This window comes from Asparagus officinalis, chromosome 3 (assembly GCF_001876935.1).
Source record: "Asparagus officinalis chromosome 3, Aspof.V1, whole genome shotgun sequence".
In the NCBI taxonomy this organism is placed as follows: Eukaryota; Viridiplantae; Streptophyta; class Magnoliopsida; order Asparagales; family Asparagaceae; genus Asparagus; species Asparagus officinalis.
Genome location: NC_033796.1, coordinates 38,394,498 through 38,466,586, shown reverse-complemented (window position 1 = coordinate 38,466,586; position 72,089 = coordinate 38,394,498). Strand labels below are relative to the sequence as shown.

General features: G+C 38.3%; 1 protein-coding gene and 2 long non-coding RNA genes across 7 annotated transcripts in view; 1 reads left to right on the top strand and 2 right to left on the bottom strand.

Moving 5' to 3' along the window:
- LOC109833848 overlaps positions 1 to 11,955 on the bottom strand; it is a 30,381-nt gene extending 18,426 nt beyond the window's left edge. Inside the window, exons 1-2 of one of the 2 annotated variants that reach the window (XM_020401674.1) lie at positions 11,849 to 11,955; positions 11,660 to 11,734 (exon numbers count right to left, since the gene is read on the bottom strand). In XM_020401674.1, coding sequence (XP_020257263.1) covers positions 11,660 to 11,734; positions 11,849 to 11,851 — 78 coding nt within the window. In that variant the 5' untranslated portion in view covers positions 11,852 to 11,955. The remainder of the gene's footprint in view (positions 1 to 11,659; positions 11,735 to 11,848) is intronic. The other variant, XM_020401673.1, reaches the window with a different exon arrangement.
- On the top strand, positions 39,296 to 42,289 carry LOC109833847. Its single transcript, XR_002245367.1, has 3 exons — positions 39,296 to 39,751; positions 41,256 to 41,335; positions 41,510 to 42,289. It is a non-coding gene; the product is annotated as an uncharacterized LOC109833847 (long non-coding RNA).
- On the bottom strand, positions 55,749 to 62,128 carry LOC109833846. Of its 4 annotated transcripts, none has more exons than XR_002245365.1 (6): positions 61,740 to 62,128; positions 61,091 to 61,197; positions 60,859 to 60,997; positions 60,666 to 60,782; positions 56,717 to 57,022; positions 55,749 to 56,624 (listed from the first exon to the last, which is right to left on the bottom strand). It is a non-coding gene; the product is annotated as an uncharacterized LOC109833846 (long non-coding RNA). The 4 variants fall into 4 exon arrangements; XR_002245366.1 differs by having other exon boundaries at positions 55,749 to 56,824; positions 56,921 to 57,022; XR_002245364.1 differs by having other exon boundaries at positions 55,749 to 57,022; positions 61,707 to 62,128.

The window sequence follows — 72,089 nt, the reverse complement described above, 5'->3', positions numbered from 1 at the left end:
TATCCTTATTTACAGTAACTCTCGTGAGCAGCACGTGGACCATCTGCGTCAAGTCTGTGCCGTGTTAAGAAAAGAGCAACTTTATGCTAATCCTAAGAAATGTACTTTTCTTACACAGCAAGTCATTTTTCTAGGATTCGTGGTCTCGTCTGAAGGAGTATTCCTTGACCCTGAAAAAGTCAGAGCTATAAAAGAATGGCCCGAACCCAAGAGCATTAGAGACGTTCGAAGTTTTCACGGACTCGCTACTTTTTATCGTCGGTTTATCAAGGGCTTCAGTACCATCATGGCCCCTATTACCGATTGCTTGAAGAAAGGTGAGTTCGAGTGGTCAAAAGCTGCTACCAAGGCATTTGAAGAGATCAAGCAAAGGATGTTGCAGGCTCCTGTTATGCGCCTGCCCGATTTTTCTAAAGTATTCGAAATTGCGTGCGATGCCTCTGGTATTGGTATAGGTGGAGTCTTATCTCAAGAAGGACATCCCGTTGCTTATTTTAGTGAGAAGCTGAATGATACTAGGCAACGTTATTCCACCTATGATAAAGAGTTCTATGCGGTGATAAAAGATCACAAATCGCCTGTCCTTTTATCGACTTCTGCTGCTTGAAGTGCAAATCGTATTAGGACAAGAGGAGGGCCTACTTGGCTAGCCGCCAATTCATAGAGGCCGGTTGCGTCATAAACACCCGTACTGGATTAACGTTGGAGATAACGGTTGAACGCTAGACATGGTCGATGGGTTGAGTTCCTCCAGGATTATACCTACACGATCAAACATAAAGCGGGAGTAGAAAATAAAGCCGCCGACGCACTCAGTCGTCGCATGCACCTCTCCACTATGAGTGCGGAAGTAATCGGTTTTGAGAAAGTCAAAGACCAATATGAATCGTGTCCTGATTTTGGCGAAGTTTATACTTTGCTAAATGATGGAGTGATCCGTGAAATTGATGGCTTTCTCCTGAAGGATGGATATCTCTTCCATTTTCGCAAGTTGTGTATTCCTGACACCTCCCTGAGAGAATTCTTAATTTGGGAATTACACGCTGGAGGCCTTGCAGGACATTTTGGAAATAACAAGACTGTCGAGGCAGTGGAAAGTCGCTTCTATTGGCCAAGTATGAAACGAGACGTTGTTAGACTAGTGAGTAGGTGTCACATCTGCCAATTGGCAAAACAACATAAACAGAACACTGGTTTGTACACTCCTCTCCCTGTGCCAAATTGTCCATGGCAGGATGTTAGTATGGATTTCGTGTTAGGACTCCCGAAAACGATTAGAAAACACGATTCTATCTTTGTTGTTGTGGACCGCTTCTCCAAAATGGCCCACTTCATACCATGTTTCAAAACTTCCGACACTTCTCATGTGGCCAAGCTATACTTTAACGAAGTTGTTAAACTGCACGGGCTTCCGAAAACAATCGTGTCAGATAGGGATGTTAAATTTACAAGTTATTTCTGGAAAACCCTTTGGCACAAAATGGGAACTAAACTTCAATTCTCTACAGCCTTTCATCCCCAGACTGACGGTCAAACTGAGGTAGTCAATCGGAGCTTAGGTAACCTATTGAGATCGCTAGTTGGTGAGAATCTTAGGAGTTGGGATCAACATCTGCCTACTACTGAATTTGCTTATAATAACTCTGTTAATAGGTCTACAGGTGTCAGTCCAACTGAAGTCGTGTATGGTTACAAACCTAGACAGCCTATAGATCTTGTCCCCATGTCTGCACATCATAGAGTATCTGAGTCAGCATCTGCATTTGCATCTCGCATTTATGACTTGCATAAAGACATCAGTAAGAAGATCAATGACAGCAATGCTAACTATAAAACGTGAGCAGATTTAAGAAGGAAGTTTAAAGAATTTAATGTTGGTGATTATGTGATGGTCCGGATACGTCCGAAACGGTTTCCTCCGGGAACTGTTAAAAAGTTGCATGCGCGAAGTGCAGGACCTTTTAAAATTCTCAAAAAAATTAATGATAATGCTTATGTTCTCGACCTTCCCGAAGGTTTTAATATTGGTTCGACTTTTAATATTGAGGATTTAGTAGAGTACAAAGGCCCACATTTTAACCCTGACAACCCACTGGTTGATGAGCCTACCCCTGAGCCTATTTCTGAGAGCTCTCCTTTACCTCCACTTCCCCAGATATTACCCACATATACAGCACACGACATTGATACTATTATTGATGATAACATTGTTTCTACTAGCAATGGTGGTATCCGCATGTATTTGGTACGTTGGAAAGGACGACCTGAGTCAGATGACACTTGGCTCGATAGGGATGACTTGCAGAGGCTGGATCCAGATCTTCTTGAGCACTATGACAACCGTTCTGATTTACACTCGACAGGGTCGAGTTCTCTCCCACCCGGGGAGAATGATGGGGACATCCGGACACATACACGGGATTTTCGCTGAGTTTATCAGCGAAGAAGACGCCATGTTGCAGCACTATGGTTTTGATTTCAAGTTGTAATAATTAGTTTGAATTTTGAATTTTTGAATTTCGAATTTTTGAATTTATGGTTTTGATTTCAAGTTGTAATAATTAGTTTGAATTTTGAATTTTTGAATTTCGAATTTTTGAATTTCGAATTTTTGAATTTTTATTTTTATTTGGTAGTTAATCAACTGATTGATTGTAATTGGTTATGAGAGAGATTTGAGGGATTTAGAGGATTTTTCAAATCTGTATTTTTCTTTATTTAAACTCTCTTGTAATCAGATTGAAGATTATTGAAGATGAAAATGAAATTGATTTTGCTCAATTGAGGTGTGAAACCCTAGCAAGTTCATTTTCGTTTCTTCTACATCACAAAAAAAAGAAAACAAAGGAAAATCGAAATTCGCACTGTTCATCATCTTCTTCCTCCATACAATCAGAACCCAACCCCACACAGCCATCCCCTTTACAACCGCAGCAACCGCACTCGAACAGCCCACCGGACCTCCGCCCTCCTCCTTCGACTCAAGCAACCACCACCACCTCCACAACCGCCGTCAACATCGAACCCAAATCCGTCCATCCCGACTCAAGCGCCGTCCTCATTCGTCGAGCGTCGATTCGTTCCTGCTCCCCCTTTTCCGCTTGTCCTCAGATCCAGATCCTATTGAAGACTATTTGGCTTGAGTGATTTAAAGCAGAGTCCCTATTCACCCCTACTTATTTAACCGATCCAGTCAAGTGTGGACCAGACCCACTTGACCCAGTTGTTGAAGCTAGTTGAGTCAGATTCAACCCACTTGATCCCTGACTTTGCAATTGATGGTGCATGGCAGATCCTGATGCTGATGACGGACTCGTGCTAGATCCAAAGACCGGCATCGTAGATTTAGGACTTTCCCCGTGGTTTGATTATCAGTCGTTCGAGAGCGTGCCCGAGTACGTGGAGCGTGACCCATCAGATCGTTGACATCGTAGAGAGTAGCTTGGGAATCAGTTCGTGGCATCGGCGTTTCCATCCAGATACACCGCTCCATCCTAATTACGCCGCCCTCGGTGGAGAGCTTCCACCCCTCATATTTGGCGTCGTTGAACCACCTCCAGAGGATCCTCCCGTCGAACCAGTTCAACCCGACGAAGGTTCAACTTTCTTTCGTCCAATTATTTTCGGAACTGCTATTGCTTGCATGTTGCTATCAATATTATTATCAATCGTATTTGTGCTGTATTCAGCTTGATTAAGTGAGCGAGCGAATCTGTTGCTAAGTACTTTTACTTATCTAAGTATTACATTTTGAACTGTATTGAGAGGACGAATCATTACATTTATTTTCTGGATAATTTACAAAAGATTTGAACTTAGTACATTGCAACTTTGCTTAAAAACCATCTAAAGCTACACTTTATTCTTGAGCTTCCTGCCTAGATCGATCGCTGATTTGGCGAAGCATTGCTGTTGTTAATCTTCATACCTGCATCACATTGTTTCGCATCATCGACTCAGCAGAAACTTTTGTTAACTGGAGCGGGTTTCGAAAGTCGACTCATGCCAACCTTGAGTCGACTCATGAGTCAACTCATGTCAGGCTTCAATCGACTCATGAGCTGAAATCTGCACGCTTCAATTTCGCACTCTGCCATTTCGCTTCATGCTTCAACCTGATGTTTCTATTCTCAAACTACCATAAGAATCGTCTATCCTTAAGCTCCTATGAGGATCATTAAGCTCCCGAAGAAAAAATACACCCGTATCATGGCTCCCCTTTTTAGGAATTTAAAGTCTCGTTCAAGTTAGAACTTTAGCTGAGGAAACTCTTGAGCTCCTCCTTTGTTGAACCACCTGGCTTTGCTAGAAACCTGACCTTGATGTCCGATCAGAAATGACTACTTCGTCTCGCGTCTCGTCGTAGTCACCTTCCGTTTTAAAATACAATCATCTTTCAGCGGCTCTTCTCTATCAAACCATAAATCTTTAACATGCGGCAAGATCACTTTGTCGTCACCCTCATCATCCAGTAATGGAGGCTTGAATAACTTCAAGTACTCGGCATTGATCACTGAATACATGCCTAAGTAAGGTGGCAAATCCAGCTTGAAAGCGTTGTCACCAATCTGATCGAGAATCCGAAATGAACCATATCGTATAGGCTTCAACTTCTTCCATTCTCCCTTTAGCCGCTCCTTACTCAACTTCAGCCACACCATGTCACATTTGCCAAAATTACAATGAACTCGATGTTGATCATGCTTCGCCTTGTACTTAGCTTGTGACTTCTTCAATTGAGCTTCAACCGTAGCGTGAATATGTGCAATATTCTCCAGAAATCGTTGAGTCCGTTGTCTTTCACTCCCTTCCTTGTCGTCGGCCGTAGCTTCACTAGAAAACACGAGAGAACGGACTTGACGGTAAGAATCCGTAGCACGTCTCAAACGGTGACTTTCCCAAAGATCCATGAATAGCCTGATTGAATACAAACTGAAGATATGGTGAGCTCTCATCCCAAGTCTTGGGATGCCTGGAATTATACCCCCTCAACATGTGTACAATAGTCCGGTTGACTACCTCTGTTTGTTCGTCTATTTGTGGATAAAATGTCGTGCTTTTCTTCAATCTAGTATCCATCAAACTCCACAAAGAATCCCAAAAATACCTGAGAACCCGGCTATCCCGATCCAAAATAATCAAACTCGACAACCCAAAGTGTTTCCACACATGCTCAAAGAACAACTACGCTGCACCCGCTCTCGTCACGATCTTCTTGCAAGGAATCAAGATCATCATCTTTCTGAACCGGTCCATCACAACGTACAAATAATCATGTTCGTGCTTGGTCTTTGGCAACCCTCCTAAGAAATCCATAGAGATGCTCTCCCACGGTTTAGAAGGCACTGGTAATGATAGGTACAATCCTCGTTTCCTGTTAGAAGGCTTCAAAATGTAACATAACTTACACCCTTTAACGTACTTGGTAACATCCTCTAACATCTTCGGTTAAAAGACATGACGTCGTAGATTAAGAAGCGTCTTCTCGATGAGTTGTCACTTTCAGTCATCTTCTTCTTCCTTAATTTCTGGACCTCTTCCAAAGAAATAAGGATATCACCTACTCCTAGCTTCTTGTATTGCGATCGAGTAAGGACCATACACAAGATATCCCCTTCACAGGATCTGATTGTTCTGATACCAACTTGATACGAGTCGTCATGCGAGCACCTTTGATCGCGAAATTATCAAATGTGGGTTGAGAAGAAGATAATAGAAAACACAAGACAATTCAGTTTTGACGAAGGAAAATACATTCTTTAGATTATGAGTATCAATTATTTTACAAATCTCTCTCACAATCTCTAGAATAGAGAACAATCCTCTCTAATCTCAAATCTCACGAAATTTTGATTAGGCATCCCTAAACAGGGTTTTAATTTATACAAACCCTAAAAACCAAATCCCAGCAGGTTAGCCCAAATTTATCATAAGTCGACTCAAACGTGCACGAACCCCCTTGAGTCGATTTATGATTTCATAAGTCGGCTCAGCAGAATCTTTTGTTAACTTGAGCGGGTTTCGTAAGTCGACTCATGAGTCGACTCATGTCAGGCTTCAGTCGACTCATGGCTGAAAACTGCATGCTTCGATTTCGCGCTCCGCCGTTTCGTTTCACGCTTCAATCTGACGCTTCTATTCTCAAGCTACCATGAGAATCGTCTATCCTCAAGCTCCCATGAGGATCGCTAAGCTCCCGAAGAGAAGATACACTCATATCAAACACGGATGTGCAACCAACTCAGAAGGAAAAAGGCAAGGATTAATCGTGGTTCGGCAAGATGCCTACGTCCACAACCGGCGAGATCAACAATCTACTATTTATCAAGAGGTTACAACGAAAACGAAGAAGATTAGAAACCCTAATCTCTCTCCCTTACAAAGCCAAAACAAATATTAATTTTTACTGTCAAAAGATACATAGAGAAACCCTAGACAATCTTTATTTATAGCCTCCCTCAAATTCGAGTCCAACTAGCCAAACAACTCCCCAATCCGAATCCAAACAGGAGTCCAACTAGCTAAACAACTCCCCAATCTGAATCCAAACAGGAGTCCAATTAGCCAAACAACTCCCTAATCTAAATCCAAACATAACTCGAAAACGCGTCCAAATCATGTGGGGCCCATTAGTGTGTTCAGACTCTGAACTCGACAGAGAGGTCTGACAATTTGTGGCTCAATATGAGCCACCGGTGGGTGGCTTCCAATACAGCCAACTTCACAATTTCCACCTTGGCGAAATTAGTAAGCCACCAATAGTCTTCATCACCCAAGTAACCTCTGATCTCTTCAACAACCATCGCCATTAAATCGCTCCGAAGGGCCTCAACACCGAAGAACATTGATCAAGTTGAGACAGTGCTCAAACTTGACTGTTGAAACAACCTTTGTCAACATGTCCGTCGGGTTCTCCTTAGTGTCAATCTTCGTCAATCGAATCTTGCCACTCTCAATTATCTCAAGGATAAAATAAAACCGGACGTCAATATGCTTGGTGCGATCATGATGGACTTGAATCTTCGCAAGATGAATTGCACTTTGACTGTCACAGTGCACTTCAACAACCTCTTGAGATATACCCAAGTCGCCAACCAAGCCATATATCCACACCGCTTCCTTAATCGCCTCTGTTACTGCCAAGTATTCTGCCTCTGTAATAGACAACGTCACAGCAGACTAACATAGACCTCTAACTAATCGGACTGCCGGCAAGAACAAAACAATACCCGCTGGTAGACCGACGCATGTCCAAATCACCAACATAGTCCGAATCCACAAACCCTCTCGCATATGACTCTCCAGTCTCCGAATAAACCAAACCGACATCCAACGATCCTTGAAGATATCGTAAAATACACTTGACAGTCTGCCTGTTTATCCGGATTTGCCATATACCGACTAACCAAGCTGACCGCATGTGCAAGATCTGGACGAGTACAAACCATAACATACATAAGTCTACCAACTGCACTAGCATACGAAACTTGAGACATGTACTCACGTTCCACCTCAGTAGTAGGGGACTGCAAACCTGAAAGCTTGAAGTGAGGAGCCAACGGAGTACTAACTTGCTTTTTGCATCCCAAAACGAGCTAACACCTTCTCCACATACCACCTCTGAGAAAGACACAACCTCCCCTTCTTCCTATCTCGAACAATATTCATCCCAAGTATCTTCTTCGCAGGACCCAAGTCTTTCATCTCACTTGGAACTCAACTTCCTCTTTAGCTTGTTAGCTTCCACCATACTATGTGAGGCAATAAGCATATCATCAACATAGAGCAACAAATATATGAAAGAACCACCAACCTGCATGAAGTACACATAATGATCAAGCTCACTCCGTGTAAACTTCTGCAGTATCATAAATGTGTCAAACCTCTTATACCATTATCGTGGCGATTGCTTTAATCCATACAATGATTTCTTCAGTTTGCACACATAATTCTCCTTACCAGCAACTGTAAATACACTGGATTGTGACATATAAATGTCCTCCAAATCTCCATGCAAGAATACAGTCTTGACATCTAATTGCTCGAGCTCCATATCATACTGCGTAACCATTGCTAAAAGGGCCCGGATAGAGGTGTGTTTCACGACTGGAGAGAAAACTTCATTATAGTCAACACCTTCTAGTTGTGCATACCCTTTTGCCACTAATCTTACCTTGTACCGTACACATATACTTCCATCAGAGCTTAGAAAGCCATCATTCACCGTATAGACTCACTTGCACCCAATCGGCTTCTTCCTATTTGGTGCTTCCACCAAATCCCAAGTATGATTTTATGAAGGGACTTCATCTCCTCCCTTATAGTCGTCATTCACTCCTTGCTACGATCACCTCTCATAGCCTCATTGTAGGTAACGAGCTCATCTCCATACACAGATAAAGCATAAAGCATAGGCTGTCATATCCTCAAAACCGTGACGAACTGGTGCCTTCTCCGCATTGGGTCTTCTCTCTCTATCGTCTACCAAGGAGGGTTGTTGCTGCTGAATAGGCCCCTCATCCGGAACCTCTAATTCTACTGTTGCCTTATCAGTAGACACCGATGAAGTTGTGAATTTCACTTTCAAAAAATCTTCACCACTTACACCCAACCTGATTCCCTCCGAACTAATGTTTCCAGCCGAGATGATATCTCCCACATCGACACTCTTTGAGTTTAGCATGGCCAACTCATTGAATGTCACGTCCTGACTGATTACACATTTCTTCCACTCAAAACACCACAATCTGTATCCTTTCACACCATTTTGATAACCCAAAAAATATCCTTTCGAGCTCTCACACCAATCTTATCTTCCTGAACGTGAAAATAAGCAGGGCAACCAAAGATTTTCAAATGACTGTAATCAAAGGGAGTATCAGACCATACTTCAATAGGTGTCTTCGAATCAATGGATGTATTCGGTGAACGATTCACGAGATAGCACGCCGTGTTTACTGCTTTAGCCCAATAACACTTATCCAAACGAGAATTTGATAACATGCACCGTGCTCTCTAGTAGGGTGTGATTCATACGCTCTACTACTCTATTCTGCTGAGGTGCTCGCACCACTGTAAAATGTCTGACAATACCTTGCTTCCTGCAGTACTCTTCCAACGGATCAGAGGTGTACTCACCCCCGTTATCTGACCGAATCCGCTTAACTCTGCCAGTCTGCTTCTTGACTATTGTCTTCTATCTAATAAATAAATCGGTGACTTCAGATTTCTCCTTCATGGTGTACAGCCAAACTCTCCACGAGAAGTCATCGATAAATGTCACGAACTACTTAGCTCTACTCAAAGACTTGACTTTGCTTAGACCCCAAACATCCGAATGAATGTAATCTGACATACCCTTGGTACGATGCTCTGCAGTGCCAAACTTCACCCTACACTGCTTCCCAAATACACAATGCTCACAGAAGTCAAGCTTTGATATCTTCTCACCGCCAAGCAGATCACGTCTGCTGAGAATGGTCATACCCTTCTGACTTATATGCCTAAGGCGCATATGCCACAATCGAGTAGATATCAAATCAGATTCCTTGATCTGGGACACCGCAATAGCTCCTGTAATCACCTTCCCTCAAGGAAATATAGATTACCATGTCGTTTACCTATCATCATCACCTTGTCTTCATGAAGAACTTTTAGAATCTCATTATCCCCTACAAACCTATAGCCACTGAACTCCAAAGTTCCCATAGAAACCAGACTCTTCCGCAAAGCTAGAACATGCCTTACTTCTGTCAGAGTTCTCACCACCCTATCAAAAATCTGAACTCGAACTGTGCCTACCCCAACCGTCTTGCAAGTAACATTATTACCCATCAAGACGTTTCCACCTTCAACCGGTCTGTAAGTAGAAAACTACTCCTTGTGAGGACACATATAGTAGGATGCATCCGAGTCTAACAACCAGCCGTCTGATAAATAACTGTGTGAAGTACTCATCAGAACTTCCTCTGGCTCATCATCGTAAGAAGCCTGAGCCACTGATGCTTCTTCTTGCTTACCTGATTTCATCTCCTGTTTATTGGCCTTAGCTTTCAGCTTCGAACAATCAAACTTCATGTGACCCCTTTGATGACAAAAATAGCACTCGACATTCTTTCGGTTTCGGGACTTGGACCGACTCCTATTCTTCCCAGTCTTCTCTGATCTTCCTCTTGCATACAATCCTTCACCCTGCTCCTCCTTACTATCATCCTGCTTCCTAGAAGCCTTCGACAACATCGTCGATGTAACCTCCTCAAAAGATATCTTTTCTTTTCCATACAACAACGTGTCAACTAGTGTATCATAAGAATCCGGCAAAGTACACATCAAGATAATAGCTTTATCTTGATCTTTGACAATATCATCAAGGTTGGACAGATCGGTAATAATCTTCATGAACTCATTTATGTGATCGCTCATAGAATTACTTGGATCCATCCGATACTTGTATAACCTCTTCTTCAGATAAAGCATGCTCGTGAGGTTCTTCTTCTGATATCTACTCTCCAATTTATCCCAGATATGTTTGGATGAAGTCTCCTTCTGAAAGTTGTAGGCGACATCCTTTGATAGACATAGACGAATAGTGTTTCACGCACTCAAGTCGAGCTCCTCCCAATCATCCTTCTCCATGTTGCCGGGTTTTACCGCTCTCAACACCTTGTAAAGCTTCTCCTTGATGAGAACGTCTTTAACTTGTGTTTGTCACAAACTGAAATTGTTCTGGTCATTAAACTTCTCAATCCCGTAGATTGAAGCACCCTTTGAATATCTGACATCCGAGTTAGAACTCGACTCCATCTTCTCTGATTCCAGTAGGAAGAACTATCGTAGCTTTGATACCAATTATTGTGTCAAACACTGATGTGCAACTAACTCACAAGGAAAAAGACAAGGATTAATTGTGGTTCGGAAAGATGCCTATGTCCACAACCGGCAAGATCGACAATCCACTATTTATCAAGAGGTTACAACGAAGACGAAGAAGATTAGAAACCCTAATCTCTCTCTTACAAAGCCAAAATAAATATCAATTTTTACTATCAAAACTAGAGAGACCCTAGACAATTTTTATTTATAATCTCCCTCAATTTCGAGTCCAACTAGCCAAACAACTCCCCAATCCGAATCCAAACATGAGTCAACTAGCCAAACAACTCCCCAATCTGAATCCAAACAGGAGTCCAACTAGCCAAACAACTCCCCAATCCGAATTCCGAATTCAAGCATGACTTGAAAACACGTCCAAATCATGTGGGACCCATCAATGTGTTCAAACTCTGTAGTCGACAGAGAAGTCTGGCAAATTGTGGCTCAATATGAGCCGCCGGTGGATGGCTTTCAATACTGCCAACTTCACATTAACCTCTTCGATCAACCACAACTTTATCCCTCAGTATTCTCTTAAAATCAAACATTAAAAACATAGCGAAATATATGAAGAACTGAAAGAACTGAACTTCCTAGAGGTTGAACTAATTTGCCAATGTGGGACTAAATAAACCCTATCGTAGCAAAATCATCTACGCCCTCGAATTCAAACCCTAATTTCTACACTGACTTCTCCGACCCCAATTATACCAATCAAATTTCACGCATTTGCAAGAAACATCAGAAAAACAATCAAAGATTCGCATACGAGCTATCGAGTGTGAACCTGGGCTTCTTTCGTCGGCGCGAGGGGTTCCCACTGGCCGCAGGACTCGGGGTCGTTGATCGCGGCGATTGAGAACTGCAACAGCGAAATTTGAGCATCAAATCAGTAATAACAATTTCAGCAACAAAAAAATAGATAAAGAGAAGAGAAATCTTGAGAAATTTTTGGAGGAATTTGATGAAAACTCACCATCGCTGAAGGAAGCAGAGAAGCGCGCGCTCGCTCGCTTGCTCTCCTCTTTCGTTACCCTTCTCGTCGGGGTTTTAGGAAAGGGACCGGCCGAAGCCCCAATCGTATGAGATAGTATTTTTATACGTAGAGACCCGAGACTCGGGCCCAAATAGAAAAGGCTTTTCAATATTCGTCCTTTAAATATTTAATATTTTGAATAGCTCCTTAAATTATTGAAATTGCTAGCAAGTTACCTCAAATCTTATTAGTTATTTTCAAATTAGTCCCATTACTCGTTGTTAATCACAAATAAGAAGGTATATTTCTAGCCTCAATACCCTTCATGCAAAATAGTTTTATAACAGGTTCTAAAAAAAGTTTTAAGGGGGGTTAGTCACCTAGAAATTAAAATTGGAACCGGAATAATTTGTGGGATAAATTTTTTAAGTGTTAGTCACATAGAACTAAAACTAGAACAAAATTTTACACTGTTAGTCAAGAACTCTAACAAAACTAGAATTGGATAATGATACAAAATTATCCCACTTTTTTTATTTTTCTATACAAATGAGAGTTCTAGTTTCTCAAATTATTCCAAATTTTATCTTGGAACTAGGTGGTAAAAAATTAGAACTCATATTTATTTTGTTATTTTTTTATATTTTTTTTTCTTCTTTCCTATTATGGTTATCACCATCATTAGACCATCATTATAATAATAATTATCAATATCTTATAGTCTAACCAAAAGTTATTTAATAGTAAAGAACATTCTTGTAACCAATTATCAATCAATAATAGTAAATTTAAAATACATAAATATTATTTATATCTTCAAAATGCATAAATATATATTTCATGATTATAAAAATTTATCCCACGTTATTTTATCAAAATATACTGCTTCACAAAATTGGTCCTATTTATCCCACTAAAATATTCCACTCTAGCGAAAAATTATTCCACTTTAACAATTAAAAAATAACGGTATTAATTGTTTCCTTAATAAATGCTAACGTGAATGAAATATTTTCCCAAATCAAAGCTAAATGAAATAACTTTACTGATTTGAGGGCCTAATTTCAAAATATTAAAGCTTTAAGGAACCAATAATGAGAACCCAACTATACATTTTACCATTTCCTTTGCCTCAATAGTAAAAGTTTTCTTTCTCGGGTGTTTGGTTTCAGAAACAAATTTAGAATGAATAAAACGGAGGAGAGATATTGTACATTTCAGAACAAACAGCTGAATCTGGATTAATACTTGGTTATGAGTATATTTTGGGTATTAAGATTTGACTCGTTTATAAATAAAATAATGAATGAATCTAATTGGTATGTATGACATTCTTTTTTTTTATCGTGGTATGTATGACATTCTTTAGCATAGATTAAATTATAAATTACTAGTGTAAGAGATTATTTGTCTTTTCTTCATCTCTGCCTTCTCCACCTTCTTAAGATCCTTTTTTAAAAGTGCAAAGTGTACTTATAGGGTTAATTTCACAAAATCCCCTTGACATTGGTTACTTTTGAGATAACTCTCCTTAAACAAAGCAGTGAATTTGTCATAAGTTCATGCAACACTTTAGCGTTTGATATTTTCACATAGTAAAATGGAAAACAAGACATGGTCAACACATCAATGAACTAAGGTTCACACACACTACCACATAATTGATCTATTGTAGCGGTTAAGACGCAACGGTTCTAACTGTTGCGTTAGATATCTATCGTAACGGTTTACGGTAACTAATACAACATTTAATGGAAAATGTTGCCATAGATCAAATAATTGTTCATGGGCTTAATATTTGTTAGTGGGTCTAGGAGTTGAGTTTCTTAAGCCCGATCTGACCGCAACCAAATATCTCTCTCTCTCTCTCTCTCTCTCAAATGAAATCCCTAAAATCGTCTCCAAAATTTTCCGATCCCTAAAATTGCCGTGGCCAAGATCTCGTCGCTATTTTCGGATCGGATCTCATCTCCAAGCTCCTCTCCGATCTCTCCGATCTCGTCGCCGTTGGTTTCGTCGTCGAGCTAGTCCCCGTTTTCTAGGGTTTGCCGTTGGTTTCGTCGCCGTTGGTTTCGCCGTTGGTTTTCTCTCCTCTCCGATCTCTCCGATTTCCAAAAAATTTCTTAGGTGCTGCGGATAACGTCGTCAAGCTACTAATCTCGTCGATCCCTGAGGTAAGATTCATTAACGTAAAAGCTATTTCTTCTCAAAAAATTGGATTTATTTATTTTGTAATTTTTCATTTTGTGAGCTTCAATTGCTTCTTCAAGTCCTATTTGTAATTTTTAATAATTTTATTAGGGACATTTGTGATTTTATTAGATTTTGGACCTGAATGTTTGTTTGGAGTTTATGCGGTTAAAATGAACCTGATATGGATCTATCTAGTTAAGTACTTTTATGATTTTTTTTCCTGCGATATTCTCAAGATCTTTACTACTACTTTCAATGTATTAAGTGTGTCATAGCAACTTAGTTTTTGCGATATTCACAAGATCTTTACTACTACTATCTTTACTACTACTTATATATGTTGTTGACAGGAGTGGTACACGTTGGTAATAACTTAAGGTATAATATGGCACAAACCGGGACATATATATGTTAGAGAACCTTAATTCAGTCAATCACTTAATTGGAGTACAAGCTTCAGGCATTATCGACCATTTTGAATTGTAGTCTTGATAACTGTTGGGGAATGGTGGAAATAACTGGACCATATCTCTGCACCAAAGGCATACAGTATGTTTCAGGTTTATTTACATGTACTTTTGGTGTAACTAGCTCAAATAACCAGAGAGAGAATAGAAAATATCAATTAGTTGAAAAAGAAACTTAGAAAAATTCTCCAATACCTGAAAATATATTAAACAGAAAAACTAGCTAAATATAACTCAACAATCAAATAGTTGAGGCACATGCACCACGGATCAACATCCCAAAATACTCCTAGACAGTCTAAACAAAGAGGAACAATTATGGTATTGATGCACAGAATTACAGTCTTCAGTTAAGACATATTTAATATCTAGTTTCCTTCAGACCTACAACATATGGAACTCCATATCAAACACATCAAATGTTTTAGTGTTACTTACTATGTCAAAAGTTCTCACAAAATGAATGTTTCACAAAGATCTGCATTAGCCACAATAACTTGAACTCAAACTGGAAAATCATGCACATGGTTTGTGCACAAAGACACAAAATCTACTTGAACCATCAAACTAATTAATTTCCTAATACTGAAAGCTTTTGTGTTAGATTGTTATTTTTATAGAAAAGCTATGTCCAGGATACTGTCTTCTTAATTGCTAACCATTTACACTATGAAGATCTGATATAGATTCTCATTTCAGATGATACCACCATAGACTTTCTGCCAGTGTAGACATAGGAAGGAGTAGTTAGCCCATCTATGGACAATAGATCTTGAACAGATTCTTATTTCATAAAATACAACAGTAGACTTTGTCAGTACAGAAAATAGGAAGGAGCAGTTAACCAATCTATCGTTAGCTATTACTTAATTGCAACAGTTAAAACTGAATTTGACACTTACTATCTTTCTGAGGGAACTTATCTTTTTTATGTAAAAGAGAGAGCAGGCTTAGGTTCTTAGTTTACAACATGTTCAATTCTTGTACAATGTGAGCTTAAGATTGGAGCTTGGATTGCAGTTTAGGTTGTGAACTATGATTATCAAGCTTGGTATTGTTGACTGATTCCATGTGTAGTTAGTTGAAGTGTACTCAATTACAGTGTTGCAGCATTTATATATGTAGTCTTTGTTGCCTTGACACAGGTCAAACCTCTGTGTAGATATTGGACATAGACTTCGACTGCTTTAATTCAACATTAACACATGGAGAGTGGTTTTTTTTAGTACTGCTAAGGAGAGGAAAGCTTTTGCAACATGGAGAGTGCAAAAATATATCTAGATGGAAAAAGTTTGATTGAGATGGATTTCAAGTTGTGGAGGATGAATATGCACGACTTATATCTTTTTTCATTCCAAATAGAAATTGATATACAAAAAAGTATATGGGATCCATTGGCAAAAGAATATGAAACTTACATCAAGCGCTAAATCAAAGTATTTATCATCAGGTGAATCTAATATTTTATATTAGGGTAAACATCAGAAAACCCTCCTTCACTTCGGACGAATACCGGAAAACCGCCTTATATGTATATTTAGTTTTATATTTAAAATTTTAATTATTTTAAATATTTCAAATGAACACATGTAATATAGATAATTTAAATGTTAATATATGTAATATTACCTATTAATATATTTAATTTTAATTTTATTTAATATTTAATTTTGAGTACATTAGAATTTAATTATTAATTAAATATATTTCATATGAGTATATTTATTTAAAGGTTTTAATTTAAATTCTTCAAAAATATTTAATGCACATGAAATAAATATATTTATTTTAATACTTTACTATTTCTTATTTTGTACATGTAAGATTTATTATATATAATATTAACTATATTTCTTAGAATATATATTCAATATTTACTTAATTATTAAATATTATGTATATGTATGTATATATGTATACGTATATCATATCATATCATAATCCCTTTAAAAGTACGAGTTTGGAAAAAAAATTCCATGCTCAATATTACCCTTAACTTTTTTTTGAATATTACATTGTTATCCTAATCTTTTCTAATTATCCTATCTTCTTTGAATTGGTAATTAAATGGTTTATCACGTTCATAATGAGACTTAACATGTTATTGAATAAAGGAGATACGTTCGATATAATTCATATTCTTTACTTATTTTAGTTCACAGAGAAATCTAAAAATATGTGCTAGCAGTGGCGTAGCCAGGAATCTTTTTTGCCCTGGGCGAAAAATAAAGGGTTTCGGAGATGATGCAGTCGGGGAGTCGGAGATATCGTTCTCCTTCTCGATCTCTTGGTCCGGCATGACGGTGCCGGTAGAGACGAACTGGACGGGCTTCATGAGGTCTGGCTTGCCGATGAGATCGCGGCGGCGGCGGAGCAGAATCTCAATCAGAAGAGATCATCGTTGGTTGGAGGTTTGAACTAATGGGCGGTGGAGCCTTTTGGATTTTTATTAGGAAGGTTGGGACTTGAGTTGGGGCAGAATCTCAATTAGAAGAAGAAGGCTGGGATCATATATAGGAGAAAGCAACTGGTCGGCGCTCAGAGGACTCGATTGATTAATTTGGGGTTTCCGGTCCTGTCTAAATTGAAATAGTGGCTAACATGGAAGTAGGGTTCTTGCTCTTCATGGTTTCTTATATGCATCTTAGTGTGAATTCTTGCCCTGGGCAGCTGCCCAGGGCAAGCCTTCACTGGCTACGCCTCTGTGTGCTAGCGAGTACCTAAAGTTTAGCTTTGTAAAAATATCCTCCAAGTTTTTTAAATTACAAAAACATCCCTACAAATTCAAAATTTTATTAAAACATCTTAAAAATTGTAAATTCTACTTATTCAATTTAGTGAGAAATCTGAAAAACATATGCTGGCTAAAAGCTAAAAGTTTTAGACTTTGGAGAAAGTATTTTGTAAGTTTTGAAAAATGCAAAAACACCCCTAAATATTCAAAAATTTTAAAAACAAGCTTAAAAATTTCAAACCTATAAACACATTAAAAACATACAAATAACACAAACAACCCTAAAAATTTTATAAAATTTGCAATAAACACTGTAAACTTGTTACAAAATTTAGTACGTTTGATTGATTGACTATATGGGTATGTAGACTATAGATTACTTTACTTTCTCGCATAAACTAATATTTAGCGCTTAATAAATTAAATTCTTATTTTTAAATTTAATATAAAGAGAAGCTCTAATATCATTTATTTATTTACCTATAGGATAATACAATATCAATTTCTATTTTTTACTTGAGATTTATTCCATAGTTACGCGTATCAAATTAGTGACTAAAATAATAATTATTTATGCTTAAATTAGGATGATTATAGTTGGTCACTTACTATAAAATTTTTATGAAGATATATACATTGATTTCTATAGCTATCTGCATTGGACGTGTATATTTTATAAATTAGTTGTTAATTTAACATATTAAATTACTTTTTCTTTGTAGAAATTTCTTCTTTGACTTCTGCGTTGTGTAATCACTATATCACCCTTTTAGCGTAGAAATGACTTCACTCTAAATGGCTTCAAGCTAACATTTGAGTTGAACTGAAGTATATATTATTCTATTATGTGCATATATTTTTTAAGAAAATTTTGTCAACACTTTTTAAACAGAAGAGAATATTCTAACCTCTGATATTATAAAAACTAATTAAATATAGCCAATTGAGTGATTAGCAAAAGAGGACTTACATAAAAAACGTGAATAATAAGATACAGAGGAAAGGTAATAGCATTGCCAACATTATTACTAATAGCAAACTATAGTGTAAAATCAACCTATTTTATGGAGCCCACCTATTGACTATAAGCATCGAGGTTTGCATGTATATACTTTATAATTTATTAAAAAGTGTCTTATAATCTTATATAATAAAATGATTAATAATGAATAGTAATATTGCTGTAAATGAGCAATTACAAAGATGTTAGGGCCTAATATGTATGTATTTAAGATTTTAGGACAAATATCTTAATAACCTAACTATATAAGCACACTCATTTTGTCACCTATTCTGTTCACTTTTCTTCTCACTCATTCTCCACCAATTTTGCTGTCACATTCGGAGAGAAATAGAATTCATGTCGGTGAGGTCTTCTCTCCCTCTATCCCTCGATCTCAGATTTTTTAAATTAGTTTTTTCTTTAATTATTTTTTAATAATTTCTTGAATTCATTTCATGCTTCATTCTTTGAAGTGCCTTGTTAGGTTTAATTTAAATATACTTTTATTTTAATTATTATTTTCCCTATTTATGGGTCAATTAATCACCAGAATGTTTAGGTCTTTTCACCCGTTTTGTATCTTGAATTAACAGTTTCTTTTAGGAGAATTTTTAAAAAGATCACTATTTAAAATATTAGACAAATCACCTGTTTTGCATAATATTTAACAAAATTAACCTCTTTTTTGCCACATCATCAAGATCGACAAAAAAAAGGTTGATTTTGTAAAAAATCATTTTTTAAAAAAATGGGACTAATAGTCTCGTGTAATTATTGAACGTTAATTACAAAAGTAAGTAAAGTCAGAAAATATGCATGACTACCACTCTTGCGTTTTTTGCCGTGAGAATCAGAAAATAAACGAAACTATTGTATATATCCTATATACAATACAATAACCCAGGCAAGTGAGTAATAATAACATTTTTCATTTACATCGTTTGAGGCGAGATTTGATGGGTACATTGCATCGAAGAAAATTTCTTTTTATATTTAGAACGCATGGTAAAATATATTATAAAATTCCTGCTCTAATTTCATGAGAAAATAATCGTTTATACTTACAATTTTACTTCTATGATATGAAGAATGAGCTATAAAATCGAATGAGAATATTATTAGATAATATAAATATGAGTGAAACAACAATTTAAAGTTAGTGTGAATATGAGTTAAATCACAACTAAAAGTTTAATGGACATATTGCAAGTAAATTCATATGCAAAATTCCTTTGCGAATTGAATGGTCACCCATCTTTTGAAGACTTCAAGATACTAATAAACAAAGATATTGTGCTAGATCAATGTGTATAACACACAAATAGTAGGTCATATGGTGACAGTCTGGATTGAAGAAAAACATTGATAGTATTTCATTTGAAAGAAAGATTATTGAGTTGATGATCAATCCCACAAAAATCTTTATTTTCTTTTTTATTTTTATTCTATTTTTATCAATTTAAATAATCATGATATTCAACCACGTGCATTGCACGTGCATCTCAACTAGTGTATATATGTGTGTGTGCACCTATATATAAGGCACATACATAATATTAATATGATTAATATATATCATCTTGAAATTTAATATTTTTAAAGGTAAATCTAATTATTAATATTTAATATAACAAATATGAACTATGATATTTATTCCTAAAATTCGACACCCAATCTGATAATCCAACCAAAAGTTCAAAAATTCTAAAGTCCAGGATTTTAACCAAAATCCTAGTCCTAATCCAAATCCAAAAATGTTGGAATCCAAATCCAGAAATGTTGGATTCTTGAACAACAATCTCAGTCCTATCAAACAATCCTGAACCAATAATCCCTCTTCAGTGAATCTCGTAAATAGACAAACAACATCGAAACTTGAAATTAACTAATACCAAGTCCTAGCTGACTATTTTCAACCAATAACACTCATAAAGCACAATCAGACTGTGAATTGCCTTCCTGGAGCTAGCCATATCAGTTTTAAGCTTTTCATTCAAAATCAGAATCTTCGTGTATGTTAGAGGTGACTCAGAAAAATCATAAAATTATGGTTTCATGTTCTATGAAGTCCAAATTAATAACCCATACAATCTGGAAAAAAATGCATGGGAAATATGAAGTATAAATAATAATACTTACTGGAACATAAAGTTCTACTGATACTTTACAACATCATTTTTCATCCTATAGATTAATAAAAAACCAACTAATAAATAAACAAATAGTAAACTGCATAATGTAACATTTCAAGAAACACGTGTTGCACTTGCAAGATGTTGATATTATTGTATGTGTTAGTAGTGGGTTTAGTCCCACATCAGTTATGAGAGCATACATTACCCTCCTTTACTTGTATATTATTGATGTCTGACAGTCGATGAGTGCTTTCCGCTGATGGGTGCAGGTCGGATCTTCGCGCTGACGACGAAGAGGGAGAGGATGGGAGATGGGGCTGACTCCTTCTCTGACTTTATGCCCAATCATTGGACTGGAATTCCTGATTCTTTTGCATAAATAAGAAATGACCTGTGCACGTAAGAATCATGAGAGGGCGGGACTTGTTTCCCCCGTGGTATCTCTGACGGTCAAGTCAGTTGGTGAACTTAAGTGGGGTGAAAGAAGAACTATGTATTCTTTCCCATACAATATGTGCTTTTAATCCAGAAGGATGATGAAGGGGATCTCTTCCTTTCCCGACTTTACGTCTAGCCACTGAGTTAGAGTTTGCGATCTACACAGAAGAAGTCATGAGAGGATAGGGCTTGTTTCCCCCGTGGTACCTCCGACGATCAAGTGAGTTGATGAACTTGAGCTTGAGTGGAGTAATAGAACTGTGCTCTTATACTATGTGCATTAGAGACGATGATCTCTCAGATTTAGATCAGGAGGAAAGTTTAGATTGTCAACCTGCCAACTTGCGAACCCCCCCAGACTTTATGGAGAATAGCATCTGTATTTATAGAGGATGCCAAGGGCATCGGTCACTTTATGAGTGTACTGTAAGGTGGTGATTGTTAGACCCTAGAGGGGGGATGATTAGGGTCTTATGCTAATTTAATCCGATTTTATACCAATTAAAACTAATTAATAAATTATTCTTACAAGATGGATATACAATATGTTATGAGTAAGAATATGCACTATGAACAAGAGATATATCCTATATGGTGAAATATATGCAAGGATATATAAACAACACAAGGGTAAACAATCTAAACTAAAGATACAAATTTAATAGGGTAATATAAACAATACAGACACACAATATGATCACGAAGTTCGGACCTTCCGTCCTACGTCTCCGCTCCCCACTCTCGGGGAGAAATCCACTATCACAACCGGGTTTTCTACGCTCACTTGAATAACGTTTACACCACACAATATCGGTTTTCAACGCTCACCGATCAACGATCACAATCTCACAATGTAACTACACTCTACATCCTCTAAGTGTTGGTTTCTCCGTGTCCTTCCTTAAGTGCTCAGATACAACATCTCCCTAGGTTCGTCAACCGACGCCACTCCTCTTGGAAGCAACCTCTGTTTTCGTCAAAAGTTGCCTTCATCATTGATTTTATTAAAACTTCAAACGTTACAAATGAATTCAAACAACGAAAAATAAAAATTACAACTTTCTTGAAAATAAACACAAGATCCGTTTATCGTCTCTTGCTTGCGTGGGTCTTTAGCCTGTGACGGGGACGTCGATATCCGTGGACTACCTGGCAATCAGATCTGATCCAGAAAAATCGGGCAGAGCTTCGTCGATCCGCGAGGAGATCTAGAAACTTGAAGCGCCTATCTCGGATAAAGCGAGATATTTGCTCTTCTTAGGATTACCGACGAGGGGTAATGCTAAGGAACGGATGCGGATGATGTAGATCTGATGAAGAACTCTCTTGTGTTGAAGTGCTCGATCACTCTTCACTCCAGCAGGGCTTCACCAATTCTCCAAAAATCCAGATCCTGAAAAAGTGAGGCCTAAGGCTTCTATTTATAGGCAACACCCCTGGGGCGTCCCCAAAAATCTAGGACACCCCTGGGACGTCCCCAAAAATCTAGGACACCCCTGGGGCGTCCCTAAAAATCTAGAACATCCCTGGGGCGTCCCCAAAAATCTAGGACACCCCTGTGGCGTCCCCAAAAATCTAGGACGCCCCTGGGGTGTCTCCAATAATCCGAGACACTCCGCTGTAAATTCTTCGTCCGAACTCGGATTTTAGTGATTCGAAGTGCGTTGGAAGTCTGACGAAGAGTTCTATCAGCTCCAATGGTTGGATTATCTGTAGAACGAACGAGACACGAAAGGCGTTGTTCTTTTTGTAAACATCGCGGGGCTCTCGATTCGCATGTGCCTTCGTTGTTCCGAAATTCTGTCAGTTCACGTAGTTCGTCGATTCACTTCAAACGTTCACCGACGTCAATTGAACTCCTGTGAACCAGATGGTGACGTTCATTGTCGTTTCTTAACACTGAGCTGTTCGTGGAGACCTATAGGCAATTTTCGATGCCTACAGATACCCCCTCCAAAGCGTTCCAGACTCGGCTCAAGAGCCAAAAGAAAATTTGAACTTTGCTGGGCAGCAACTTGTTCCAAATAGAAGAAATGTATTGGAAACGCAGACCACCATCTCCTAGCATAGAGTAGAGAGACTTGATAGAGAATTGATTAGTTACAGTTAGGGACCAAGTTGGCCTGTCTACTGCAAGGGATGAGATTAGGTTGCATTCAGAAAACGCGTTGATTGGCGTTGACCTAGGGTTACGCGTTGACCGGCGTTAACCCTAGGGTTTCGAACGTCGTACGTTGAATTTTTGCTCGCAACGCGTTGACTGGTGTTGACCTAGGGTTACGCGTTGACCGGTGTTGACCCTAGGGTTTCGAACGTCGAATGTTGACTTTTTGGTCGCAACGCGTTGACTGGCGTTGACCTAGGGTTACGCGTTGACCGGCGTTGACCTTAGGGTTTCGAACGTCGAATATTGACTTTTTGTCGCAACGCGTTGACTGGCGTTGACCCAGGGTTACGCGTTGAATGTCGTTGACCCTAGGGTTTCGAATCAACCTGAGGAGAACCAGTTTATACTCGTGTACTCCTGGGAGTTTCGGGAATTAGTTTAGCCTCGTGTACCCGTCGGAGGTTGACGGGTTATCCTTAAGAATATTATACATAATATTTTCCAGGAACTTCCCGTCAATTGTGAGAAATAGTTTAGACTCGTATTCTCATTGGAGTATAAATACAAGTGTTGAATACGTCGTAAAAATATCCTAGAAAAGGATCAAAGTGTATATAAATTATCCCCAAGTCTTTCTACACGTTAGGGCCAACACTTCGCACTTCATACGCGTGTGAACCATCGAAAAAATGAAAGATTCAATCCGGTTCGGTTCATGCTTGTTTGAGTTGGTTCGGGTCATGTGGGTTCGGTCCAACCAAAAACAAAAAAATTCACTTACAAAAACCCGATCCCCTCTCCTTCTTTCTTTTTTTTTTGCTTCGGTTTCTACAGTTCCGCCCCCTCCCCATTTCTTCTTTTTTTTCGGTTTTGAGTTCTCTATCCCCAAGAACTCTCCTTCTTCAAGACCTCCAAATCTCTCTTCTTTAAGGATCCTTCTTCTCTCTAGGATAAAAACCCCTCAAGAGCTCTTGGACTTGGCCGAATTTGTCATCTCTTCAAAAGCTAGGGTTTGGGATTTTGAGATTTTCTTCTCCTTCAAGCTCCAACCTTCTTGGAACTCAGGTAAGTTTCTCCTCATGGCTTCCATTCCCTTGCTTTGATTTTTTAGTTAATTCCCCAAGTTTTAATTCAATGATTGAAAACCCTAGTTCTTCAAATTGGGGAAAACCGAAATTGGATTGGGATGATGGCCGAATTTCGGATTTGGTTGTGTGCATGACTTGATAGTTGAAATCATAATTCTTGAATTCTTGGAAAAAAAAACCGAAATTTGGTCTTGGATTTTGATGGTGGCCGATTTTTTTTTTTTTTTGAGTTTGAACCCTCTACCGTACATGGCCGAATTTCTTTGTTGATTGTGTTCATGACCTGATGACTGCAGTTTCTCAACCATTCAATCTTAGGGAAAATCGAATTTTGGCATTGGGGTTTGAGGGATTGGCCGAAATCTTTGGACTTTGTTGCATGCTTAGGGAAAATCGAATTTTGGCATTGGGGTTTGAGGGATTGGCCGAAATCTTTGGACTTTGTTGCATGCATTTGTGTAAAGAACTGAAGTTGTTGATTAGAACTCTTTGTTAGCCGAAATTTTCACTGTTCATAGCCAAAAACTACTGTTCATGGCCGAAATTGGAGGGGGCTTTTGTGTAAAAAGATGGACTAAACTTTGAGGGGGTTATGTGCAAATTTTGAGGCCGAAACTTGAGGGGGGTTATATGTAAAAGAGGGCTACAATTTGAGGGGGTTATGTGCAAATTTTCGGCTGAAATTTTGGAGGGATTTTGTGCAAATATATGGCTGAAATTTTGGGGGGTGTATGTGTAAATTTGGTTCAATGTGGTTTGAGGGGTTTATTTGCAAAAGAGCAACCCACAAAGTATATAGGGGGTTTATTTGCAAAAGGACTGGGATTTTAGGGCTGAAATTCCAAAAGTTTAGATCACAAACCTATGACCAAAGTTTTGATAAAAGCATGTAGAAACCAAACCGAAATTTGTGGAGGGTCTTTTGCAAAATTGGCTAAATTCTACAAAAGGGCTTATTTGCAAAATTAACCGAAATTGTAGGGTACTGGGGGTGCTATGTGATCAGGTATGATGACCATGACCCAACTCGAGTGTGTCCTTGACCCGAATTTAGCCTTGAACACAAAGGGTATTTTGGGTATTTCACCAAAATTTACCGTGAAAATGACAATCATTGTTTCGCATGCGCGAAATTTGTAGGTTTAATTAGACTTCAACTATAAAATCCTATTTATACACAGGATTTTAATTAAAGTTCTTAATTTCCCTTTTAAATTTCGCGTATTCATATTTTAGATTGTATCTGACTTGCTGCTTTAGATTTTCGATGTCTCCACGTCGACCTCGACCTCCTAGGAGTCGCTCCCGTTCGCAGCCTAGCGAGGAAGAAGTTCCTACAACATCCTTCCCTCCAGCGGCTTCCTTTTTCGGGGGTGGGAATTTTTTTTTATTTTTGTATCCCCGATTGATCCCCTCGCGGGTCATGAAGGAAGAACCGACACCCTCCTTCGCGGGGGTCGAGGTTTCGGACTTGGTGGTTCTGTTATACCCTCGTTTGGCCCCTTCGCGGGTCATTCGGGAAGGGCCGACACCCTCCTTCGCGGGGGTCGAGGTTTCGGACTTGGTGGTTCTGTTATACCCTCGTTTGGCCCCTTCGCGGGTCATTCGGGAAGGGCCGACACCCTCCTTCGCGGGGGTCGAGGTTTCGGACTTGGTGGTTTTGTCATACCCTCGTTTGGCCCCTTCGCGGGTCATTCGGGAAGGGCCGACACCCTCCTTCGCGGGGGTCGAGGTTTCGGACTTGGTGGTTCTGTTATACCCTCGTTTGGCCCCTTCGCGGGTCATTCGGGAAGGGCCGACACCCTCCTTCGTGAAGGTGCGTCGAAGGTTCGCGATTGCTTGCTTGGCATTTCAAGTCTTCTGTATAATTGGGTGATTATGTGAACCTACACCTTATAGGTCGGTCTAGTTACCACGTTATTTACTGATCAATGCAATCCTTCTTCCAGGAGGACACCTCAAAACGTCTTCTCAATTATACCGTGACTGATCTTATCTCGCTTTTTATGAGCTTATCTGACTCTATCCTTGCAGTGCGAGTTCCCGTCGGGCAGCACGTTCCTCTTATGCTAATCTGGTGTAGCCGGTGAGTCTCCTTCAGCTTCACCATCAGGCAGCGAGTCTTCGATGACATGAGCATTCTGTGTGCGCAGCTTGATGGCTACCGTGGCAGATGAAGGATACAGGTAGAGCTGAGCTACTCCGCTCTTTGGACTCGAGCCGCGAGGAAGTGACTAGGTTGAAAGAGGCCTTGAAGCGCGCCGAGGAGTCCGTTACTCTTATTGCAGAAGACCTGGCTGGATTAGAGTGTTCTCGTGAACAGACGCTCGAGAAGCTGGGATCTACACAGGAGAGATTGATGAAGCTGAAGAATGAAGCCGCGGAGATCTTAAGCAGTTCCGAAGACTCTGTCCGAGCTAGTCTGCATGCAGAACTTGAGCAGAGCTATGTAGACAGGCTTTCTAGTTTAGAGTCCCATGTTCTTAGCCGTAAGTTGCCTTCGGGCTAACGAGCTTTTTATTATATGCTTTTGACTTGATCTATTACTAGAGACTCTGCATTTGCTTCTTTCATGATATTTCTTTATTTACTTTGAACCCAGCAATGATAAAATTTATAGGATTTTTGGCAAACCCCCAGCCCTCAACGGGTTTGATATGCCTTTACCGATTACCGTTTGAATCGGGCTAGCATGCGGATTGTCTAGATCCGTTCCACATGTAACGTTGTGCTAAGAGAATTGCTTTTCTTAGACTTAATGCTATGACTTTGAATACATAGACTTCACCATTTCTTATAGGGAAAAGGTACCCCGCACCGCGTATTAGGCGATGATTTATCCCTTCTTAGGCTTCAGGATAAAATTCCTCGTGCTTAGACCATGGTGTCTTTTTCAATCGGCGAAAGACTAAATCGGCAATGCGTGTTAGACATAGACTTTGGGATTTTTGGCAAACCCCCAGCCATCAACGGGTTTGATGTGTCTTTACCGACTACCGTTTGAATCGGGCTAGCATGTGAATTATTAAAACCCGTTTCACATGTAACGTTGTGCTAAGAGAATTGCTTCTCTTAGACTTAATGCTATGATTTTGAATACATAGACTTCGCCATTTCTTACGGGAATATGGCATCCGGCAACGCGTATTAGGCGTTGACTCATCCCTACTTAGGATTCGGGATGAAAGTCCCCAGAATTATACTCTGGTGTCTTTTCAATTGGTGAAAGACTAAACCGGCAATGCGTATTAGGCGTTGACTCATCCCTACTTAGGCTTCGGGATAAAATTCCCCGTGCATGTGAGGCACGGATTATGGTGTTATTAGTAACAACCTGCCACAATGTTGAATATGTGGTCTTTTGTCCTTTTTACGGTCAAGGACTAACCGACAACGCGTGTTAGGCGTAGGCTTATCTCTATTTAGGAGTTGAGATAAAATTCCCCGTGCACAAAGTGCACGGATTGGAAGTTGGGAATTTTGTCTTTTCTCAGGGTAAAGACGAACTGGAAAATGGAAGAGGAAGAATTTTATATTCTATCTCCCGGTACCAAAGAGGAAGAATTTTATATTCTATCTTCAGTTGGAAAAGAAACTCAAGGTGGGATATCCACCCTCAGAATCTGAAATGATGAAACTAAGAGTGGGATCTCCACTCCGAGAATCAGAATGGTTCAAACGACCCTAACTTTTATAGGATTGGTCATTTGAATCAAAAGAATCCCTCATTCATTGAGGAGAAAGCCCAATTTCGACCCTAACTTTTATAGGTTTGGTGGAAAAAGAACAAAAGCAGATTTTCGTTTATCGAAAAGGAATGACTCGGTCTTAGTCTTAACTATCTGTAGGTTTGACTAAGTGAGATTGGGAACAATCCTAACTTTTATAGGTTTGATTGCTCAATTTAAAGTGGACCTCTCGTTCATGGAAGGAATCGAGAGAGGAATTTGGCTTTGGCCCTAACTTTTATAAGTTTGACCTAAAAGCAAAGAAAGTGGAATACAGGTAGCAAAGAAAGTGCCAACTCGTATTATCACTCAAAGGAAGACTTTAATGCTAGGTGATTAGGACCTAACATGTTGAGTCTGAGAAATGCCAATGACTGGCAGATGGAAATTTTAGTGGATCCACTGTCAATTGGTTTGATCAGCAGATGGTTTGGTGAGGAAAGATTAACCTATTAGAGGATTGAATCTCATCTCACAAAAGATAACTCATAAGAGTTAGAGAATTTTGATAATAAGAAGGAACATTCCAACATTCGGAGTTCGAACGAGAATTTCTTATTCATCGCTCCTATAATGATTGGGTTATCCCTAAGAATACCTCATATGATGTTCTTCTGGGAACTTCCCGATGCATTGGTTATCCTGAAGATACTAAGGATAGTATTTTTTTCAGGAATTTGCCGTTTATCGGCATCATAAGCCGGTCGCCGTCCTGGGTGACTAGGCGATATGCGCCACTCGAGTAGATTGTCTCTACTATGAATGGTCCCTCCCATTTGGGTTCAAACTTGCCTTTCTTCTTGGAGTTAAGGATCATAGGCCGCCTCTCAGCTAGAACCAAATCCCCTTCTTTGAAGCTTCGTTGCCGAACCTTTTTGTCGAAAGCTCGAGAGATTCTGGCTTGGTAGAATTCGATATGTTGTTGAGCTTCTAAACGCTTCTCGTCTAGCCTTTCAAGTTCTTCAAGGCGCTTCTGATGTTGCTCTTCGGTCGTCATTTGAGTCGCGAGGGCAATTCGAAGCGATGGGATTTGAATCTCCAACGGAATAACAGCTTCACATCCGTATACCAGTGAATACGGAGTTGCTCCCGTTGGTGTACGCACCGTGGTCCGATAGGCCCATAGAGCCGCGCCAAGCTTGTCATCCCAGTCTCGTTTATTAGTTTTCACGAGTTTTGATAAAATCTTTATGATAGTCTTATTGAAGGCTTCGGCCAATCCATTTGGTTGTCATGTACGATTCGTCTTGGTACACCATGCCGGTAGATGATATGGTGCTTGATGAATGCAATGACGTTGCTCGTTTTAACTTCTCTGAGTGGAACTGCCTCAGCCCATTTGGAGAAGTAGTCGGTAATTGTTAGGATGAACCGGTCACCTTTGACTGACGGGGGATTTATAGGACCAACAATGTCCATTCCCCAGGTCTCAAACGGCCATGACGTAACCGAAGGATGCAGATGCTCTGGAGGTTGGTGCATATAATTCGCATGTATTTGACATGCATTACACTTTCGGGCATACGCGATTGCATCACTCATCATGAAAGGCCAAAAATACCCCATTCTTCTGATTCGGTCATAAAGTTTGGGACCAGGTTGGTGTGCACCACACTCTCCTTCGTGTGCTTCTCTAAGGACTTCCTCAGCTTCTTTAGTCGATAAGCAGCGTGCCCGCAATCCATCGTACCCCCTGCGGTATAGCGTTCGATTCTCCGTATTATAGTAGAATCTTGGTGCCCTTCGTCGAATTGACTCTCTTTCTTTTACGTCTTCCGGTAGTATTCCGTGCAGGACGTAATCGATGATGGGGAAACGCCAATCTCGGGGTTCAAACTCAATTTGGGTTGAGTGTGTTTCCTTAATCTCTTCTTCTTCGTCCTCTTCATCATAGATCGGCACTAGGAGTTGGTGGGTCCTTACCGTAACGAACTGTTCTGTTTCAGGAGGCTACGCCAGTGATACGGCTAATGCTGCTAACGCGTCTGCGTAGGTATTCTGTAGCCGTGGAATATGTTCGATAAAGAATCCTTCGAATGATTCCGCCATCTCCACTGCCATCTTATGGTATGGTATTAAATCTTGGCTTCGAACCTCGTACTCTCCCTGAACTTGTTTAACTATCAGTTGAGAATCGCCGAAGGCTTCGAGATACTCCACCCCCAGTTCTTTAGCGAAACTGAGTCCTATGAGTAATGCATTATATTCGGCTACATTATTTGAGCACGGTTCGGTCAACGAGTAAGCTCGAGGCATCATAAGCTCGAGGCATCACATGTTTTCCTGGGGAAACTAAGACAACTCCCACTCCGGAAGAAATCTTAGACCTTCCAGGAGCACCTGTGACAATAGCTGCTCGGGAAGCGCCATCGAAGTACAAACGCCATACTTGTTGGTGCGAAGTTGCGTTGACTTCGTGGGCTTCGTCGGGTAGATCGTCATATATCTCGGCGGTGTTCGTAGTTGGATTAGCTGCCAGGAGATCACAGATGGCCTGCCCTTTTACCGACTTCTGTTGTTTAAAATGTAAGTCGTATTGGGACAAGAGTAAGGCCCATTTTGCTAATCGCCAGCTCATGGAAGCTGGTTGAGTCATGAATACTCAAATCGGATTAACTTTAGAGATGACATAAATGGTCTGCCCGACCAGATAATGTCGCATCTTCTGAATGGCGAACACCAAGGCGAGGCATTCTCTCTCAATCATAGGATATCGAGATTCGGCGCCTACCATGGTTCGGCTCAAATAATATACTGCCTGCTCATGACCGTTATCGTCATCTTGTGCAAGTAATGCACTTAATGAGTTGCTCGTCGCCTTGACATAAATCAAGAACGGTTTGCCCGATTTCGGTGCAACGAGTACAGGAGGTTTCGAGAGATATTCTTTAATACTCTCGAATGCCTTTTGACAAGCGTCATCCCATACAAAAGACACGCCCTTCTTTGCGAGCTTGGAGAATGGTTGGCATTTTCCTGAGAGGTTCGAGATGAACCGACGAATATAAGCTAATCGCCCTTGCAATCCTCTGAGCTCCTTGAGGTTTCTCGGAGGTTGTAATTCATTGATCGCCTTTACCTTATCAGGATCGATGTGAATACCTTTGGTGGTGACGACGAACCCCAGGAATTTACCACTAGACATTCCGAGGAAAGACTTGGTAGGATTCATCTTCAATTGATGGGCTCGCATCAAGTCGAACATGGTCTTCAAGTCTTTAATGTGATCCTTCTTATCACGACTTTTCACAACCAAATCATCCACGTAGCACTCGACAGTCTTCCGGAGATGCTCCTGAAAAATCTTCGACATGGCTCTCTGGTATGTGGCACCTGCGTTTTTTAAACCGAAGGGCATGACCGTGTAGCAGAAAACGCCGAGGGGTGTTCTAAACGCGGTATGCTTTTCGTCATCTGGGTGCATCTTTATTTGATTATAACCAGAGAAACCATCCATGAAAGACATCCTTTCGAACCCGCACGTATTGTCGATGATGACATCCGTGATAGGAAGGGGAAAATCGTCTTTTGGGCATGCAGCGTTGAGGTCTCGAAAGTCGATGCAAATCCTGACCTTCCCGTTCTTCTTAAGAACTGGGACAATATTGGCAAGCCACTCTGGATGCTGCTCTTCCCTAACGAAGCCCGAGTCAATAAGCTTTTTAACTTCGGTCTCGATTGCTTCCATCATTTGCGGACGAAACCGTCTTTGTTGTTGTTTGACAGGTTTGACATCCGTCTTGATATTGAGACGATGCACTGCTACATTTGGATCGAGCCCTGCCATGTCTTCATAATTCCAGGCAAACACATCGATGTATTCCCTAATAAGAGAGATTAACTCCTCTTTCTCTTCAGGCGGGAGGCTGTCGCTAATGAATATAGGCTTCGGATTATCTTCGCTACCCATATTCACCTGGAGTACTTGATCTTCGGTAGGAGGTTCTCTTTGTTCGAACCTATCACCATACTGCATGTTTAGGTGATGAACCCACGGATCTTCCCATGTCGGCATCTGGTCGTCCTCCTCTATTGTGGTAGGATCGACCGTAACCATGTTCGACATCAACTTTTTGAACATCTCACCGATACTAGTGTCGGAATCCCAAGCCGAAGAATCAGAAGAGTATCTGTTTCTAGCTTTGTTAGCAATTCGATCGATGATTTGCCAGCAGCACTCGTCGTCGGATGAGGAGACATAACCCAAACCTCTTTTGTAGCGATAATAATCATCAGGTTTTCCCTTTGGTACATAGGCCATCCGAGGTGGAACTCACGGACCTCGACCAAAGCAAAGACCCTCTCCGAGTGTGAAGTCATATCCATACTTCTCCATTAGATCGCGCGCTTTTGCGTCATACCTGAATAAGTGAGGAGCAGGTTTATCATCATCATCTTCCTCTTCTAAGAAGTGATCGGGTATTGGAGCTTCTTTTCCTTTGCCGTAGACGACTTCTTTTCCACCCCCTATTCCAGCGGGGATGACAAGTGTTGCTCCGCATGGATCTTGTACCTGCTTTTTCGTCATGCAAAATGATTGAAGAGGCATATACAAATCAGGGTTATCATAAAGCTTTTTAGTGACATTATCAAGACACATCGAGTACTCTAAATCATCGTTTATTGATAGTTCTTCGGCAAGTTGCCAATTACAACTACTTTCCGATGATTTATCATCGTCAAGATTGATTACAATGGGTACAATGTCATTAAGTACAAAACCACCATCATAATCAAACCCAGCTTCGGTGTCAGCTTCATCCCCGCTGTCCGTTCCTTGGGCCGATGGTTCAGTATCGGATTCGGCGCCGTATAGAAGGGAATCAGTGAAATAGTTCTCTAATCCCTTAAACGGTTGCTTATCCGCGACCACCGTCTTGACTTCATTATTTGTGTCCACATACTTGAGGCACTGGTGAAGAGTTGACGGGACTATAAGGTTACCGTGGATCCAAGGTCGACCCAACAGTAAGTTATAGGACGTCTCTGCGTCAATCAAATAACAAGTAACTTCTGACTTCAAATCCCCGATCTGGCATTTGATTCGAATCTTCCCCAAGGGTCTAGACCCGCTGGTGTTGAATCCATAAATCGTAGTACCGGTGGAGGCTAGTTTGCTAGTCGGGATTTCGAGATGATGCATCAGTCGGAATGGCATGATGCTAACAGCAGAACCCGGATCAACTTGGATCCGGTTGACCATGCTGGAGCCAATGTGCCCGGTGAAATACAAAGGCCTATCATGCTTTGAGTTCTTCGTCTGCATGTCCTTTTTGGTGAAAGAGATACAGGGAAAATGATGCGCCGCGAGATTGCAGTGTTGAGCTGACGGTTCTGGTCCTTCAGGAGATGGCTTGATTCGAGTTAAGAAAGCCTCAGAGTCGCTCAAGGCCTCTTGTAATGCTTTCCTTGTATCCTTGGAAAGACGCAACAGCTCGTATAGGGTTATCCTAGCCGGGATATTGGCTAACTGCGCCATGATGTCAAAATGGGGCGGAGAGCTTGCCTTTCCCGGTTTGTCTTTCCCAATCGGATGATTGAATCGAGACTGCCTCGGGTTTTGGACTTCTTGGTGTAGAGGCTCTTTTCCTTTCTCCTTCTGCTGGACTTTCTCCGTAGCTACAGGCGTTGGGGGAGTTGCTGCAATTCCCAGTTCTGCCAATATCTTGGAAGGAGCGGTTTTGGTGCCTAATTGCTCGGAAGCATCCGGGTACTTGTAGTGATACTCATTCCCACTTCGGGTTGCAAAGGCCTCCTGTTTATCTTCAGAAAGCGGGAAGGCGGGAATTTCTTCGTCATCTTCTCCTGGAATAGCAGAAGCTCCATAACAAGACTTACCTTTTCCTTTTGACTTTTTCTTGGAAGAGGTTCCAGTCCATTGTTCATCTCCAACCAAATCTGGATGAACCCAAAGAATCTCACCATTATTCTGGCGCTGTTTGTGAGGATCATCGTTCACCGTCTTCACTGTTGCTTTTATTATTGGCTCAAGCTGGAACCAGTTCAAGGGAGCAGAACCGAAACTAATTGATACTGCATTTGCTCCCACTTTCTTCTCCTTCGGCTGCTTCATGGTGATGACCCCGACATCGATTAGAGCTTGGATCTTGTCCTTAAGGGCATAGCAAGCCTTGGTAGGATGGTGCACCGCTCTATGAAATGCGCAGTATTTTGGATCATCGATTCTCTTAGCATCTTCCTGATCCTGGACTGGAGGCAATTTGATCTTGTTATTCTCAATGAGGTACTTGAAGATACCGGGAACTTCATCCTCTTTGAACGAATAGACTTTTGGGAACTTCGGCTCCGAGGCTTTTGGCTTCTGGTTCTGCTGTTGCCACCTTGATTGTTGAGGCGCCTTTTGCTGCTGCTGTTGCGGTTGCGCTTGCACCTCGAACGTTTGATTCGCGTCCACGGCATTTGCATGTGCTTTTCCTTTACCCCTAGGGACAAAATTTGGTTGCGGAGCATTATTAGCTATTTGACCCCTTTCCGCCTTCTTCCTTTTAAGGAATCGTTCGGCTCGTTCTCCTCGCACCTTCAGATCCTTCCAGGTCTTTGGCGGTGCCATTCCCATGGCTTCCAGGATGTCCAATGAAAGATTGTTATGACAGGTCTCGAGGATGAAATCTTCGCTGACCGGATCCCTACAATTCATTGCTTTATTCCGGAACCTCTTCACAAAGTTTTCGACTGTCTCACCATTCTTCTGTTTCTCCTCAAACAGAGTGCTGATCGAGACCTCAGTGTCATCATCAAAGAAGTTCGTCAAGAACATGTCCTCCATGTCATCCCAATTGCTGATACTCCCCGGCTTGAGGCGACGATACCAATCGAAGGCCGCTCCGCGAAGAGTGCCAACGAATGACCGTACCATCAAGGGTTCATTGCCGGAGATTATTCCCAAATGGGACTTGAAGTATATTAGATGTTGGGTAGGGGAACCCTTTCCATCAAACGGCGTAAAGTTGATTAAATTGAACTTTGCCGGATATGGAATTGATTCCCACTCCCTTGGGGAGAGGTAACGTGGTCCTCCTTCGCATTATCATCCGAGGGACCGCCTCCGTTATTGTTGTTGACAGGAGGAATAGTTATGTTGACATTATCTTCTTCCCGTTCATTCTCCTCTTGATTCGGATTATTACGACGACTGGGTTCTCCTTGGTGAGTTGTCAGTGCCGCGATTTGCTGGTCATGCATCTCTCTCATCTGTTGCATGGCCATCTCCATCTCGAACTTGAAAGTTTCCTTCTGCTTATTCAGGGCATCTTCAAGCATCTTGGTTACTTGCTCGGCGCTGATCATGAATGACTCGTAGGGTTGTCCCACACTAGAAGCCGTGTCATCGGACGCTATAGCCGAGCAAGAATCTGAACCAGCATCTGACACCTCCTTTTCCAAAGGGAGTCCCTTTTGCATCCTTTGGTAATTCTTTCGCGTATTGATCCCTGATCGCGATCGAGTCACACGCTGTGATACTCCGGCAAATCGATCTGGGCCAAATTGTCGTGTCGATTTCCCTCTGTCGGTCATATTAGCAGACACTTCTAGGTATTCGTCCTCTTGTCGAACGAACTTCTTCCCATAAAAACGCCTTGGCTTGGAAATCCTCTCGAACACCGAAACTCTCTTTGGGGTTTTAGAACAGCAGCATTCTGACAACACCGTCTTAATGATGTTGGCACACGGACAGTGAGGTTCCATGTCTCGAGCATCTCTCTTTCGAGACTTACTCGCACCCCCAGCTCTATAGTACAACTCATCAGTTTGATAACTGGAGCAACCCATAGAGTGTTAGCATGACTTCCCAGGTATAACACAATCATCATCAGACGAATGTGTTTCCCTCTGGGGATATGACGCTTTATTAGCGTTTTTAAAAGTTGCTCGTTCAAGTCTACGCTTTTGCGAGCGTAAAAACTTAACGGGTTCTTGAACTTCGACACGCAACCCAATGCGGTCAGTAACAGGGGCTTTCCCTTTGTTATCTTTTTTGGAGGGATTAACACGACCCCCAGTCTGGTTCGTCATTTGGGGACCTTTCAACGGTCCCAATCGCTCCTTGACAGGTGCTTTACATCGGTTCTCCGGTAAGGGACCGAGACGACCTTTCAAAGGAACCCTGGATCTAGAAGGATCCACGTTCTTACCTGACTCCGCCGTAGGTGCGGGGGCAAGGGAGACGGGATCTGGATTTGATGAAGGTTGGATGGCATTTCCGTCCACCTTTGCCTTTGGTGCTGGTTTTGCCTTTGGCACCCACATCTGCTTGTGTTTTGACGGCTTTTTTCCCGGCGCTGCCTGGATTTTAGATCCACATTATAGCGGATCCTGTCCATCGGCTCCAAAGCCTTGGCCAGCTGACGAGCAAGGCGTTGACGCCGTCTTTGGCGTGCTCTCTTTGACAATGCTGGAGCGTCTTCAGTAGCCATCTTCTCGGCGGAGGAGAAGTCCGGATCTGCGGTCTCGACCACGTTGGACGACGCGGGGACGTCGCGTGGTGCGGGCGCAGCGGCGGCAATGGGATCTTGGATCTTCGAGCCGAAGGTCCCGCGAACATTTCTGGAAGATGAAGTCTTCCTGCGCCTGTTTGGAGAGGCGGATCTGGAGGAGGAGGAAGAGAGGTACTCTTCAAACTTCTGTTGATCGAATTCGTATTCGATCTCTTCGTTCACCCGGATCTTGAAGGCCGGTTGCGTCACGACAGCCTCGGCAGCGAGGCCGTTGGCTCCCACTGTGGTCGCCAGCTTGTTTTCGTCAAAAGTTGCATTCATCATTGATTTCATTAAAACTTCTAACGTTACAAATGAATTCAAACAACGAAAAATAAAAATTACAATTTTCTTAAAAATAAACACAAGATCCGTTTATCGTCTCTTGCTTGCGTGGGTCTTTAGCCTGTGACGGGGACGTCGATATCCGTGGACTACCTAGCAATCAGATCTGATCCAGAAAAATCGGGCAGAGCTTCGTCGATCCGCGAGGAGATCTAGAAACTTGAAGCGCCTATCTCGGATAAAGCGAGATATTTGCTCTTCTTAGGATTACCGACGAGGGGTAATGCTAAGGAACGGATGCGGGTGATGTAGATCTGATGAAGAACTCTCTTGTGTTGAAGTGCTCGATCACTCTTCACTCCAGCAGGGCTTCACCAATTCTCCAAAAATCCAGATCCTGAAAAAGTGAGGCCTAAGGCTTCTATTTATAGGCAACACCCCTGGGGCGTCCCCAAAAATCTAGGACGCCCCTGGGACGTCCCCAAAAATCTAGGACGCCCCTGGGGCGTCCCCAAAAATCTAGGACGCCCCTGGGGTGTCTCCAATAATCCGAGACACTCCGCTGTAAATTCTTCGTCCGAACTCGGATTTTAGTGATTCGAAGTGCGTTGGAAGTCTGACGAAGAGTTCTATCAGCTCCAATGGTTGGATTATCTGTAGAACGAACGAGACACGAAAGGCGTTGTTCTTTTTGTAAACATCGCGGGGCTCTCGATTAGCCTGTGCCTTCGTTGTTCCGAAATTCTGTCAGTTCACGTAGTTCGTCGATTCACTTCAAACGTTCACCGACGTCAATTGAACTCCTGTGAACCAGATGGTGACGTTCATTGTCGTTCCTTAACACTGAGCTGTTCGTGGAGACCTATAGGCAATTTTCGATGCCTACAACCTCGTCTCTCACCACACACTCCTTTCGGTGTACTAGTATAATACAAAGTGAATCTCACAATTAAAACTCACAAATCAAATGGTTGTTCTCTAAACAAGATGAGAACTCAATTAAGCACAACTCTTAGTCACAAACCTATAATCCCAAATTATACTATGAATGTAAATACAATAAGCTCAATAGGTTGTGTGTGAACAAAGAGATAAATCAAAACAAATCTAAACTCAATTTAATCTAGCAAAATAAATATGACAAGTTAAGCATAAATAAGCTAGATAAAAAGTTTAAGAAAACTTTTCTAAAACAAGAGTGGAGGGATGTAGATTGAAGCCCAAACAAGATTGATGATCTCCTCAAACTCTTGTGAAATTCTCTTCACAAATAAACTCTTAAACACTCTTTTAAACAAACACAAAACAAACTTTAACCCTTGTTAAACTCTTTTAAAACATCTCTTGGTAGTAGAAAATAGTTATGGAAAATGGGTATATATAGGAAAGAAGAAAACAACCTAAAAAACCCCAAAAAACCACTAAAAACAAAAATCAGCAAGTTACCGTTATTGTGCAACGGTAACTTCGGCAGTCGACCATAAGAAATAAAACTGCAAAACTGCTCTCTGGACTGCAGAGGGTCGACCGCACTGTAGCACGGTCGACTGTAGCGGTTGACCACACTATTCACGGACAGTTTCTGATTTTGACAGATTCTGGAATTTTGTGTATCTGACTTTATAAAATCAATTAAAAATAGTAAATCAACTCTAAAAATCATGAAATTTTAAGGGAAGGTTTTAGACATGTAGATAAATATGTTAGAGAAAATATTTTCTGAAATATCACTTCCCAGTTGAGAGAAATAAATGTTTGAACACAGATATATAGTTTCTAAAAAAACTGCAGAAAACTCGGTGTTATAAATTCAATTGAAAATAACAAAACAACTCCAAAATTAGTAAAACTTGGGAAAATATTTTTATATATGATGATAAACATATAAACGAAGAAATTTTTCAAATCGCATTTCCTAATTGTGAAAACGCATCAGTTTTGCACAAACATGCACGAACATGTGCACGAACATGAGCTTATTAAAAACTTGATTTTGTAAATTCAAATAAACATAACAAATTAATTACAAAATTGATAAAACTTTAGAAAACATTTATAAACATGAAATTGAGCATGTTAGAAAAAGAATTTCTTAAATTGAGTTTCTCATTTGTGAAAAAGTCTTGCATATTGTGTTGGCTGCTTGCTGCTGTCATTATAGTTATTCCGTTGGGCATGAGTATGATTTTGTGGAAGAGGTTGCTGTCTTAAAATATTTGCAGAGATTTTATTCTGAAGGTAGGATTACAACCAATTTATCGGCCATTTGGTAAAGAGTGGCATCATTGCAAACAACTAATACAATACCAGCAGTCAATTATAGAAGATTTTGAAATATATGAAGTGCGTTATTTTGAATGAGGAAGTTTTGTTAGTTTTTGTTCTTTGCCATATGTATTATGCTTGAATCTCAATGAATCCTCTTTTTTGTACAAGTTTCTCATTCTCGATTATGCTAGCTAAGGATCATTCTTATAACAAATGCGAATTACTAATAGATAATTTGTGTATGCAATTCATCCTCTAACGTGCTTATATGATTTTAAACTGAAGCCCATACACGCATATTGACTATAAAAAAATTTGACAATATTGTAGGGCTGCGTTTGGGAACTTGGATTTGGGCCCTGGATTTTAAATCCAGAGTATTTCAAATCCAAATCTTTAGTTTGGGCTTTCAATTAGGTTAAGATTTCAAATCAAATTATTTGGGATAGGAGAAATTGGAAGCCCAAATACAGATATTTCAAATCCCACCCGACGCGTTGGTATTTACCAAATCCCGATCTCATTTCTCAGCCCCCCGATCCCGACTCTCAAGTTCTACCTCAGCGCCAAACTTCTATCTCTCCTCTCTCCCCTTCTCCTCTCTCGTCGAAACTCTAGGGTTTAGTCTCATCTCTCCCCCCGTTCCAGCGAAACCCTAGATCTGATCTCTCCCCCTTGTCGCGTGCTCCCTCTTCGGGCGGTTCAAGTTCCTCGCAGGAGTCGACGCCACGGAGATCGCCGGCGAGTTCAGCCGTAAGAGGAAGAAACTTGAGATCGCAGGAATCGATAGGGGATTGAGTGGATGGGATCGGTGTCCGAGGTACGGGATGACGTCCGTTTGTGGACGGAGGAAGGAGATGGAGGATGCTGTATCAATTCGGCCGGATTTTGCAAAGAGAAGCTCTGGAGTCGACGGAAAGCTTCATTTTTTCGGTGTTTTTGATGGACACGGCTGCGCTCACGTGAGTTCGCTAAATTTTTTTTTTACGAATGCGTTCTTCTCTCTAATCTTCCAATTTTTACCAATGCGTTCTTCTCTACGTATATTTGAGATACGTATCAATCTAAGCTTAGCATCTCTATTGAAACTTGAAAGTGTCAATATCTACACTCGCATCATCTCAGAAAATTGAACAGCTTTAATAACTGAAATTTTCAGTGTGCAGAATTATACCTCTTATTACAGCTAACGTAGTGCTTACTATATAATTGAAGAACCAAGTACATCTTTTTTTAAGTCCAATTGAAATTCACAAGTTGAGTCCTCTAGTCCACTAATTTGGTGAGAAACGAACAAATTTAAACAACTGAACAACTATATTTGACTAATTCTTCTTCCTGTGACAGAGCTTAAACCGCGTTGGCGAGGGCTTAAAATTACAGAAGGATGACCATGGTTGCAGTTTGTAGCCAATCAACTTTAATTACCTACCTATAATAAGCCATGTTCTGTGCAACCCCTACTTAATTTGTGACATTCCATACTAAAACCATGGCTTAAATTGAGCTTAGCACATGGCATATATAGTAGTACATTCTGAGGGAACTCAAACAGCTTGAATATTTCAAACTCTCTCGTTGTGCAAAATCATATTTTCTTAAAACAGTTCATCTAGGACCTATTAGAAATAAACCCAAATTCCATAGTTACATGAAATCCTACATGTCTTTCCTCACATGGGAAGGGGAAATAAAAAATGAAATTTCAGATGTTACATCGATGAACTTTTTATTTTTTTTAACCGGAACTTCATTGCAGGTCCCCAGCCAGGCCTGAAGAATTAATCGATGAATGAAACTACAAAGTTAATCGTTAAGTCGATGATAAAACTGCAAAGTTTATCTTCCATGGACTGTATATATTTGTTGACTCCTCTAAACCTTTAATTTGGTGCGTGGATTTTTTTTTATAACAGAAACTCAGCAATTATGTTTGACAAAATTTTGTCTTGTAACAGAGAACATTTCCTCATTATCTTCCATGGACTGTATATATTTGTTGACTCCTCTAAACCTTTAATTTGGTGCGTGGATTTTTTTTTATAACAGAAACTCAGCAATTATGTTTGACAAAATTTTGTCTTGTAACAGAGAACATTCCCTCATGTAAGTTAACAGGCTTTTTATCCGTTGACAATTGCTCAAGTTGCAGAATGAGCATGACCATGGTTGCATTTTATATTCAACTCACTTTTATTAATCCATATACCACCAATCATTTAACTTAAATTTGGAAGCTTAATTAAAAGCATGGTTTATGATGAGCTTACCACATGGGCATATAGTAGAATGATAAGTCATAGATTCTCTGTACCAATATTTTCTTGTTTCTATTGTATGCTGTTTATCCTTTCAGCATGAAAATTCTAGTTGAATATGAATTTAAGGTAGAAGTCCTCTGTTTGTTTTTTCTGTTGTAAGAGCATCTAAGAAAATGCTTAGCATTCTATTTGATGGAGGTTGCAGTTCTTTTTGTGGGGGAGATCTATCCAAAAGTGATGCACATGAAGGATGACGCTAAGGAGCAGAAGCAGGTCGAAAGATGAGTATGTGGATTACTTAGTTTTGTTATTGTTGTTTGATGCATACATATGCATCATTTTATATAGTGCATATTGTTTATTTTTATCTTCCATATAGTTTCAAATTATTGATGCCCAAGCTAGATTCTCATTGGAAGCTTCTCTATTTGTTTCTTGCTTACAACCCTTTGTTCTCAGGGAAGAAACAACACGCTGGAAAAACTCAGGCCTAGAATCCCTATCGACTTTTCCCACAGTCATGAGGTTTCACAACAAGAGTCGTCTTGTTATGGTCGAGCTTCGATAAACCTGAAGTCAACTGTTCTTTACACACATTGCTGACAATTGCAGATACAATTCTAGTAAGCAAACCGATATCTTCGGCTACTGGAAGCAGAGATTGACAACGATGGAGGACCGAGATGGAGTTCGTGATGCTGGTGAAGACTGTCTCTTTGAGATAGGATTCAGACTGAGACTCTTAAGTTTCTGTCCGAAATTTCTTCGGTCATTTAGAGGTGATGGGCTGCACAGCGAAGTGTTGCGGCGTTGGCAACGGTGAGGTCGATGTTGAGGCCGTAGCAGAACTTTGCGGCAAGTTCGAAGGATTCGGGTCCTCCTGGCATATTCTGGATTGTGATTCTGGTAGGTTTTGAGTCTCTGCTTGAGGCTGATATCAGTTTTCGGATCTTTCCACTCATTGAGACTAGGAGGAACTGCACGTGGAAATGAGTATAGGTCAGAACCACAATATCTGCAATTACTGGACCAATTGGAAAGGAGTGTGCTGATTTGTCGCCTACGATTGCTAGTGCAGCCAATGCCATTGTGTAATATCCAGATTTTTCTTCAGGTGTCAGTGAGGAGTAGTAGTTTCATGTTGTTTGTTATTGAAAAGAAAAGAGAGTTTTTTAAATATGGATCCATATTTGTATTGAAAGTTTTTGTTTTCCTATGACGTACATATATTGGAATTGATATTCTGTGATCCAGCTGATGGTAGCATTGTTTTCCTTTTGTTATGAAATTAAATGGAGGCTTGGGCTAAGTAGCATGGTACTCATATATGTTAACTATATGTATATGTCATAAATTGTTCACAGAATGATCCTCCTTATCTCTGAAATCCAAGTTCATGTATAATAAAGTGTATCCAAACACTATATTTCAAATCTTTGATTTCAAATCCTTCTATTTTGGAAAGACATCCAAACAAAAGATTCTATCAAATCATGGATTTCAAATCCTAGATTTCAAATCCTTTGATTTTAAATCAACATTCCAAATCCAAATCCAAGTTTCCAAACGCAGCCTAGAAGAATTTGTTTATCAAAACTGGTTATGTTCTCTAAATGGGTTGTTAATTTCTCCAGTGGGAGGCGAAGAAACCATTTAATTTGATGAAATTTCATTTCACAGTTTTCATCAACGATATGTTACTTGTCTCATTTTTTTGTTATTATGCTTCAGTTCGCGTACAGAATTATGCAGTCATGACATAAAATAACAAACTATTTGATGTCTTGGATTGCAGATCCCATTGCTGTGGACCTTTGAAGATTGCATGCCCCTCAACCAATTGCAAACTGGGAATTTAAACCTGCAAATACAACTCATGTTTCTTCAGGTGTAACATTATGTGATTTACTATTTGTTTATTTATAAGTTGGTTTTTGTTAATCTATTAGATGAATAATGCTACTATGAAATATCTGTAGAAATTAATTGTTCCAATAAGTGCTGCAAATAAACTCATATTTCTTGAAAATGTAGTTTACTATTTGTTTATTTATAAGTTGGTTAGTGTTAATCTATCGGATGAATAACGCTACTGTGAAGCATCCGTTGAACTTATTTATTCAAATAAGTATTATTATCTATACTTTATATTTTTCATTGAATATTTTTAGATTTTATCAATTATTTGGATTCAAATAATTGGGAATCCAAAATTTTATGATCTTTTCTAGCTCACCTGTAACATGAGATGAAGTTTCTTATCTTGATCGAAAGCTTAAACTGATATGGTTAATATGAAGCAAGGCAAATTCGCAATCTTGGGTTTCTTTTTATTTATTTATTGAGGGGTGTTATTTTCTGATGATGTTATTGGCCGGGGATTCTGATAAAATTATGAATATAAATATACTATAAAATATTAGATTCACCTGAAGATCAATAATTTGACTCAGTTCTAGATTCGAGTCTATTATTCTTTTTGAAAAGGACTCAATGGGTTTTTTGTGTATTAAATTTTATTAGGAATCAAAAGCGATATTGGTATTGCTTTCTTCCTTTATCTTTGATCATGCGTTGTTAATGCATGTTTCATTTTACGTTGAAGAAATATCGAATGTATCTAAAAAGTGTGGCTTAAATTGATCCCATATTCACAGTTTATGTGATCTAATCCATATATGTGGCTTAATTATGAAAGAAAAGATAAGATGATGAAGGAGATATATTGAATAAAAATAATAAGAATAGTATTATGTGGAAAAGTGTTTTCTTGTATTAAAGGTGGCTAAGAGTAATCTAGGATAATCCAAGGGTTGCATATTAGATGGTAACCAAAGTTGGTGGTAGAATGAATAAGTTAAAAAGGCGACACATAACAAAGAAAATATTTTATAAAGTTAAGCAAAAATGTAGGGCAAGAAAACCTAGAGAAATTTAAGAGCATCTCCAAGAGTGATCTTAGGTTTTCCCTATATTTGAGGAGCAAATTTCTCATCCTAGAAAATAGGGAGTCAAATAAGGATTAAGTGCTCCAACAATGCTCCTCAAATGACTCTTTATATCATGTCCTAGACTAAATATAAGGAGTAGGAGGGGGAAAAAATTGCTCCAACAATACTCCATATGTTCAGACTAAATATAAGAGTCACTTTGTTATCCTTGATTTGGAATACCAAATCATATTTCCTATATTTAGTCTCCAACATAGGGAGCTTGTTGGAGCAACTTTTTCCCCTCCTACTCCCTATATTTAGTCTAGGATATGAGATAGGGAGGTTGTTGGAGATGCTCTAAAGTAGCAAAGATGGAAGCAAAAAAAACGGCTAGTCAAAGGTTTATGAGAATTTTTATAAGTAGAATCCAAAGAGTATATATATATACTACTTTTAACTAAGGAGAACAATGAAAAAGCTCTGATGAACAGTAACACAATGTTGGGTCAATCGGATTGTTTCAAAAAATTCCAACTTATCTCCCTACTCTCTCTCTCTCTAACTTCTATAAACTACTTCTTTTAACTAAGAGCTTTGCTACATGGACCCAAAATATGGGACCAATAGAGGGGACAAGTGAGGTATCTCCCTCTTATTGAATAATGAGTTGGCCATCATTAATGAAAAAGCTCTGATGAAAAGTAACACAATGTTGGGCCAATCGGATTGTTTCAAAAAATTCCAACTCATCTCCCTACTCTCTCTAACTTCCCAGGTTTCAAAAAATACCAACTCATCTCTCTACTCTTATCTCCAAACTTCCCACATTTCAAAAAATTCCAATTGTTTCAAAAATTTCCAACTCATCTCCCTACTCTCTTGTCAGATTTCCCATGTTTCACAACCACTTGCGAACCTACGTTCTCCTCTATTAAAAACTGCTGAAATTTTTGAAATTTTGAAAAGAAATACCCCATTCTTCTTCATTCAGAGTAATAATCCTCACAAACTTTACCCAATGGTCATGAATCCATACTTCCATGGTGGATGAAAAAAAGGTAATTTCTCCTTTTCATTACCAGCAATTTAGCAATATAATATCTCCTATCCATTTTTAACATTTTAGCACTCTGATTGAGTTTATAACCATGCAGAATTTTGTCACATTTGCCTGTAAATTTCGATGCGGCAAAAAATATCAATAATGGTCAAATGTTTTTGAAAATGTCCAATAAAAATTGAGTTTACATTGGTTTTGAATCAATAATACTTTTCTTATCTGCACTAGCTATTGTATTCCTGTTTACAGCGGGGGGAAAGGAACTCCATTTCTCTTCTTGATAGGAAGAAGTACGACAAATAGACGAGAAAAAATAACAATTAATCCAAATCTATGAAGAATGCAATCAAACTTACCTCATGAGTCGATTCCATGCATTATCACCTAGCCTGAGGATCAATCAAGTTGATTCCATATTGAGGGGGTGAAAAGAAAAATAAACTTTTGGATGAGAAGATGATGAAACATCCACTCTAGGAGGCGAGCTCTCAAATATTTACATTCCAGCTTCAATTTTAACAGATGCAGACTCTTGAGAATATGGATTAACAGAGTTTGCCATAAATATGCCACAATGTTAGTAATTGAACACTGAAAAATTACATGAGGTACATAGTATAGTAAACAATTATGACTCGTATGAAGAATAAAAAGTGTAGCAAACAATATAGACAAAAAATATTTCAACATAGAATAATATATGTGACAAATATGGAGAATATTTCAAACAATGGTCCAAGAATTTGACAAAACTACAGGAAAAATATTTATGTCGGAGGAAAATTTTTGTGGTGTGGTTATTAGGGAGCACAGACCTTACTATGAAAAACTTGCAGTCATAAGGGGCATTTTGATGAGCAACACCACTATACTTTCAACATATTTTATTTTAGGGATCTTCGTCCTCAATCTTCTCTCTTCCATTTAATTTTCTTTTACATAAATGAAATACTTAGTGTTGCTATGCATTTAATACTTCTTTTAATTCTCTTTTAATGTCGGTAATTCTCTTTTGCAGGTAATTCTCTTTTAATGAATGTAATTCTCTTTCATGAAATATTTTCTTTTAATTCTCTTTTGCAGAAAATATTTATTCATTAAACCAACAGATTCAACCATTTGCAAGGAAAGGATCACGGTATGGTGTTATTTTCTTACTTTATTTTGTAAAATGTTCAAATTAAGTTGTATGTAAATTTGTTCTTAGTATATACACATTAATCATAGTATCCTTATTACTATGCTATGCTGTGAAAATAACTAAATATATAGCCTGAGACAATATTTTTGATGTTATAATGTTAACATAAGAGTTTTTACATTATGATGCCCACTGTGACTGTAACACTAACACAAGATTTCTGACACTAAGAACCAAACAACACGTTCTGATACTAAGAACTAAACAACACGTCCATATTAAATTAATGAAATCCAATACATACCTCCAAATAAATGTCAAGATCTTATGTTTGCTCCATAGCATACAAAAAGCACTTTAGCCAAGAGGGCTACATTACAAATTATAGCTTTGCACACTCCCTAACAATTCCAGCAAACATGGAAGGCGGTCAACAGAGTTCATCTCAAGGTAACTACACAAATATGTCAATCTGATGCATTATAGTTGCATGAAGTTAGAATATATGTACTTATGTCTAACAGTTTGCATATGTGTGCAAGATCTTAGCATTCTCAACCAAGGGATTTGACACTAAGACAGATCAAATGGAAGATTAAAAATCAACAGAATTATGGAACTCAGAATAACATCTTTGAATCTGAAAAATAACAGCATGATCATATAATTGTTGATAAAGAAGTGAATGGGAACTACAAAAGGCAAAAAGTGTAGCAGTATAAAAGCAGAAGAATCATACATTCTATCATCAATGCAACCGTTGAAGCTATAAATGAGCAACAGACAAGTAAGAAAACATGTAATTTGCAAGCTTAAATTAACATGTACAGTAGGTAGTACATGCCCTTTTAATGCTAATTTGCAAGCTTAAATTAACCTGTACAGTAGGTAATACGTGCCCTTCTAATGCTAATTTTATTACTTTTTCAGCCTTGCTTGAAGGTGAACGCGTCCATTTATTAATAAAATGAACAGTGAAGATAATAACATTTTCAAACATATGGACTTTATTGTAAAAATCATGTTATTTCACACATTTCTTACTGAATTGCATTTCTTCAAATAGTTAATTGTATATGTATATGTATAATGGTACTAATTAAAATGCCCTTCTTATTGAATTGCAGTTTACCATAATGAAGTACAGAATTTTGGACCACCCAAAGTTATATGTGAATATTGCCACGCTATGTTGTGTTATGAGGAGAGAGCAGAAAAATCTTGGAAACCAAAGAAACCATCATTCTCTCTTTGTTGTGGCAGAGGGGAAATAAAGTTCCCTTTTTTAATTGAACCTCCCAGTTTTCTTTGAGAACTTTTATACCCAGGTGGAAGCAGACAAAGTAATAAATTTAAGGAACATATCAGATCCTATAATAGTATGTTTGCTTTTACATCCTCTGGATGAAATATTGATAATACTTACAATAATGGCAGATGACTATATTGTTTCCGTCTAAATGGTCAAAATCATCATCGTATAGGATCTTTGAAACCTGTATCCAGAATAGCTCCAAAATTCTGTCAATTATACATATATGATACTGAAAATGAAATCGTCAATAGGATGATATCCATCAATAGTACCAACAACCTAGATGAGGATATTGTCCAGTGTTGTAAATAGCGGCCAATAGCGGGGCAATAGCGGGGCTATAGCGGATCGCGGCCCCCCAGCGCTACGCGTAGGGGGTTCGCGGCTCCTTCGTCTTCCCCACAGCTCCGAACCCTAGCCGCCTCCTTCGTCTTCCCCACAGCTCCGAACCCTAGCCGCCTCCTTCGTCTTCCCCACAGCTCCGAACCCTAGCCGCCTCCTTCGTCTTCCCCACAGCTCCGAACCCTAGCCGCCTCCGTCATCTTCTCCGCAGCTTCGAACCCTAGCCGGCTTCGTCGTCTTCTCCGCAGCTCCGCAGCTCCGCAGCTCCGCTCCAGTTTCCAGCGACATCTCATCTCCGCAGCTCCACTCCTGTTTCCAGCGACCGACGGCGGCGTTACCGTTTGCTAATGACCTGTTAACGCCGTCGGTCGGTGTCGGTGGTGTTACGGGGGCTGGCGGCATCTCGATGTCTCCAGCTGTCGCCATTTTCTCCCCTCTTTTTTTATTGTTTATTTTTGTTTACTTTGCGTTTATTTTTTTTTCCTTTCGCGATTTAATTGGAGGAGTTTTATTTTCAGGGAGGGGAGGGGGAGCCGGTTAAGAGGGAAGAGGAGTGCGGAGCACCGTACGCGTGTTCTTGAAGTTTCTCGTTTTTTTATTTTATTTTTGTTTTATTTTTTTAGTGCGGAGCACCGTACGCGTGTTCTTGAAGTTTCTCGTTTTTTTATTTTATTTTTGTTTTATTTTTTTTCCGGTTTTTAAGGGAGAGCGTGGGGCAAGAGAGTGATTAACCTGGGAGAGTAGTGAGAGAGAAGGCACGTAACGTATCTTCGGTGCTGTGCTGGAATGTTTTCTACTTTCTTCTTTGCTTGTTTCTTCAAATTAAGCAAGTAATCTTTTTAAGGATAAATTTTGGCGCCTCTGTACCGACTTTCTATGCTGTGCACAATATTCTGAATAAGGAAGAAAATTTTCACCTAATCTATCATGATTCATGATATTATCTTGCTAATAGTATCTATAGACTAATAGTATCTATAGACTATTATTATCTATCATGATTCATGATATTATCTTGCTTTGCTCATTTAGTCATTTATCTATACTTAAATATTTTATTTTTTAGGTCAACTTTCTAGTAGTTAATATGATGATGATGATACTAATCAATGATTTTTTTTACTGTCGAGCATTTTTATATTAGAGACTTGAAAGTTGAAGAAGGACAACTAACAGTCTTTTGGATAAACAGGTACGTTTTTTCATTCTTTAATCTTTATAATTATAGTATGTTCTCAATATTATGTAATTATCGCACATCTATTTCATGTATAGGCATCATGTATGCATTTATAGGATTTTTAGATTTTTATATGATTTTTCTTATTATTAAGAATATTTAAATATATTAATATTTGACCGCTATTTGACTGTGCGCTATTTGCCGCTATTTTGCCGCAATAACGCGCAATAGCCTAAGCGGTACCTCGCCGCGACGCGACGCGATCCGCTATCAACAACCTTGATATTGTCAAGGGACTACTTGAAATGTTAGGCCTTCACAATGTATTAGTCAAAAGCTTTCGCATGGTACGAGACAGAATTAATGAAGATGAATTAATGACGTTGAGATTGATGATCATGGCCTCAAGGAGTGGTAATGGGAGGAAACAAAACATGCCATCTACATTAGAAATTGCAGGACTGATTGTGGAAAATGTTAAAGAAACAATAGGCATTCGGGATATTGTTGTCCAGGAACGCAAATTAGGATTGTCAAGAATTAGCGAGCTTCATAGCAATGCAATACCCATTGCTTTTTCCTTGTGGAGAGGATGGCTACAGGCTGGGAGTAAAGTTATTGGAAGCATCAAATACCAGTTTGAAAAAGAAAAGAAAAGATATGACCATGAGAGAATATGTTGCTTTCCGTATACAACAGCGTCATAGTGAAGACAAGACATTACTTTACTCTAGAAAGTTCCAAACCTATATTGTTGATTTGTTTACATGCATTGAAGAAGATATGCTTCATTGGGTTAAACAAAATCAAACCAAGATCAGAGTTGAACTATACAGTGGAATAAAGGATGTTGTTTTCAGAGGAGATATAGAAGGATCTCAAGTTGGACAAATGATTGTATTGACATATTCTTTCACAGAAGGTCCATGTTATATGAATCAAAATTATCAAGATGCAATACCTCTATGTCGTAATTACGGGGAATCCAGATCTTTTTATAACAATGACAGCAAATCCAGGTGGCTAGAAATCAAAGCAACTTTAGAAGAAATGGAAGGACAAAGATCAGATGAGAGGTCGGATATTGTAGCAAGAGACTTTAAAATCAAACTTTACCACCTAATGGAGGACCTCCAAAAAAATGGTCATTTTGAAAAATGTGTTGGAGGTATGTTCATTTCACATTTTACACTATGCAGGAAATCTAATCATGATAAACAATAATATTTTAAAATAATTATTATGAATAGTATATAGTATATGTTCATATGCATGACAAAGAAAATCTAATCATGATTCACAATAATATTTTAAAATAATAATTGCATATGCATAAACATATAACGTGACGACCAAAATTTAAAGACATTAATTTATAGAGTACATGTTTAGTGATTTTATCTATGTCATAAATTAAATGAATATATACCATTAGGTGCCATTTTGACATACGATCATTTACAGACACAAAATTATGCCGAACTTTATTTCACAACTTAGTATCTTAAGTTGACACACATGTACGTGCACACATTATCATTTACAATTTCATGAACACTCAGTTAAATGCTGATTATATTAACATGAATGAATCAGATGTATGCATTATACATCTGATTATCCTACTTATGACAATGATAACACATGTTATTTGAAAGTTTTTAAACAGATCAAGACAATAAAATGCCTAGTTCATTTATATTATGTAAGTTCATATCCAAGGTTTTTTGTGAATTTAAGACTATTATTTTTAAATAAAATTTTTCTTGAGTAGTTAATACATGCATATGAAAAATGTATATATTCATTATGATAGTGATAGCACATGTTACTTCACATTTTTTAAACAGATAGCCCTGCGATACAATCATTTGATCATTTGTTTTATGCATGTTTATATCACAAGTTTTTTCCTGTTAATTTGATACTCTCACTTATTATTCATTTTCATATACATGTATCAACTATTTAACCAGGTTGTTGTATAGTGGTATAAACTGATACATGTATAGAAATAAGACGACACTTTGTATTAGACAGTTGGTTAATAGCTTTTTTAAATGTATACTATATATGATCATTTATAGTTACACGAACACTCAATTAAATATACATTCTAATTCTATTTACAAATTTGTATCATAATTATAAACCGATATGTGTACATACTCTATATGAAACTGATAACAAGTGTAATTTCACAAGATGTAAACAGATCAAACCAATACAATTCTTTACTCATGTATGTAATGTATGTTCGTACCAGTGCTTTTTACTAAATTTAAGACTCTTACTTATATACATAAATGTCAAGTTTGCCAACAACAATGATATATACGAACAATTCATTTACTAGCATGGTTCGGTCCAAACCGAAAAACCGACCGAACCGACCCGAGCCGACCCGAAAAAATCGGTTTTATGAGTAGGGCGGTTCGAGTCGGTTTGAAAACTTTTCAACCCGAACCGACCCGAACATCGGTTTTATGAGTAGGGCGGTTCGAGTCGGTTTGAAAACTTTTCAACCCGAACCGACCCGAACCGACCGAATATAGTGCAATACTACCCATTCTGATCTCAAACCCTACCCGACCTGTCCCCAAAAAGTCAAAGACTCAAACTCTAAACTTATTTTCTGGATCATCATGGGTTAAAAACAGTATCATTATATCAGTGTTTAATGTTTCATAATCTCCTACTTTGTTGATATTTTTTCTTTAACACAGTTTGTTATTTGATAAGAAGTTTGATGAAGTTAGAACCGAACAAACCGAACCGAACCGAACCGACTTGCAACAATTAAGTTCGGTGATGAAGTTAGAACCGAACAAACCGAACCGAACCGACTTGCAACAGTTAGGTTCGGTTTTGAATTATAGGCGGTTCGGTTCGGTTGTTCAAATTTTGGTAAAAACCAAACTGAACCGACCGTTGCACACCCCTACTTACATGTGACTATAAATTGCCATAATCCATGCTATAATCTAGTCAAATATTATAACTCACTTTCTTTCTCCGCTATGCATATATCTACCAAAGAAATAATCGATTACAAATATTAATTTCAAACATGAATTTCATGCAATCTCTAAAATAGTTTATCAATAATTTATTTGTAGCTGTATATACGATAGAATTTCAGAAACGTGGACTGCCACATGCGCATATCTTGCTATGGCTTCATGAGAGTAACAAATATTCGACACCCGTATTGATTAATAAGATCATTAGTGCTGAGTCCCGGATGAGAAAAAAGATTCAATTGGGTATGCAGCAGTTGGTCAATATATGATGCATGGATCATGTGAGAGTATGGCTCCATATTCACCATGTATGAAACATAAAAAATGTTCAAAGCAGTTTCCAAAAAAATACATTTCTGAGACAATACATAAATGTGAAGTTATATACACAGATTGTAGCTCATCCTACAGTGAAGTATCTTATATGTCTAACTTCTTCTTTGTGCAACAAAGTGTAAAATTAAACTTACATTTGCAAAATAATGGAACAGGTCTAAAGTGTACATATATACGTTTATTTCCTCATTCAGAAAGTGATATAACTACAATGACTAGAATTTTTAAGGAAGGGACAATGGTTAGATGCATTTCCTCATTCAGAAAGTGATATAACTACAATGACTAGAATTTTTAAGGAAGGGACAATGGTTAGATGCAATAAATGGTAAAGATTATGTTCTCACAGTAATGACTAGAATTTTTAAGGAAGGGACAATGGTTAGATGCAATAAATGGTAAAGATTATGTTCTCACAGTTAGGGATGGAAGCGAACCGAATATACTTAATAAACAATTAGTTTATTATTCGACCAGATATTCGATCAAGTTCGATTCGATAGTTCATTTAGTAATAAATAAACATTTTTTAGATATTCGATTTATAAAATAAATAGAATTTAACCAAATGTATGTTTGATTCGATTGATTATTAACTATTCGATAACTTTTTATATCCTTTTACATCTGAGTTCTATAATTAAACTTTTTTCCAAATACTACTTATCTAAATTTTTATATATAAATGTAACCTATATAAATACTCAAGAGGGGATTCTAGTTTAGGGCAAGGGTTTTCCATTTTCTTTTTCTTGGCCATCACCCTTCATTCCAAACCCCGACTCTAGGGTTAGGCTCTCTCCTCACATCTTTGAGATCCGCTCAGCCGCTCAACCACTCCGACGATCGTCTTCGAGATCCGCCGCCTTCGCTCAGCCTCTCGGCCACTTTTCTCCGACTCTTCTCTCCAAGATCCGCCCCTCCGCTCGTCCCTCACTCGTCTTCGAGATCCGCCACCTTCGCTCAGCCGCTCGACCACTTGTCTCCGAGTCTTCTCTCCAAGATCCGCCCCTCACTTGTCTTCGATAGTCTATTCGGCCGTCGACAGTCTCCTTCTCCGTCGATGCTCTCTTCCTCTCGAGTCTTGAAGCTCTCATCCCCCTCCGGCGTGTCCTCAACCACCCCAATCTACCATCCATGTAATATAAAGCTTAAATAAAAATTTTCATTTTTTTATTTTGACTGAAATTAGTTTCTAAACGAATATTCGCGAGTACTTGCTGAATGCTAATATAAGTTCTTAAATCGAATTCGAATAATATTAAGTCTCTGAGCCGAATATGAACACAAATTCGAACATGTGGATTAGGGCTGAATTCGAGCTCGAATAGCAAGATATTCGCTCAGATTCGGTCGTTTACCAGCCCTATTCACAGTGAATGTATTGGAATAGATTCCTTTTTGGCATTTTATCATCTCCCAACAAAAGATCTCAAAGCCCTATTTATCCGCCTCAAAACCCCTGCAGACCCTTGTGTCAAAAAATCTTTAAACACTCAAATTCCCAGCGAACACTAATGCTAGAACTCTAAATATCCTCTTCTTCCAACTCAAATCGTATCCGAACCCTAATGCCAGAAACTCTAAACACCCTCATTCTTCCAATTCAAAACACATCTAAAACCCTAACGTTAGAAAATCTTAAAACCCTCTTCTGCTACCACGAAACCCATCGAAAAACCCTAATGCAAAAAAAACCATAAAAGCTTTTTCTTGCAAATTAAAACTCATCTAATCCCTGATGCCAAAAAATCTTACAAACCTCTTCTTCTTCCACATCAAAAACCCATCGAAGCACTAATTTGATCTAGAACGACGGGCAAGAAAAGTAAAGAAACCTTACTATGATCAAATTGGGCTTGGTGCCGAGTCTTCCGTCTATTGTCAATGAATTGATTCCCGCAGCCGCATGACATTCTTCTTACAGGATACAAAGCGAGAATGTGACTCTTCAGACTATTAGGAAGAAGATAATGCTTTTTTGGGTATTTTTTTGTTGAAACAAGGGTCGCATAATATTGCTCCATCATCGCGAGAAAAGAGGCGGACGAGAATTATCATCCACGACCTCATCCTCCTCATACTCCTCCTCGGTCAGAATGAAGAAGTATAATAACGAGTCCAGGCTCAGCGTCACAAATCCAAACCGCCATCTTCTTCTTCAAGGATCGAACAAAGATTCTTCCTCGCCAAAAGAAAGGAAAAAAAAGAAAAAAACCCAAAGCCCTAATCCCCAATCCCCTTCATCGATGGATATTTTCGAAGACAAATCTTTCAAGCTGAATTATATAACGAGTCCAGGCTCAGTCTCGCAAATCCAAATAGCCATCTTTTTCTTCAAGAGTCGAACAAAGATTCCTCCTTGCCAAAAGAAAGGAAAAAGGAAAAAAAACCAAAGCCCTAACCCTCAATTCCCTTCATCGATGGATATTTTCGAATACAAATCGTTCAAGCTGAAGAACTTCTTCATTCTGACTGAGGAGTATGAGGAGGATAAGGTCGTGGATGGTAATTCTCCGCCGCCTCTTTTCTCCGATGATGAAGCGATATTATGCGACCCTTGTTTTAATAAAAAATGCCCAGAAAAGCATTATCTTCTTCTTGATGCTCTGAAGAGCCACATTCTCGCTTTGTATCCTGGAAGAAGAATGTCATGTGGCTGCGGGAATCAATTCACTGACAATAGGCAAAAGACTCAGCACCAAGCCTAATTTGACCATAGTAAGGTTTCTTTACTTTTCTTGTTTGTCGTTCTCGATCAAATTAGGGGTTGGATGAGTTTTTGATGTGGAAGAAGAAGAGGGTTGTAAGATTTTTTGGCATCAGAGTTTAGATGGGTTTTAATTTGCAAGAAAAGAATTTTGATTTTTTTTTGGCATTAGGGTTTTGTTGGGTTACGTGGTAGCAGAAGAGGGTTTTAATATTTTCTGACAATAGGGTTTTAGATGGGTTTTGAAGTGGAAGAATGAGAGTGTTTAGAGTTTTTAGCATTAGGGTTCGGATGGGATTTGGGTTGGAAGAAAAGGATATTTAGAGTTTATGGCATTAGTGTTTGCTGGGAATTTGAGGGTGTTTAAAGATTTTTTTGGCACAAGGGTTTGCAGGGGTTTCAAGGCGGATGAATAGGGCTTTGAGATCTTTTGTTGAGAGATGATAAAATGCTAAAAAAGAATCTGTTCCAATACATTTCACTGTGAGAACATAATCTTTACCATTTATTGCATCTAACCATTGTCCCTTCCTTAAAAATTCTAGTCATCACTGTGAGAACATAATCTTTACCATTTATTGCATCTAACCATTGTCCCTTCCTTAAAAATTCTAGTCATTGTAGTTATATCACTTTCTGAATGAGGAAATGCATCTAACCATTGTCCCTTCCTTAAAAATTCTAGTCATTGTAGTTATATCACTTTCTGAATGAGGAAACAAACGTATATATGTACACACCACAGATGTGTTCCATTATTTTGCAAATGTGAAGTTTAATTTTACACCTTGTTGCACAAGGAAGAAGTTAGACATATAAGATACTTCATTGTAGGATGAGTTACAATCTGTGTATATAACTTCGCATTTATGTATAACCTCTGTTTTCTGTGAATTAGTGTGTGTGGCATTGCTTGTTCCTCCGATGATATTCGACTAGCAGGTAGCTTAGGGTTTGGAGGTAATGGAAGATGGCTTGGGTAAAAAAAAACAATTTAAGTCATTCAATTTTGTTCAGGAATTTCTTTTCACCTGATGTTTTGGTTGGCAACTTACTATTGGTCATTGGTCTCATTTCAGTCTTAATGCCACAGTAACTATGCTGGCGATCATTGGTCTCTCAATCTTAACATGTATGTGCATCACTTGTTTGCTGTTCTTTTATGTTGGTAGCCTAGGTGCGAGTTCTTTGCAGCAGGCGTAGTTTTAAATTTGTAGGGAATTAATTCTCCCTTGGTTAAGTTGCTGGTTTTAGAGTAGCTTCTATTTGATTTCTTTTCAATTAGCACAGATCCTTCTTACAATAAGTATCCTTCAATAGAATAGCTATGGACTTTGACCCATGTAGCTCCTTAAAAGTGAAAGGAATAGATCCCTGGTTTTAACAGAAACGAATTCAAAATGCTTAACAACCTAGGAAGGTAACGAGAAAGCATTCAGTATATAGCAAACAATGTTCAAAAATGAAGGAATTATGTTAGGGAACTTGCCTTTCTTCATCAATTCTGCTACATCTCAAAAGCACCCTTTAGCTAAAAAGAATAAATCAAACTTAAGTTAAGAGCAGGTGAAACTTATATGTTAAAGAAAAAAAAGGAAATGAAAGAAGCAGCAGGTTTCTCACCTTTCCGAGTTTGCATTGATTTGTGGGTTGAGAATTGAATATTGTTATAATATTGTTGATTACTTAGGCTATAGATTGATATGTTGCTGCTGCCATTGAGTCAACACACTAACAAATGTACGCATACATGAGAAAGAAAATCACATTTGTTAGATTCATTCTAGCACTTAATTACAGAATCAAAGTTTAAGTCATGAAATGTACTTTTAAACATAAGGGTAGTAAGCTTCAATGCTGGTTCCTACCTCCAAACCATTAAGAGGAACCTGTAGGAAATTGAATAATCTCGATATTTTTTGTTTGTACCTGTAGCAGAGCTGAAATTCTTTTGAAAATGCTCACTGAAGGTAAGTTATTAAAGAGGATTTTTTTTTGGGTGAAGGAGTGGCTTTTCAGCTTAGGGCCTGTTTGGTTATTTCCTAAAAAACCAAAAAATAGAAATGAAAACCAAAAAAACTTAAAAAGTACAATTTCACACATTTCCATCCTTAAAACTCACCCACAACATCTAATAAAATATTATTTTTATCCAACAACTCATCCACCACATCTAATAAAATATTATTTTCATCCAACAACTCATCCATCACATCCACCACATCTAATAAAATATTATTTTCATCCACAACATCACTCAACTCATCTCATATTTAAAAGTCACTCACATCATCCAATAAGATTGTGATAACTCATCTCATCTCATTAACATTTTATTTCTTTGTTTTCCTCCCAAAAAACTAGGAAAATAATTTCCTTAAGTGTGGGTCACATCATCCAATAATATAATGACAACTCATCTCATCTATTTTCTTATTTTTAAGAAATAACCAAACAAAAGAAAACAACCTATTACAAGAAATATGTTTCTTATAATTCATTTCCTTATTTTTTCCGCCAACCAAACAATATCAAAACAAGTTTTATTAAAAAATCACTCACATCATCCTATAATAAGGTGACAACACATCTCATCTCATCTCCATTTCTTTGATTTCCTTCTTTTTTTAGCCAACCAAACAATCCCAAAACCTATTTTTCTTAGAAATATGTTTCCTTTTCTTTGATTTCCCTCCTTTTTTAGGCAAACAAACAGCCCCTTAGAGGGAGGGAGGGATGGAGGGAGAGGAATAATTATAACAGATGGGATTGACAGTATGGAAGAGATGTCAGGCATCATAATTGATAAAGATGATTTTGGAAGTTTTAGAGGGAAAATTCAGTTTCCATTCTATTTGTTTTAATTGCAGATGATATTAATTTTGACAAAGTTGTAGTATATATAATCTATTTCAAATGTTAGGAGCGCGAGTGTCATGTCTAGCATTTATTGAATGTTATGTATCTACTCTTTAATGGTCATTTGATGCACGTTTTCGTTTTAATTGCAGATGATATTAATTTTGACAAAAGTTGTAGTATATATAATCTATTTCAAATGTTAGGAGCGCGAGTGCCATGTCTAGCATTTATTGAATGTTCTGTATCTACTCTTCAATGGTCATTTGATGCATGTTTTCTGGTGATCATCATCACTTATATATATATGGTTTATTTTGTAGAGAAGGAAAAAACAATTAGTAGTGGAGGGATGTGAGAGATCAACGGTTGGATTCTGATCTGTGGGTATAAATCTAATTTTTGAACAAATTCCTTCAACAGTTCGTTTATTTACTATTTCTGTTTTCCCCCTTTTGTAGGACTAAGTGTTACAGTGGCTCACATCTTCTTCTTGTATATAACATTTGATGAGGATCTTTTGTACCTTCTTAAACAAATCTGTCATTAGACTGGTACCAAGATATGCTGAGAAATTAATAGGTGGATCCTGATCAAGTGGTATGTATTTGAATTTTAAAACATATTTGTTCAACAGCTCTTCTGTTTATTTTTTCTGTTTTTCCCTTTTGCAGGATGAAAGACTTAAGAGGCTCCTTCTTCTTCTATTCGGTGTTTTCCTGAAGTTCTTCTGTGTCTTCCTATACAAATATGTTGCTTGATTGATCCTGAGACATGCTGAATGGTGTAGATTGACCTGTGACACGCTGAATGGTGTCGATGGAGCAATCAGCATGTCACATGTCAATCTACACCATTCAGCATGTCTCAGGATCAATCGACATATTTGTATAGGAAGACACAGAAGAACTTCAGAAAAACACCGAATAGAAGAAGGAGCCTCTTAAGTCTTTCATCCTGCAAAAGGGAAAAAACAGAAAAAATAAACAGAAGAGCTGTTGAACAAATTTGTTTTAAAATTCAAATACATACCACTTGATCAGGATCCACCTATTAATTTCTCATCATATCTTGGTACAAGTCTAATGATAGATTTGTTTAAGAATGTACAAAAGATCCTCAGCAAACGTTATATACAAGAAGAAGATGTGAGCCACTGTAACACTTGGTCCTGCAAAAAGGGGAAAAACAGAAACAGTAAATAAACGAACTGTCGAAGGAATTTGTTCAAAAATTTAGATATATACCTACAGATCAGAATCCAGCCGTTTATCTCTCACATCCCTCCACTACTAATTGTTGTTTCCTTCTCTACAAAATAAACCATATATATATATATAAGTGATGATGATCACCAGAAAACATGCATCAAATGACCATTGAGTAGATTGACCTATGACATGCTGATTGCTATTATTCCTTTTTAGACATTAGCAACTAATTTCATCAATACAACAAGTTTTTAGACTGGTTATCTGGCCTTAAGAAGTATTTTGCTGTTTGTGTTTAATTTTCTTTATCTTTTCGGTGACTGACTAATCATGCAAAGGTTATTAAGATTTCAGAAAGTTATTTAATTAGCTCCGTCAAGCATCTGCAATATTCCGATGTGCAAATGTTGTCTATTGAGATTCCAGAAAGTTACTAAATGAATTCCATCAACCATGTGTAATGTTTTGATCTGCGAAGCTTGAGATTTCAGAAAACACTGCGCATGGTTGATGGAATTCATTTAGTAACTTTCTGGAATCTCAATAGACAACCTTTGCACATCAAAATATTCCATAGAAAGTTATAAAGTTGCTCCATCGACCCTGTGGACGTGGTGTTATCACCAATTTTCTGAGCAGCCCCTACATCTTCTTATTTTCTCAAATATTCTTTCTTAACCAATTGGCACGAAACGCTGACTTCAAAATTTTTTTTGGGTACACTCAGCTATTTCCCTCCAGCTGCCTTATTTTTTCATTCATTTTGGTTGGAAATGGTTATTGCTTCTAGTTTCAGATGAGGTCGTAAAATGTGAGAAATGAAGTGGTGCTCTGTTGTGTTAAAATTGTTTGTGATTTCATTAAACTTGTGCATCATGGTTTGTGTAACAGTAACATAGCTTCTACTTCGAAGTTTAGGTTTAAATGGGTTACACAGAATGAAAACTTGAGTTTATTTACAAAAGGAAGAAAGCCCAGGGGCTAGGGGTGTTATCGAAGCGGATACGGCTCGGATATCACACTTACCATTTCCATATCCGCTTTTTATAAACGGATACAGATCATTCTCGGTAAGAAAAAACCTTAACCATATCCGCACTTATCGGAAACGGATACGGATCGGATATTTGAGAATCTGATCGGATATAATCACGGATACAAACGGATATTCACATATAATTAGAATTACAACCAAATAGGTAAATGTATGTGGTTGTAGGCTTCTCCTTAATTCACATATAATTAGAATTACTGAAATTGAGCACAAATCTATTACTATTAGAAGCCAACCAATCACTCTTAATGAGCACTAGTTGAGAGTAAGGCTTAAATCTAAGTAGTTGTGTGCTACAACTGGATGATGCCCTACAGCCTAGATGGTAGCTAAACAAAGTAGCAAGAATTTGGATGTTCCACAGCTCCTAAGAATTTTTTTAATAAGAAACTTCACATAGAATTAATCAATTAAAAGCGTAGAGATATGGATGGTAAGAAATACAAACATGCAGTATATTCATCTCCTATTCTCTGGGCCTCTGGCAGATAACTTTTAGCAGGGAAGTAATTTGCTTTTCATTCAATCTCTTTGTGCATCTCTGCCCTTCAACTATTTTACATGCCTGTAATTGATACTTAAAGAACTATAAAACCTCCAAAATTGTTATGTTAAATAAAGATTAATTTTATTAACCTCACCTCCATTAGTAGATAATTTGCCTTCTTCTGATTTCCTACTTGAAGGCAAGGCAGGTGAGGTTATTAAATTGTAAAGCCATACATTTCTTTGAAGTATTCAACCACAGATTTCATGTTGTTTTGTTCATCAACTGGGAAACTGTCCAGCGAAAATTTTAAGAACCATAAGCAATCAGGACATATCCATATTCTTGAATATGCATTAACAAGATCAACGATTTAAGTTTCTTACATCAGCTCTCTTGTAGGAAGAGATGTCAGTCCTGAAACTCGATATTTCCTTTGTACGCTTCCTCTATGAGTGTCTTCAACTTTTACGCCTCTAAGAGCCTTCTTGATCTGCTCATTGCAATGCACAAGCATTAATAAACCTTTCAATATACAGAACAAAAATTAAAAATGTCAAAAACTTTAGTAATCTAATCTAATGTAGAGCTTACATCCTATGTACATGCTACAATTAACCAACTTGCTTATATCTCAATAAATATCATACTGGAAATGAAGAACATTAGTTATACAGTAAAAGCTACATCAACATTTGAAGCAAGTAGTAGCTAAGCTAACAAAGGAAAAACTAAACAAAAAAATCCTAAATCTTGTATGTCAATCCTACACGTCCAATTTTTTCCCACCATATAAAGATTCTGTTACTAAGAATAAATTGTGAGGCTTTTCAACCCAAACAAACTCCGATCAGAACCTAATCCAAAGACAAATTACCAGGAGCTAAGCCCAAAGCTCTCATCTTTCAACAGATTTCAATCACTAAAATCTAAAGAAATCAACAAAATCTCAAATTTATTCTCAAAAATCACAAAACAACCCAATCAAAGAGACAAGCTCACCTTGCCTTCGCCGACATCTGGAGAAGTTCATACCTGAGGATTCAGGGGTCAAAAGCTGCTCGAATCATGAGACGCGACGATATCTCAGCGTCAGCGGCCTCGAGCTCAGCGACGACAACGACGAGCGACGGCCTCGAGCTGGACATGGATTCACCTCTATTTGTTGGGGACATCAGCGTCAGCGGCCTCGAGCTCAGCGACGACGACGACGACGACGGCGAGCGACGGCCTCGAGCTGGACAGGGATTCACCTCTATTTGTTGGGGATCTCAGCGTCAGCGGCCTCGAGCTCAGCGACAACGACGAGGGGGTGAGGGGTGGAGACTGGATAGGGCAAGGAGATGGAGAGAGTTGGATTGTCGGCGGCTACAGCCTGGCGAGTGGTGAGGTTGGAGATTAGGGTTTAGGAGTTGAATGAGGGATTTCATTTTATACAGTCGGAGTCGGGTAATGCGTACGGGAGCGGACATTTATGAATGAAGTTCGGTCGGGTCGGTTAATACGGGTTGAAGTTGCCTGAACCCAACACCCGAATCGGTATTATATTGCGGATATCCGTATCCGTAACCCTCATATCCGTTACCGAATCTGTATCTGTTACCGTATCCGCCCGGTTTCAAAATTAGTCTATCATATCCGCAACCGTTCGGATAAGGATGCGGATAGGTTCGGATATATCTGAACCGTATGCATAAGATAGATACGAGTTAGAATTTGTTCTGAAGAGACTTTGTAAAGAAAAGTATAATAAATCCTACCCTATTTCGCCTCTGAAAAGTGTTAGCAGCATCCGTGCCAAAATTGAACATCTTTTGCAAATAGTAACAAAGAAATCAAGTACTTTGACTAATTAAAGAGAGTCAAGTGTGACTAGATCCTTTGTGTTATCTCCCTATTGTGGAAGACCCCTTGTAGTTAGGGGTGTCCATTTGGGTCAAAGGCCCGGGCCCGACCCGGTGTTCGGACCGGACCCAGCTGGTCCCAAGCCCGGCCCGGGCGCAGGCCCAGGGGCCCGACTCGGTGGTTCAACAAGCACATTCGTGATCGTTTGGCCGAGCTAATCAGGCCGGCCACAACAGTCACGAATGTAACCATTGTCCGGGTAGACCGGCCCCGGCCCGGTCCGAACTTCCATAACGATTATTTTTTAGCTTTTGACTAAAATACCCACAAAAATGATCAAAACGGCCAAATTTTGAGGGTATTTTGATCGTTTTGCTAGGGGACTGCCTCTGTATCGGTTTTTATTTATTTTTCTCATCAAAACTCATCTACTTCTTTCTAATGCTCTCTAATACTTACTTATTCTCGCTTTTACTATCTAATTCTTCAATCAAATGGCTTTTTCCTCCGATTATGAAGGGCAAATCGTAACTCCCGATGTTGAAATGAGTCATACTACTCTTACTACAACTACAAGCGCTAAGTTACTCCTACTACCGATGTTGATCATGAATCCGGTGGCGATGATCCTACACCTAGAGCTCTTAAAAGGGCGACATCCGATGTGTGGAACTTCTTCGAGAAGATAGAAGTCACAAAGGATCAACACGATAGACTTATCACCCAAAATGCTAAGTGTGCGTTGTGCGGCCATATTTTCTAAGTTCATCATAAACGCGGCACCAACGACCTCAAACGCCATTTAGAAAAGCACAACAGAGTTTAGGCAATGCCTCAAGGAGATATCCGTCAAACTTTACTCTCCCAATCATCATCCTTCGGTAGTCTTGGCAGTTGGAACTATGACGTAATTAAAGCTAAGAAATGCGTCATTAGGTTTATTATTTTTAAAAAACTTCCTTTTAAATTAGTAGAATATGATGAATTTGAAGATATGATTACAGATGGTTTTTATCCCGTATTTAAAAAAATTTCTTGTTAATCTTGTTAACGTGATATTTTGAAATATTATCACAAGGAACAAGCAAAAATAATTTCTTATTTTCAAAATTTAAACTGTAGTTTTTTTAACTTATGATATTTGGATATCTAGAGTACAAACTAGTTATTTATGTATCACAACACACTAGATTAATGATAATCGTTAATTAAAAGAATAATTTCTTTTGTTGCATTTGAAGATTCACATGGTGATATTAATATTGAAAATTTAATAATAGAAAAATTTATAAAATTATATATTTTATAAAAAATATTTTCTCTTTTACTAAATAATGTAAGTAATAATAATGTAGCTATAGATCATATCAAATCATCTTTGCTATTGTGAGGTCATGGTGATATTTTTCATATTAGATGTATGTGTCATATTTTAAATTTAATTGTTCAAAATACATTTAGTGAAATTAAATCCATGATAGAAAAAGTTATGTCGATGTACTAGTGATCACATAGTCAATATGTATCCGTGTTTTTATGAGTTTGTTGGGGATTGATGAGGGACCACTTTCTTCTCCGACTTTATGTCTGGTTCTTTGAACAAAATATATGAATCTGCACAAGTAGAAGCTCGTGAGAGGATGGGGTTTGGTTCCCCTATTGTATCTCCGACGATCAAGTTAGATGACGAACTTGAGCGTGGTAAAAATAAGAATAGGGAGAGTTCTTATGTGCAGTGTGATTGCTATAGGATTAGATTTGTAAATCAAGATCTAGATCAAAATTCGGATAGATCCCCCCTTATAAGGTAGAATAGTACCTCTATTTATACAAAAGGTATAAGGGTAGATCGGACACTTCGGGCCGAGCTCAGGTTGACAGTGTTGAAGTGTGGGTTGGCGGATGCATCAACACCTGCTTTACGGGTGTTGACTGGCGAGTGGGGGATGGATCACTTCGACATTAAATGAGAAGTGATTGGCGGCATGGTAGTGCCCATGTGGTCTGATGTGTCATGAAGGCTATCAGGGCTAGAGGCATGATTCGCTTGACATGCATTAAATGCGATGTTAACACGTTGCTAGAGAGGATAGGCTCGAGACAGAAGTTGTTCTTTAACTTCGCCGAGAAGTAACATCTTTCGAGTCGACGTCGCAAGGCGTCTGGCAAGTGGTCGGGTGGACTCGTGGCGAGTCATCTTCGACAAAAGGGGGCGACAAGTACCGCATTTCTAGTCGACATGGAGTGATGTCGACTCGACAAGTCGGTTGAGTTATCGTCCCTGTTGGTCTTTGGTCGCAAGTTGATTGGGGCATAGCATGCAGGAGCACACTTGTCCGTTGCTTGGCACTGAGTTGCACTTTGTGTTAGATATTGGTGCCATGCAAGCAATAATTATATATCATAACATGACCTATATGAATATAACATCCTTGTTTAAAATAATAGTATGCTATTTTAGTCAATATTTCTCTGGTATTTTTTACATATATATAAAATACTTAGAATGATACTAGACTATCAGAATTTTGATATTAATCGTAATGAAGAAGAGATCTGATTAGTCGCTAACGTATATTCTAAAATGTTCTTAGTCGATGAAGTGTTGAGATAAGACATCATCACTTTGGTAAAGACTAATGTATACTCTATTTGTCCTTTTGAAGGACGATGATCCATCTCTTAGATAATTAATGTTGAGACATCAAGATATAGTATACATGTGACTTATTAGTGAATGAGTTGACTGACGACTCACCGAGAACATCTTGTTGGTAATATACTTAACTGTCAAATAGAAGTTCTCAAGTGATATAGTACAAAGCAGTTACTTGACCTGAGACATGGTGCAATATCTTATATGTCAGTATAGTTATACTTAGAATTTTACCTAACCACAATTTTCATTGAGTTGTGCATAACGGTTCTTGTTGGGCGCATCCCGAGATATAAGTAGATATTGATATGTCAAAATAAAATTCGTCTCTCCCAGCATAGGGGGTTGATATCATAAAATTGTTTGATATAACTATAGCCTGAAAATCATTAGCTGAAGTAAATAAGATAAGCTAAGTGTCAGTTTGATCTTATAGGTTATGAGTTTAATATCAACAAATACTAATCAAGCTATTAGGGTTTGACAGTTTACCATACTCTCGACTCGATAGTTTGACATGGTTTGACGAAGAGACCAGACTGTATGATATTTATCACTGACTAGTACTGATAAAATTAGGTAAGCATCTTTCAGACCTTTATCACAACTTATACCCGGATAGTCTTCATATGTAGCTAGCATCTCTGTTGTACTTGTGGATATGATCCACTGTCGAGCCTTAACTTGGGCCCTAGAGTCACACAAAGTGCGTACTTAAATCCTATGAAATACAAAATTATAGAGTAATGCGTATGATTGATACACATATATAATTTTATCGGATACACATAAACGGTTATATGTATCGATAAAATCAGAATACTATGTGCTTAAGAAATAAATTTTAGAATTTTTTTCCATAAAGTTAACTTTTAGTCAACCAGTTGACTTTTTGGTCATATGATGACTTCTTAGTTAAAGATTAGAAAAATACTAAATATCATATTGTTATGAAATACCATATTATACCATGATTAATGAGTTATAGGATGAGTCATTAAGTGGTATGGTTTGGGAACATGGTTTTAAGCACACAGTTTTGATTTTTCATGACTCATTGCATGACTCATAAGATGAGTCATTGCATGACTCATGAGATGAATCATTGCATTTAATGACTCATGGCATTACTCATAAGATGAGTCATTGATGTCATGATATCTTTCTCTCTATATAGATGAACTCTCTTCATTCTTGAATGGTTAATGAAAAAATGGTTAAGTTATTTTCTATAAGAGACACTACAAGAAATCTGCTATTTAACGACCAAAATTAGTGAAGGGAACAGTTGCCCGTCATTAATGTGCATATAATAACGACGGGTTTTAAACCCTTCGTCGAGTGATTACAAATAATAGAGAAATATTGTGATATGGGATAACGGTTTTCTAATCCCTTCGTTGATTTGATCCTACTACCGTCGTTATTGGGTCTCCTTAAAAATGAAGGGGTCCATTACCTTCATTGATGGGACTCCTAATCATAATTGGACTGAAGTTAACCTATTTCTATTAACAAATCCCATAACCAAACCCGAAGCCCCAACTAAAACCCAAAACCGAATTTTACAAACCCACAAATCCTAATCATCCTCTAACCGCAAAAATAACGATTTAAACCCTAGTTAAAAAAATCCACCTCCTTATCATCGCCCCACTACCACGAATTTACTCTATGACAACGGTTCAGTGGTAACGATTTCTAATCGTTGCGCTTGACCCCAAGCGTGACGGTTCTGCAATGTTTTTCACCATTATTTTTGGGTTTAAAGAGCACTTGAGTTGGAACTTGGAAGCGTCGCGCTTGCCTCTACTTTTGGGCGCCTTAACTTTTTAATGCCCACTCAAGCACTGAAATATAGATCGCGTGTTTTTGTTTTTTAATCAAAAAATCCTCAAATTTAAACCCTCACTTTCTATGTTTCTTCTCGCCGCCACCACATCCTCCCTTCAACGATCCATCTCCGATCCCCCCCCACCTACGCCTCCGCCTACAAGACCATACCCTCTGGCCTCGTCTATGCCATTTCTCTCCATCCATCCAAGTGCAAAGGTTTAGTCTCATATCTCCCCCTTTCCTCTTCGACCGGTCACCCTCACTTGAAGCTGAGCTCAGTGCACTGTGGATCTCTGAATCTCTCATCTCCAATCTCTCAATCGTGTCTAATTTGCTAACTTTTTTGTTTATGGCATCTTTGTTTAGGCATCAGAGAAGAAACTCTCGAACCCAATGGGGGAGATTAAGATCCATTAATTGGTCTTCAGTATTTCAGTTGGAGAGAACGGAGATACAAAATCCTCTGAGGTATCGATCGTCAATCTCTTGTTTAGATTTAGGGCTTATGAATTACTGCAAAAGTTGATTTTTTGTGTGTGCTTATTTAGGGTTAGGGTTTCAATCCTAAATGGCCCTCTGATGACAGGAAGCAACACATCAAGATCCCTAAACCCTCTCAGATAAAAATTTACTTGACTCCACTTTGGTTGCTTTTCTCTATGACCTAAAAAAATTCAATTTGATTGTCTCACTCTCTTTCTTTGTTTATTTGCTTTCTAGGGGTTGCTGGTGGAGCACTGTGATTGGTGTCGAAGAGTCAGAGAGCTTTCGCAGCAAGTTATGCCATCATTCATGCTATCATCGTCGGCTGGTACTATGGTCTATTACTTCTTACTAGTTTTCTTGTTCAAATATAAGATAGTTGAGATTTTTTTGTTGTGATAGATCTTGGCATGCAGCGTTCACCAATTTTATGTGACTTTTGATCAGTAATTTTGAGTGAATGCCATTTTCGCTTCAAAAGCAAGGTTGGGATAAGCTGAAGCTGAGTATTGGGTTTATGACATTTTAGGAAATAATCCTTAATGACATATTTGTTTAGTTTGGGCTATGTTCGTTACTTATCACACATAACCTTTAATTGATACGATGGAGAACAACTTACAATGAATTGAAAGTCATTAAATGTTTAAAATAATTTAATTTGGATATGTATCACCTTACTCATGCCCAACGATAAGAACCAGAAATGTGTAAGAAACCACTTCTGACGTTCCAAACTCATGCCTTAGTGCTTAGTAGATAATGTAATATAGCTAATATTATGTTTTTATTCCTGAATCTTGTAGAAATTGGAAGATCCTCTCATTAACGAGGCTTGAAAATAGCTTGAAACGAATCTGAATCTGGAGAAGGTGGAGTTTGACATACTTGGTATGAAGGTGAGATATTCTTGTGCAATGTTCTAAAGTTTTTTCCCATCTCAGTGCAAGACATTAATATAAGTATATAGTCTACATGCTAACTCTTATGTGTCACTACGTACAACAAGTTCATATTACCAAGTTTAAGGATTTAACACACTTTTTCTGCTATTTCTAATCATGAAGTTAAGTTTTCATACTTTTGGGGATAATGCACAGTTTCGATTCCATGTTGGAGTTGGATTATAAAAGCTGCCACCAATTTAAATATTATAACATTTGCATTTTCATACTTACCTGTTATTGTGTGAGAGGTTATTCATGATGTCTGATCACTAACAATATTATTGACATGTTTTCTCCAAATGTCTATTGACCATACAAATCCAACGTCTTATGTACTCTTTAGGCAAAATAATTGACCATACAAATCCAACGTCTTATGTACTCTTTAGGCAAAATAAATTGAATATACTCATGACTCGAGGCTTTTGGAACAAAACCTCATGCTACTAAAAATAAATTGAATATACTCATGACTCGAGGCTTTTGGAACAAAACCTCATGCTACTAAAGTCACTTGTGGTTCTTCTGATGATTCTATTTAATAAAAACACTCCAAAAAATAAACTATGAAAAATTACCATGAATGATACACTTTGTTTTGAGTTTTGAATTTTAGAACTTAAGATTCTCTCCAAATCCCAAGTATTGTAAGCAAAAGCCAATGAAAAAAAGTTGCCTTTGATCAATGAGGACATGGGACAAATCATCACTATTTCTTGTTGCATTGTGTAAAAAAGATGTTTTTATTACTTAGAAAATATCAATATATTTGTTGAGTTTGAAGTTTGAGTGTGATAAACTTCAATATATATATTTCTATAGTTTTTAGGTGTTGGTTGTTTGTATTTTTTCCAAGAATTATGAAATACCACATCTTTAGAGCATTTGGTTCTGTAAGCTATTTTCATTTGTTGATGTATTGATTTGTATAAGCGATGCCTGAAAGTTTTGCAGTAGCAGAGAACTAACACTAGTGCAATGCACATTTTTTGTTGAAAATCGGAAACTCAATCAACGTGCTTGTGTGAGCAAGTAGGTTCACATAAGACTGTTATGTTGCTATATAGAAAATATTAGGGATAAGTCTCTCCTGTTAATAGATACTCTTATCCTTTACAGCGTAATTGGGTACTAATGATAGCTCTTGAAAGCTGGTTAAGATCAGTAACGTCTTTCACCTTTAAACACAGAATCAGAGTTGATCACTAACTACTCTGACTCAGTTTCAGGTTCGGGCACAAAACTGAAATTGAGACTCATTTCAGGTTTTGCGCAGTTATACATCAGTGATTTATTTAAGTATGGCATCAGGTCAAAATTATGACTTGCAGCCATCAATTGCCCCTCAAGTTTGCTACATGTTTATAATTAGCTGGAATTGTATAATTGTTACGTTAGAATAATTGTTACGTTAAAATGCTTTAACATTGTTGTGAGGATAACTGTCAATTATCTTGGTTTCTCATGGTTGCTCCTATAATAGATGCTGGACTATAATGTACCTGGAGGTGAGCACCTGTTTTTCTAATAAGAAAATTATATGCTATCAAGTTAAGCAATGTATTAGTCTGTATGTCTTAATAATTATGATGGATCATGTTTGAGGATTGTCATAGATTTCCTGTCATTGTTAAACTAATACTAGTGTTTGTCCATCGACCATTCTAACATAGAGAGAATATATTTGCAGGAAAGCCATATTGTATATCAAACGCTATAGCTACAAATTATTGAAAGACAGAAACAACTCAGTAAATATGAATTTTTGTTTCATGTAAAGTTGGGGCATTGAATTAGTAAACAATTATCTTTCGTTTGTTAACTAGACCTTACTACCTGTTAAATTATAAATAGTTACATTTAATGGTATTTGTACCCACTCACTTTGAGGCTTTTCCATCCATGATATATGCAGTTCCAATCATACTTTATAAACTTTACGTTGATTAATTTTACGTTTTAAAAAGTTACAGTTAAATCTCAAAGTTTTAATTGCACCCGCTGGTAAATCCCAAAGTTTATATTTTAAATACTTAATGGTATTTACAATCAAATTTTAATTGCACCCTCTAGTAAATCCCAAAGTTACAGTCAAAATTTAAAAAGTTAATTACAATCATATATAGGTTAACATCTTTGCTTTTATATGTTGAATGACCCTATATATGAATCATTTGATGCTCAGGCTATTGCATCAACATCATTGGTAGATGATGACATCAATTTGATAAGGAACGATATTGATCCAATTATTGTAAATTCAGTCTTAACTTCAAAAAAGATCGAAAAAGACTCAAGTAGAGGATTAAAACGCTTTCATTAAAGAATGAAACTCAAATGATATTGTGTTATTGACATAAATTTTAAGTTGTATCTCACTATAACTATTCCTTTTTTTAGACATATGATGTTTCTTTTCTTCCTATTTTGAATGTGGCTTTAACATTGCAGCAAGTGCTTCTACATTAGGATAAATTTTGAATGTGGGCATCCATTAAGGTACGTTGAAAATTAATTTTTTGCAATTGGTCTTTAATTCTTATAAATTAAATTTTGATTCAAATTTGATGTAGGATAAATTTGATGCTAAGGACATGGAGCAAAAGAGAGTCAGTAATGAGACACTTGCGCGATTTGTGGAATAAGTGGCGTGGTGACATGCATAGGAAATATGTGAAAGAAAATTCATTGCAAGTTGCACTTAGAAATAAACCTACAGAAGTGAGTGTTGATGACTGAGAATGGCTAGTTAAGGAACATTATTTTTTTTCAAAATTTCAGGTATTAATCTCCTAATTTTGTTAATTTTGTCCATGTATATTGCTGGATTGTTGAAATTATCTTTTAATCTTAATGTATAGAAAGCAAGCTAACTAAATACACTTAACAGAGACAAAAGAAAGATGCTCCACCACACGGGCAGTAAACCCTTTAGAGAAATTACGTGGGAATTGGTATACATTCAAAACTAATTTCCTATTTATTTAAAACTACTTTGTTTTTTAGTTTGATGTTGTACTTATTTTTATTTAATATTTGAATAAGGGTGGTAAGTCAGGAAATCCACCTGATGTGAAAAAAATGTTTCATGAAACTCGAAAGAAAGCTAATGTAACACTAGATACTGGGGATCAAGATAAATATGTAAGTAGAATATGTGTTTAAGTTTGATAATGATGCATTATATAGTACTAACATATGAATTTAATTTTTATAGGATGAAATTGTTCAAGTCAAACAAGCAAATCCTTCACTTTAAGACATTGAGATAGTTGAGAAAATCTGGGGGAAACAATCTCATGGTCACATCATTGTATTTGGTGGCGGGACTACTTTGAAAGATTTGAGAGGACCGTTCCCTAGTCAATCTGATCTGGAAGCACGAGTTATAGAAGAAAAAAGAAAGAACCAGATACTTCAACAACGCTTAGATGAGCAGGAGCAACAACAACAAAGGATGTCTGAGTTGGAGTCACAAGTGAAAGCTATGCAAGAACTTTTTTTTAGGCAATCACCTTCATTGACTCCTCAAACTCGAGAACATGTGTAGGACTAGGTAATTATTTTTTGTAAAATCTCTTATATACTTTTATGATTGACTACTTGCACTAAAAATAT